This window comes from Acomys minous (genome assembly GCF_964271855.1).
Source record: "Acomys minous genome assembly, chromosome: 8".
Lineage (NCBI taxonomy): Eukaryota > Metazoa > Chordata > Mammalia > Rodentia > Muridae > Acomys > Acomys minous.
The window spans coordinates 36,724,463-36,796,029 of NC_140489.1; the positions used below are offsets into that span (position 1 = coordinate 36,724,463).

The following is a 71,567-nucleotide window of genomic DNA, read 5'->3' on the forward strand; positions in this document are numbered from 1 at the left end:
TTTTTCAAAGAACTAACTCTTAGGGCTGGGAGATGACTCCGTGGTTAAGAGCAGTTGGTCTTTTGCAGAGGACAAGGGTTCAGAACCCACATGGGGGTTCATACCCAACTGTACTTGCAGTTCCAGGGTATGCAGTGCCCTCTTTTGACCTTGTGGACAGCAGGCACACATATGGTACACATACATACTTGTAGACAAGACATTCACACATATAAATAATCTTTAAAATTTTAACAAATGCCAGGCGATGGTGGCACACGCCTTTAATCCCAGCACTTGGGAGGCAGAGACAGGCAGGTCTCTGTGAATTCGAGGCTAGCCTGGTCTACAAAGCAAGTCTAGGACATGCAAGGCTACACAGAGAAACCCTGTCTCGAAAAACAAAAATATTTTTTTTTCTAAAGAACTCTTTAATTTTTTGTGTTAGTCTCTGTTTTATTACTTTACATATTCTGGGTTGGAGTTTGGCTTCTTCTTGTTTTCTAAGACCCTGAGGTGGTGTACTATTCAGTTGTCTTCATTTTTAAAGTGGTCTACCAGTCAGGAGAAACACTTCTGTAGCCCTAGGATTCAGGAGGCTGAGGCAGGCGGCTCACCACCTTTCAGATCAGACTGGGCTACATAATGAGACACTGTCTCCAAAAAAAAAAAAAAAAAAAGTTATGAACTTAAGACGACCCAGCTAGGCTTTTCCTGAAACATAGTGGCCCTGTGCATGCAGGAGGAATGGGGACAAGCAATCAGACATCTTGATTTGTTCTGCATTTGACCTTTCCCCTGCAGCACACAGCTTGTGAACTCAAGCTGTGGGAGCGGAGGACACGCTGAGGCACTTTGAGTGTTCTCCGTGTTGGGAATTTCTCAGTTGACGACTTGCCTACAGCTCAGGGTTCCCCAAGAGGCCACTCTTTAAGATTTATTTTTGTGTACATATGTTTAGTTGAGTGAGTTTTGTTGTGTGCAGGCAGGAGCCCTGAGGAGGCTGGAAGAGCGTGTCAGACTCCCTGGAGCTAGACTTACAGATGCCTTGTGGGTGCAGGGAACTGAATTCAGGTCCTCTGCAAGAGCAATAAATGGTCCAATTGTTGAGATGGTTCTCCAGCCTACAAAGAGATACTTCTAACAGCTCAGCCATGCTTTCTGACAGGGTACATATGCTTTCTTTCTTTCTTTCTTTCTTTCTTTCTTTCTTTCTTTCTTTTTAAATCACAGACAGGGTTTCTCTGTGTAGCCTTGGCTGTCTTGGACTCACTTTGTAGACCAGGATGGCCTCGAACTCACAGCGATCCGCCTGCTTCTGCCTCCCGAGTGCTGGGATTAAAGGTGTGCGCCACCACGTCCAGCAACATATGCTTTCTTAACGTGGCTGTTATCCTAGTGCACAGGCGCCTGTGATGGGCACCACTGATCCACAAAAGGGATGTTAACGTGCTACTCTACACTAACAGCCTCCAGGAAAGCCTGTGTGAAAGGCACCTAAGGGGGATGAAGCTCACACACTCAGCCCAGGAAAAGGCAATAAAATATTCCAAGGGAAGTGGAGACAAAACTCCCTGTGGAGTTTACACACTGCCTGGGCTGCCAATGCCAGCAGCACGTTCAAAATAGGCTCTTCCCACAGTGTCACTTCTTCCGCTCCCCATCCAGACTCCGTTCTTGAGCCCCCACATGAAGGCCACGCCGTTTCCACTGCTTCCAGACACACACCAAGTGAAGGGCTTCTCTGAGCGACCTCAGCACACAAGTATCTCTTTAGGGGCAGGAAGTAGAAGTGGCCAGATCCGGGCTTCAGGTCCAGCCTTGGAGCAGCAGCACGTGTCTCCCTCTTCTAGCCCTAATTCCAGCGCCCAGGCTCTCATCCTGGACTCCACGTTAACGGCTGCTGCAGCAGTTTCGGATGACTCTGGTAACAGAGAGTGGATCTTCGCCCAGTCTTGTATTCCAGCAATCCCGTCTGCTCAGTTTGGGGTTTCTCACCTGTGTTTGTTGCTCTCCTGTTTGCTTCAGGGCAGGGACAGGGCGTGTAGTAAGCATAAAATGCCTACTGCACTGATGCGTCTTTGCTCAGCCCCTGGTCAGCTGCTTCTCTGCTTTTGTTGGCCAACCAAATGGAGACCAGTGTCTCAGGCCCTCGGCTGCTTCTCCTCTAAAATGGAACCTGCTGAGTGCCTGAGAGTGGATGTGGAAGCCACTTTTCAATGCCAGACTTTGAGGGTGTGGCGCGAGGGCGTGGCACTCCCGGCCTTTCTAGCCCTCCACTCCCAGCTAGAGTCACATGCATGTTTCACTTGAACTTCTCTAGAAACCAGGCTTACCAGCTGTTCCTCATCTGATCTCAAATGCCCAAAGCCAACCTCACAAGTTGGCATCATACCTCTGCTGGTCAGCACTGCTTTAACCCCAGTCCCCAAATCCTGACCTTGGCTATAATACCCCTCACAGTCGGCCCCCTCCACCTACCCACCCCTGCCCCCATCAGGACTTACCCCACCCCCTTCCCCAACACACTAGCCACAGCAGTTCTGATGCTCTGGCAGGCTGTCACGCACTTTTGCATCTTTTTTCCACTTGCTCTTCCCTCAGTTTAGAATGCTGCTCTCCTTCTCAGTCTTACATAGACTCAGGTCACATGACTCCTCATTCCTTTTTTTTTTTTTTTGAGACAGGGTTTCTCTGTGTGGACCACCACGCCCGGCTGACTGCTCATTTCTAATGTCATTCCCCTGGGAAACCCTTTTTGTTGCGTTCTGTTCCCTCTGTAATTAGACTTTGTTTGTTTTTTGAGACAAGGTTTCTCTGTGTAGCCTTGGCTGTCCTGGATCTCACTCTGTAGACCAGGCTGGCCTCGAACTCATATCAATCTACCTGCCTCTGCCTCCCGAGCGCTGGGATTACAGACATGTGCCACCTTCTCTAGTGCCAGGAGGGTCTGTTGTGCAAGGCTTGGCTACCTCCAGAGAAACCTTGGAGAGCTGCGTTTTAATTCCATTTCTGTTGCTGTGATAAAAATACCTGGACAAAGAGCAACACAGGAAAGGGTTTATTTAGCTTTTAATTCCAAATTACGGTCCATTTTGGTTAAGTCGAGGCAGCAACTAATGCAGCCAATCTCATCACATCAACAACCAGGAGCGGAGAGTCTAACTGCTTGCTTTGTACTCCACTAGCTTTCGGTCCTCGCAAAGGCCGGAGCCTACCCCATGGAATGGTACCATCCACCACCAATAGTCAGGACAATCGCCCACAGGATGCCTACAGTAGGCCAGCCTGATCTAGATAATTCCTCAGGGAGACTTTTGTTCCCTGGGTGACCGTAGCTTGTGTCAGGTTGACAGTTAAAACTAGCCAGCTCAGGAGGTGAAGTGGGGTACATGCACCACAGGGCAGCACAAAAGCCGGTGAGCTGAAGGGAAGGGAGGCCAACGAGAGCATTACATGGACAAGGAAGACTGGCTGCCTGACTCGGTGGTCAGAGTCCCCACAGGCCCTACAGGAAGGCTTGCCTGCCTCGGGGAAGCTCACCTCAAGCCACCCTGCTAACCCCACTAGAGCTCCCTGCCATGGCTCCTTTGCACTGTCGGCAGATGAGATCGTTGCAATCATCAGGCAGTCTGCTGCCCTAACTGCCCACAAGTGCTCACAGCAGAGGATTACAGGGTAGATGTTTCTGGGGTAGCTGGAGCACCATGCTGCCCTGCCACTTCCCAACACCCAGGGCATCACTGGGCAGCAGACTTCCCAGAAAGGCTTATGCTGTGGCCCCTTGAGGGTGCTCTCTGGATCCAAATAAACATATCTGTAGCCTTCATTATGGGCTCTTCTTTCTTCCATCCTTCTCCGACCTTTTTCTTTTCCTTTTCAGCCTCCTAACACTAGATATGAGAGGAAAAAAAGGGTAGCAAGGAAGGGAAGAGATCCCTGAATAAGGTCAGGGGTCAGGAAGTGGGCAAAGTCATCAGCTTCCTGCTGATCAGGGGCCTCTAGTTCCTTGGGGGCAAGTTTGATCTTTGCTGTCAGGACACTTAATTTCTTCTCCTCCTCCTCGGTTCTTCTTTGCACACAACTACTTAACAGATTCTGACTAACAGCAACCAACAACCCACCCTGTTTCTCACGGCCCTAGCATTTATTTGTTTCTGTTTTTTGTTTTTTGAGACAGGGTTTCTTTGTGTAGCCTTGACTGTCCTGGACTCACTTTGTAGACCAGGCTGGCCTTGAACTCATAGTGATCCGCCTGCCTCTGCCTCCCAAGTGCTGGGATTAAAGGTGTGTGCCACCACCATCCAGCTGCCCTAGAATTTATATACCCTCTGAAAAGTCCCCAGAATTCCAGCCACCACACAATCTCAGAGACTATCTGCAGCTGGCAAATTCATGCTCCTGCCAAAACCAAAAACCAGTCAGCAGCTGTGAAGCAGCCCATATCCCACACATAGGATTAAAATGAAAACATACTCTATTTCTGTTTTTAAAGGAACCAAAATTCCAAAATTCTCACTACACATATTAACTTAGCTTCTTAGAGCATGGATTCCCCCCACCCTCACCCCCCAAGACAGGGTTTCTCGCTTTGTAGACCAGACTGGCCTTGAACTCACAGTGATCCACCTGCCTCTGCCTCCCTAGTGCTGGGATTAAAGGCGTGCGCCACCATGCCGGGCAAGCATGGACATTTCCTTTGGGTCTGGCAGGTGTGTTGAGCTTGGCTAGTAAATCCATAAGGCATTTATTGTTATAACCCCACACATTCCCAAAACCTCCCTGAGGGAGAGCTAGGGGGTTAGTCCCTCTGTAGATTTACAAAATTTAGCAGGCCAGAGACCAGTGGTTAGGCACCAGCGTTAGCTCCACCTTCACTCAGTATAAAGCGGGCCCTGAGTGTGGTGGTGCATCCTGCAGTCCCAGTGACTAGAGGCTGAAGCTGGTGGGTGACGACGGATTCAGGGCCAGCCCGCACTACATAGTAAGACCCTGCCCTAAATGCAGAGAGGGGCTTCCAACACTCAGCACCGTGGGTCATGAATTCAGGGCCAGCCCGCACTACATAGTAAGACCCTGCCCTAAGTGCAGAGAGGGGCTTCCAACACTCAGCACCATATTAGCCTGGGATGTTGTGCAAGTCTCAAACAAGGCTGACTTCTGGCTCTTAAAGTATTACATACATCTGCCTATGGCCAACACTCAGGCTAATCCCCTAAACACACCCAATCTTGTTGAAGTATTGAGTAGGACAAAGGCTGAAACAGATGAGAATAAAACAGGCCTGCTTTCTCTGCCCCTTTCTACCTTTTATCCTGAGCTTGGCAGACCCAGCTAAATAAACCACAGGCAGGGGAGCTAGAAACACAGGGGCTGGAGAGATGCCTCAGTGGTTAAGAACACTCATTGCCCTTTCAGAGTATCTGGGTTCAATTCCCAGCACCAGCATGATGGTTCACAACCATCCCTAACTTTGGCTCCAGAGGATCCAAAACCCTCTTCTGACCAGAGGGTACTACACATGCACACGGTGCGCAGATACACATATAAAATGAAATATAAAATAATTGGAGGTTTAGGAGGGCAACGGGCAAGGCCACTCCTACTCTAGGACATGCCCTTTTTTCTAATTAAGGGGCAGAAGGCACAGGAGCTTTGGAGGGAAGGCTAGAGGCAGAGTGAACATCTGCTGAGCTCTGCTCAGAAGTGTGGAACAAGAGAATCCTTAGTCCCTGCCAGGAATTTAGGAAGACATCAATTCAGGGATGGGGAGGGGGGGAAAATCACCCAACAGCCACTAGAATGAAAAGACCCAGAAATTCTCAACCACCACATCCATGTATTACCCCCTGTGGTGGCCAGGCAGACTGCACCTGGCAAGGGACACTGATGTGGCACAATTATCTACAGAATTTTATATTTCCCTCCCCATCCCGTCTCCCTTTGGCAGGGTCTCAATTAGCCAAGGCTGACCTTGAACTCCTGGTCTTCCTAAGAAGTAACAAACACTAAGGGCTGCTGGCTACTTGGCTAGTGGCTTTCCCTGTCCTAGAAGCGAGGCAGGTACAAGCTCACTCCCTAAGACTACACACTCCACTTTGCCAAGGAGACTCCTGCAGAGGTGGCAGGGACCACAAGCAGAATGTCTGCTCTGAAGGTTTTCTTGAGGGTGTTTTCAGACACCCAGAGCACCTGGGCATCCAGGATTCATATGGGACTCTAATGGTATACAATAGCACACACTTTGCTACACTGCCATATGCAGCAATCTGTGCCGGATGTGGTGGTGCACACCTTTAATCCTATTGGCAAAGTCAAGGAGATCTCTGGGTGTGAAGCTAGCCTGGTCTACAGAGTTCTAGGACAGGAAGGGCCACACAGAGAAACTCTGTCTTGGGAGGTGGTAGTGGTGGTAGTAGATCTGAACTCAAAGGCAACATTTTTGGAACAGGCCTCCAATACCTCATGTTATAATAGTTTAGGAACCAACAAATGGGGGTGGGGGTGGGAAGAGGGCTGGAGAGATGGCTCAGAGGTTAAGAGCGCTGTCTGCTCTTCCAAAGGTCCTGAGTTCAATTCCCAGCAACCACATGATGGCTCACAACCATCTATAATGAGATCTGGTGCTCTCTTCTGGTGTGCATGCTCACATACAGGCAGAATACTGTATAAGAATAAATAAATCTTGTTTTGTTTTTTCAGACAGTTTTTCTGTGTAGTCTTGGCTGTCCTGGACTCACTTTGTAGACCAGGCTGGCCTCAACTCACAGTGATCCACCTACTTCTGGGATTAAAGGCATGTGCCACCACGCACAGCTAAATAAATAAATCTTTAAAAAAAAAAAGAAAAAAGAAAAAGAAATAACCAACAAATGGGACATCAAATTAAAATGCGTCTGAAAGCAACAGAAACAATTATCAGAATAGAGACAGCCTATAAACAGAAGAAAATCTTTTGCTGGCTATTCATCTGGCAGAGAATTAATATCCAGAATATATAAATAACTGTTTAAAAAAGGATCCAAAGGACGAACAATGCAACCAACAAATGAACAAAAGAATTGAACAGACACATCTTAAAAGAGGTGTAAGTGGTTGGGCATGGTGGCGCACGCCTTTAATCCCAGCACTTGGGAGGCAGAGGCAAGGATCTCTGTGAGTTCCAGGCCAGCCTGGTCTACAAAGTGAGTCCAGGCCAGCCAACGCTACACAGAGAAACTCTGTCTCAAAAACAAAAAACAAAAACACAAAACAAAACCCAAATAAACAAAAACAAAAAAAGGACACCCCCACCCCAAAAATGTGTAAATTGACAATAAACACACGGAAAAAAAATTTGATGTGAAAAACTGTAGCTATCAGGAAAGTAAATCTAAACACCAAGATTTCACCTCACCCTGTCAGATGACTATCATCAGAGAAAAGAGCAAATTCTGGCAAAGACAGGCCAAAGGAAAGCCTTAAACACTGTAGATACGAAAACTGTTAAACCACCATGTCAGGCAGTATGGTGGTTCCTCAAAAAACTTAGCAGACAATCAGGCTATGGCGCTCCTGGGTATGCACCAGAAGGAATTAAACTCAGCATACTGAAGACACACCTACATACCCATGCTGACTGAGGCACTTGCACAAGAGCCAAGTTATAGAATCAGCTTAGCCACTTACCAACAGATGGTTAAAGAAAATGTGTATGGAGCTGGGCAGGGGTGGTACAAACCTTCAACCCCAGCACTCAGGAGGCAGAGGCAGGAGCTCTCTATGAGTTCAAGGCCAGCCAGGTCTAGAGTGAGTTCCAGGACAGCCAGACATATGCAGTGGGGTGTTATTTGGTCATAAAGAACTAATTCTGTCCTTTGCAGGAGAACAGTTGGAACTGGAGATCGTGATGCTATGTGCAAAAAGACAGACTCGAAGGCAAATACTACACCTTATCTCAGCTCTGATCTCAATTTTACAAAAGATCACCCCGATCCCCCACCCCCTTGGTGTGGGGTACAGGCCTTTAATACAAGAAGCAGGGGAAACTCTGAATTGACAGTCTGGTTTACATAGTAAGTTCCCACATAAATTAGGGCTACATAGTGAGACCCTGCCAAAACAAGTAAAATATAACAAAGAAACCATGAAAGTAAAAGGCAGACAGACTTTTAGGAAAGGAGCCGCCGAAAGGGAGGGACAACTGAAGGCAATAAGGAGGTGAATATTAATTATATATAATTAATTATATATAATTAATATATTAATTATAACCATGTATGCAAATATGAAAATGAAATTATCTTGTGCAACTAATATGACTAATAGTCTTCTGAGTTGGTGTCTAATGAGAACCAGGCTGGCTTTGAACTTCTGATCTTCCTGCCTCCACCCGTCTCCAAAGCGCTAGGATTACAGGCCCCAACTACTATTTGTTTTGTTTTGTTGAGATAGGTTGTCGCTCTGTAGCCCACGTTGAACCTATCTGCTTCTGCCTCAAGAGAGCTAAGTCAACAGGCATGAGCATGCTGTTAAAAATAAATTCAATAAATACATCATTAATAAATACAATTTAAAAAAAAGGAACTCGACATTCCTGAGATGGCTTGGTGGGTGAAAGTGACTGTGGCTTGTCAAGCAAGCCTGACAGCCCAAGTCTGAACCAATCTAGGATAGGGAGAAAGTCCTGAAAGTTCTTCTCTGATCTCCCCACTGTGACATGCCTGTGCTTGCCATGCCTAATTGAAAAGTCAGACTTTTGATTTAAGTATCTCCAGACACAACTGTCATGGCATTTCTATGCTCACGGAACACCCCGTCCTTTGAAAGGGGCGGATGATCCACCGATGAGCAACAAGGGCTGGGTTATCACTGGATTTGTCTTTTGGAGCAGATGGCATGCTGGGTCCCTCACTTCCCCTCCCCCCTCCTCCTCTGCTCACAAGCCACCTTTCATCTGTCCCTTACGACTTCTCACACTACCTAAAAATGTTTAAATTACATTTTTATTGTGTTTGGGGGGGTGGTGCACACACACCACGTGGGTCTCAGGCCAGTAGACTTGGCAGCAAGGCTTTACCAGCTGAGACATGCTGACACCCACTTTTTTGATGTTCAAATATGCTTCAGGTCTGGTTGCCAAACACAAATATTGCCAATGTATAAGTAAAGAGCCACTCACATAAGGTATGCACTAATAAAAATTTAATATCAGAAAACAAATCAGAAAACAGCAATTTTTTTAAACCATTCACAATTAAACTGGAAAGAGACAAAATTATAAGGCAGCCATCCATGGAATGAGTTTATGTGTACAAAAGATCCAGAAAAGGGGGCATTTAAAATCACCGTTCAGGCCACCAAACCAGGGGAATTGTGGTGTTACCACCCCATCAGACTCCCAGTTTACAGGAGACACCACCAGACCGAGAGCAAGGCCAGGCTGTTTAGCAACTGTGTTAGACTGCACACACCTAAAGCAGCGCTACATGGTCTGCCAGTCCTTTCCTACCAGCCACGCACCTTCAGGTCTCCTGAGCTGAACTTCAACGTCGTAAGTACAAAAAGGTTGCAGTTGTATAATGTCTCCACCAGTATTTTTCAGGGGTGAGGCTCACTCTGTACCGAGCAGAAATCTGCAGCAACAGTCTGGAGCTCTGGCCCAAAAAGGCGGGAGCATCTTAAGAGATTTGTGCTATTAACATACAGCCCCCAAGATCAGAACTTCACTATCATGAGACTCAGGACTTAACACTCTGTCACCGGTGAGTCCCTCCTGCTTCTAATCCTTGAAAACGAGAGCCAGCCAGTGACAGACTGGCTTTAAAAAATAAAATCTATTTTCCCTTTTCTATAAGAACAGCCTCCTCCCTTGCTTTCCTGTAATGGTTCAGATCCAAAACCCCAGAATAGGCTGACTTAGCTGTTTTGAATTGAGAAACTTGGGGAATAAGGTGAAATAGGGGAGCACACACTGCCTCAGTGGTTGGCTCTCTTCCAAGCACTGGGGTCCCGGGCCAGCATGTCTGCCTGTAAGGATGCAAGCTAGCCACGGCATACACAGGAAAGTAGAGTAAAATGGAACGTCGCTGCCCTGCTGACACGGAGACCGACAACACTGGGTACCGTAAGGGGAATGGAGCATGTTTGGAAGCTGAAAGACATCTAGGTTCCCAGGGAAAGGGCCTCCAGTTACAATTAAGACTGCTTTGGTCATGAGGAAGGACGGCCCGTGCTTTTCATCAATTACTTCTTTGGTACCCCATAATCCTACTTGTAACTGGGGCACAGCTGACATATCACCAACGTGTTCAAATGTGTTTGCGCATTAAGGCATCCACATCTCCAAAGGGAGTTTTAAGGAGGAGGAAAACAGAACTGAAAACGTGCTGTGAAGCAAACATCAAGGTGGCTGCTCTGGGGGTACTGCCTGCCATGTGAGCAACCTCTCCCCCTAGACAGAGGCCTCGGCATGGTGCCTGCTGCCTGAAGTGCATTTGAGCCCTATTAAGTCATATGGCTATTTGAGCCTGCCGACCAGGGAAGGGATGAGTAGCCCCAGGCCTCAAAAGGCCCCAGTTTCGGAAAGTTCATTACTACTGAGGCCCAGGGGGGGAAGGCAAATTTCGAAGTTTGATGGTTCAATCCTTGCCAGAGCCCAAGTCCCTACCCAGCGAGATATTCTAGCCAAACTGATAAGCAAGAAGGCAAGGCACTGCTTTCTGAAAGAAGCTCTGGCCAGCACACCCAATCTCTGACCACTGTATGTAGCAGGATGACAGAAGTTACTTCTAAAAACCAAACCAGACACACAGTAGCCGTTTACTTGACACAGTAAGCTTCGACAAGGAATCAAGACATTTGTACCCTGGAAGGGCTAGATGAGACCAAACCTTTCCGAGTCACCTGTTTGTCCTGATCACAAGAGTCACCCACACTCCCACACTGCACCGCTTAACACTGTAGCATGGGATGCAACAGCTGCCAGCCTGCACACAAAAACTGCATTCCATTTCTGCTACTTTCTACACTGCAGCCAGCAGAGGGCTCACAAGTTTAATTCTACAGCTGCTGGCCCAATGACAACTCGGAGAACTCAAGAAAAATCGCCGGCATGCTGGCACAGGTAGGTGTCATAGAAAAATACAAATGACTGCACCTGCTGCTCTGAAGAAACTAGTCTCAGCTCCTCTTTAGGTAAAGTGTTTTAAGTGGTACAGAAAATATAAATTAATACAGTATTATATACCTATCTCACTATATAAGATTTATGCAGATTTTGGCAAACATGGAAAAGTTACCTTCATTTGTTGAATACTTTCGCTGTCTCAATTGCTTATATTATCAGAGTATAAGTGAGGAGGTGACATTTTTGAGGGTGTAATAAAGTTGTATTTGACACGAAGTAACTTATTTGAAGGAAATGAAGGACAGAAACAGTGATGTCATCATCATCATGGTTCAAGAAGTGGTTGTCTTGATGAGAATTCATCTCACACAAGCACTGACATCACCAGGGCCAGTAAGTAGTACACGGGGTGGGAGAGAAGAGCACAAGGAAGGGTAGGATGCTGACATGATTGCAAGGAGCTTGAGGCCAGCAGCAGACACTGCCTTCTGATACAGCCTACTGTCTCCTGCACAGGAGCTAACGAGCAGACAGCAACACTCCCCACTCTGGAAAGGGCTTAACCAGAGGGACTGCTGGCTGCTAAAAGAAATACTTAAAACAGCAGTTCTCAACTTGTGAGTCACGACCCCCATAGGGGTCGCATATCAGATATCCTGTTATCAAGATATTTACATTACAATTCATAACAGTAGCAAAATTACAGTTATAAAGTAGCGACAAAATAATTTTATGGTCGGGGATCACCACAACATGAGGAACTGTATTAAAGGATCACAGCATTTGGAAGGTTGTGGACCACTTAGAAGAAAAGGACAATAAACTTTGTAATAGTGTTACTTTAAAAAAGTTATTACAGAGAAGTCAATGTCAGTAACCATCCAAATTCCCAGAAAATTTAACATCTCTTAATTTCACTGTGATCACATTGTTCTTGGAGGAAATCCTATGCCTGAACAGAACCCCATTGCTACGAATGTGCTGCAGACAAGTATTCTGCAAAGGATACTTCAAAAAAAAAATGCTATATAATACCAGACCCCTCTTCAAAAGCCAGTCCCGTCTCCATTGCTCTACTGGGGAAAAGGGCAAGCTCTGTTTAGGGAGGCACGTGCAAAGGAGTTGTCGAAGACTCTAGAAACCCCTTTCTTTTTTTTTCTTTTTTTGGTTTTCAAGGCAAGGTCTCTCTGTGTAGCCTTGGGTGTCCTGGACTCGCTTTGTAGACCAGGCTGGCCTCGATCTCACAGTGATCCACCTGCCTCTGTGCCACCACGCCCAGCACTACAAACCCCTTTCAATGACTGTCTCTTTTGGGTACAGGCCAGCTTGTGTCTCCTACCCTTATTTTCTTTACTCTAACCTCAAATTAGTTGCCATCACCTTTAGCAGCTAAGGGATGGGTGTTGCCACCTTTTCTCAAGGCATGGGGCACAGATGCTAAAGCACCAGTCTTACATGGTGAGAACCATGTTAAAAACCAATGGGTAAAGTGGCAGAGCCTCTAAACTAAGGGAAAAACTGTAGCTTAATTACAGAACACTGAATTTTCATAATTACTATTTCATTGTATGAAGCTCTCCACTTTTCTTTGAAACTAAATTCCATCTTCCCTGAGAATAGGGTTAAGAGAAACATCAAAACTCAGTATGTCAAAGTCCCTTTAAAAGACAACACAAAGTCTCTAATTACAACGTTTCTGCTATAGGCCATTCCACGTCTCCATGACTGACTCTCATCTCCCTTGGATTCTAGGAACACAGGTGACGATGGGCAAGGTCAGACAAGACACTGAGGAAGCGAGGAGCGTCACACGCTAGCTCTTCTTCCCGGATGGCAATGACCGTGGACTGAGGCTGGAACCTGAACGCTTAGTGCTGGTGTCCTATTGATAGGATGAGTGGCGTGAGGCAACCCAGAACCAAGGCTGCCACCTCAAGGCGGCTGAGGCCTTTCCCTCCAGTGCTGTCGGGTTTGTGGCTGTGCCCCATTCCACCCACCTCAGGGAGGACATGGACGGTGGCAACATAAAGAAACGTCCCGGCAGAGAAAAGCATGGCCACTCCAGTGGCATTGACCTCTGACAGGGCTTCTTTACTGCTCTGTGAATTAGAAGAGATTAGAATTAGAATTAAAACAAGTCACATCAAAGTCAAAGGTAGGAAGACATCCCAATGAAATCTGAATACTTATACCTGGTGCTGCTTGGTATATAAAGAAATCTTTGGAAACTCTGTCATTTATGGGGAGGTCTTAAAGGTTTAAGAACACCAGTGACAGATAAAATCACAGCTTAAAATTTTACTTGAAATTCACAACACTTATTATACAGATACTATGACCTGAAAAAACAATAAAATAGTAAAATAAGGTAACTAACATACTTATTACTTCAAAAGTTTGTGATTTTGCAGGGAGAACATCCAGAATTTACCCTTACCATTTTTACAATGAAAGCGTAACTACAGTTGCTTTTCACAGCAACTTTCAAGCACTGGCTAGGAGGTTTCACTTGTGTCTTAGAGATGAAATCTTGGAATTTTAGGCATCAATTGATTTGTTCTAATATCTAACAAGTATCCTCTGTGTTACCAGGCCAGGCGCTTGAGGCACGGACTGATCAAGATGCAATAGAGGCAGGCGGAGCTCTGAGTCTGAGGCAAGTCTTGTCTACAGTGTGAGTTCTAGGACAGGCAAGGCTACCAAGAAAAACCCTGTCTCAAAACAAAACAAGAAAGATGCAGTAGCTGCCTTCACAGCACTAAGATACGTGTCCTTCACTAACCTGTGTTTTGTTGGTTTTGATTGTTTATGACAAGGTCTCATAGTATGGCCTGGCCTAGGCTGAGCTCCCCTGCCTTGGCCGCCCAGGGGCTGGACAGCAGATGTGTGCCACTACGCCTGTTGTCATTTGCTAATCTTTATACAGCTCCTCACAGGCTTTTCTATTAAAAAGAGGAGACCTGTGCATCAAGGCAACTGGTTAAACTTCACCAACTCGCCCCAGACGCAGCATGTAATGCCATGCTTCCAGAATTATCAGAAGCTTTTCATGAAAAAGCTGTAAAGCACAGAGGTCAGTGAAGTGACGCGTCAGATTTTAAAAGGAACTGTCAGGGCTGGGAAGATGGCAGGGCATTTGCCCACCATGTGCAAGGCCCTGGGCTTCATCCTCAGTATCAAAAATACGTGTGTGTGGGGGGGAATATTTGTTAGACTCAAGAGCAACAACCAACAGACCCTGGCTAACAGAATCTAACCACTCATTAACCATGTCACTTTCCATGTATACTTTCTTTTTGTTGTTGTTGTTTTGTTTTTTTGAGACAAGTTTTCTCTGTGTAGCCCTGGCTGTCCTGAACTCCCTTTGTAGACCAGGCTGGCTTCAAACTCACAGTGATCCGCCTGCCTCTGCCTCCCAGAGTGCTGGGATTACAGGTGTGTGCCACCACACCTGGCCCTTTTTATTTTTTAGTTTTAAATGAGAAAAGAACAGAAAATAAAAAGAGGAAGAAGCCGGCACGTGGCGTATACTCGTAATCCCAGCACTCAGAAAAGCAGAGGTAGGCAGAGCTTTGTGAGTTTGGTGCCAGCCTGATCTACAAAGTGAGTCCAGTACAACCAAGGCCGCACAAAGAAACCCTGTCTTGAAAAATTAAAAAAGAAGAAGAAGAAGAAGAAGAAGAAGAAGAAGAAGAAGAAGAAGAAGAAGAAGAAGAAGAAGAAGAAGAAGAAGAAGAAGAAGAAGAAGAAAAAGAAAAAGAAGTTTGGGGGTAATAGTCCTGTGGTAGAGTGCTTGGCATGTGTGAGGCCCTGGGTTCACTCCCACCAACCAGCCAAGTAACAGAAAACCAGAAAAGTCAATATTCCTTTTTAAATATTTATTGGTTTTAATAATGATGGATCAATGATCTTCTGAGGGGATATGGGGGAGAGTGGTTCCAACCAACCAGCCCTGGTTAGACTTTCCTCATCTATTCTACTCACTGACTCTCAGTTAAACTAGGAAAGGTTGTTGCTATGGACAGAATACAAGGCTTGGAAACGCAGTACGTGGGCTCTAAGCTGAAGACTGACACCTCAAGTCTGAAGCTATGTTCAGAACTAAAAGCACTGGAATCCCAGCTGCCTACAGCTGGCTTTGCTCCAGCTACTCTACTGTAGGTCACTGAATGGCTTGTTTTACATGCTTCCTGTGCCTGCCTCAGCATTAAATGTTGGATGGTGGAGAGATGGCTCAGTGGTTAAGAGCAGTGGCTGCTCTTCCAGAGGACCTGGGTTCACTTCCCAGCACCCACATGGCAGCTCAAAACTGTAACTCCAGTTCCTGGGGATCTGACACTCTCACACAGACATACACACACACTCAAAACACTAATGCACATAAAATAAAAATAAATAAAAATTTTAAAAAGTCTTGGATGGTTCTGACTGTTTATCTGCCAAACAAAATAAGCATGGCTGGTAAAATGATACTATTTTAAATACTAAAATTCTATATAGTTATCCAAATATTCTTAGGACTGATAGTCAATTTATATGAATATTAAATTCATAAAAAGTACTTTAATTAAGACATTTATTTCATAGAGATTTTTACTCTCAATTTTTGTCATAGTTTTAGAAAATTCTGTGTGTGAAAAACTCAATCTAAGATACTCTACCAGGTTTGTTAAGCCTTTTAATACTGTGACATAATGTTGTGACACACTGTCACATAATCTATAACATTCATGTTGGACAACAATACAATTGAGTTACCAATAAAATAAAAAATAAATTGCATCATGTTTGGGAAGGTTATGATTTTGTGTTAGGTCACATTCATAGCACTCAGCCCCCATGCAGCTCCCAGGCTGCAGGCCCGTGGTTTCTATGAACAGAACCAGACACACGACTACACAGTGCAAAGAAGCTCACACTCACCTTACTTAATCCTAAGTACGTCAGCATAGACATGGCTGGGGCTGCCAGTGCAAATACCAGCAAGTGCTTTCTAATTCGATTCCGCTCCAGGCCAGCATGCATCAGGAAGGACACCAGCCCAAAGGCCGCTGGAGCCTAGAAATGACACAGGAGCCCTTATTATGACTCGACAAGCAGGGCTTGCTTCCACATCAAGAAATGCATGCAGTGTTATTTGAATATGAACTCTCACAACAAAAATCTAGGCATCCCATTAAGAGCAAGCTTCCTTTTTAGGAATCAGTGTTCTCACCAAAAAACCGTGCATGTGTCTGTATATGTATTTCTTGGTAGTATCGTATACAGAATTATTTTGAGTTTTTATTTATTTATTTATTATTGTATATGTGAATATATGCCACTGTGGGTGTGTGAGTGTTGGTCAGAGGACAACTTTTGAGAACTTGGGTTATTAAGCCTGCTTGGCAAGCACTTTTACCCACTGAGCCATCTAGTCATCTATGTGAGCAAAATTCTATAACAAATAGAAATTGAGGGCTAGACAGATGGCTCAGTGCTTAAGAGCACACTGGCTGCTCTTCCAGAGGGCCTGAGTTCAATTCCCAGCAACAACATGGTAGCTCATAACCATGTATAATGGGACCCTGTTCACTCTTCTAGCCTGCAGGTGTACATGCTGACAGACTACTCATACATTTAAAAAAAAAACCTTTAAAAAACATAAATTAACAAGATTTTAGCCACTTGTGTATATGATGATACAAAACTAAATAAATAAAGCCCTTCAAGTAAGAGTTTAAGAAAACCCTGTTTTTAAGACAGAGTTCTTCTGTGTAGCCTTGGCTGTCCAAACTCACATCAATCTGTCTGCCTCTGCCTCCCTGAGTGCTGGGATTATAGGTGTGTGCCACCACACCCTACCCCTTTGTTGTTTTCTTTTTTTTTTTTTTTTTCCTTTGCTATTTTCTTAAACTCTTATTTAAAGGGCTTTTTTTTTTTAAGAAAAAAATTGCATTTCAGAAATGTATCAAGGATCAAGACAAATTTTAATTACAAATATGTTCAATAATAGATGGTGTCAAGAAAAACAGAGTCAAGATAGTAAAGAGCAGGTGGAGACATTTGGCTCCTTTGGAGTGAGAGTCTTGGCTTACCTTGTGTAGCATTATTGCCACGAACACAATTAACTGGACACTAGTCTGTGAAGTAGAAGCTGCTGCTCCCAATGCTACACCATCCGCTAAATTTGGAGACAAGAAACAAGATGCTATGAAGGGTAGCAGTGCAGGGCTTGGTTCTGGGGAACTTACTCAACCTCAATGACCTTCTTAAGACAGGGTCAATAAGCTGGGCGATGGTGGCACACGCCTTTAATTTCAGTACTCAGGAGGCGGAGGCAGGCAGATAGATCTCTGAGTTTGAAGCCAGCCTGGTCTACATAGTGAGTTCTAGGATAGCCAGGGCTACACAGACAAACCCTGTCTTGAAAAACCAAGAAGAAAGGAAAAAAAAAGATGGGGGTCAACATAACATGTATTTTGGGGGCTTCATCAGTGCTAAAAGTGAAAGAACATATGCAAAAAGTTTAGCATCTGGCCCTGAGTAGTCCGGGTGTTACAAGTTTTTATTGTTAAAAAACTGTATAAATGTAAACATTCATTGATGAGCTAAGTTGTAGTAATAGGGCTAATGAAGAATTTCAAACATGGCATCTTTCTGTTTTCAAGGCTCAAGGCCTCAATACAGATGATTCACACACGATGGGGACTGTCTTAGTTTGGGTCACTATTGCTGTGATGAAATACTATGACCAAAGCAACTTGGGGAAGAAAGAGTTTTTCTGACTTACACTTCCATGTCATCAAAGGAAGTTCATCATGCAAGGAGGCCAGCACTGGAACTCATAAGAGGACAGGATCCTGGAGGCAGGAGCTGACAGAGGCCATGGAGGGTGCTGCTTACCAGCCTGCTCCTCATGGCTTGCCCAGCCTGCTTTCTTTTAAAACCAGAGCTCATTGGCCCAGAGATGGCACCAACAACATGGGCTGTGCCCTCCCCGATCAGCACTAAGAAAATGCCATTTTCTCAGTTGAGGCTCCCTCCTCCCTGATGACTCTAGTTTGTGTCAAGTTGACATAAAACTAGTCAGGACAGGAACTTTGGCTGGATGGGTGTGTTGGAACATCATCCAGAAACGGAGTCCTGTGAGGAGAACTCTGAGTGCTGTGAGAACACTCCAAGAAAACGAGACTGGAGTCTTGTGGCCTCAGTTTCTTCAAAACAGACCTGTTCTCGGAATGTTTTCGTGCTCCTCCCAGGTGTAGTGGAGAGGAGTGGGCTGACTTGAGAGTGCTCATTATTACTTGCTGGTACTCACCTTTATATGCCTCCATGGAAAAACATGTCTTTGCCATGTGAGGCTTGTCCTTGGGATAGTATCCAGCCTGAACTCACGAGACCTTTACTCATGTGACCTTTCTGAACCCCAGAGTATACATTGTCTGAGGCTCTGAATAAAGTTAGCTATTGTGTAAGACTTCAGTCAGCCCCATTTATTTGCTCCATTCGCCCCAGTTCCACTGCTTTCAGAGTGGTGATATGGGTGGATTTTGTTAACAGAAAGTAGATTAGGAGCGAGCTACTTTTCATTTCATACTTGCATTTGGTCCCGACAGATCCCTACCCAGATTGGGCTTTGGATCTAGTTTGGGTTATGGTGCTAAAGCCAGTCCCATTAGCCACGCTGCTGAGTCTGCTGCTCACCATCTCAGCCCACACGGGCAGCAGGGCTGTTTGGTGCTGACGTACACAGGCTCTTTTCCAGACAGATCTTAGGAAAGAGGTCAGCAAATTTCTTAAAGCCCAGACAGTAAATGTTTGAGCTTTGCAGGATTTTGGCCTCTTGTAACTACTCAACTCTGTCAATACTGTACACAAAAGTCACAGGTGATACACAAACGTGGGCACAGCTGACCTCCAAAATAGCATCATCACTCTAAATACCATCATTTTCCAGTGGCATGAATGATCTTTCTGTTTGGTGGTGCTAAGGATTGAACACAGGCTTTTCACACACACAGTTGGTCTTGAACTCCGGATCCTACTGCCTCCACCTCCTGGGCACTTAGAATACAGGAGTGAGCTACTAAGCCTAGCTTACATTTTGTATTTAGGTATTAAAGATATAGAAAACAAGTTGGACATGGTGGCTCACTCCTGTAATCCCAGCACTCGGGAAGCAGAGGCAGGTAGGTCTCTGTGAGTCTGAAACCAGCCTTGTCTATAAAGTGAGTCCAGGACAGTCAAGGATACACAGAGAGACCCTGTCTTAAAAAAACAAAAACAAAAACATAGAAAACATTCTTAGCTTGTAAACATATATAATAGGCCAGGGCTTGTGCTCAAGCTAGAGGGCTTTGTTCAGCAACCCTCCCCCAAGAGCTTTCAGTGTGGAGAGTCTCCTCTGAGAAAGGAGCAGGCTCACTGCAATTCTGACTTACCTGCAGCGTGGACAACCAGCCCCAGTGTGGTGGTGATTTTGGAACTGCTAGGCCTTGCTGTTTCTGGATCTACGTAAGAATGAGAAAGTATCCCTAAGTAGTACGACATAAAGCAATAGAAACATCTGCCTGGACATAGCCCACTGTTGTTACCATTGTTACTTAGAGCTGGAGTCTCACTGTGCAACCCCGTTGGCCTTCACCTCATAATCCCCCTCAGCTTCCAGAACACTGGGATCACGGTATACACACCACATCCAGCTACACGAATAGTGTGAAAGCTCAGATTTCAAACACTGGTGTAGACTGTTTTCCTCACTGCAGTCCTTTCTTTCTATTTCAAATTGATCAATGTTCTCCTTGTACTAAGGAGGTGGGGCTGAGGGAACTCTTTCTGGATAGACTCCTGAAATGAATAACCCCAGCCACCTGAACTTCCTCAGTCTGTAGAAGGTGCCCCATGGCCTCTGGTTGCTGCTGCTGCTGCTTCTGCTTCTTCTTTTCTTTTTTTTTGGTTTTTCAAGACAGGGTTTCTCTGTGTAGCCTTGGCTGTCCTGGACTCACTGGCCTCGAACTCACAGCGATCCACCTGCCTCTGCCTCCCGAGTGCTGGGATTAAAGGCGTGCGCCACCACAGCTGGGCTTTTTCACTCTTTCCCCCACGCAGGTTGCTTCTTTGCAGCTCATCTAACTCCGGCAACTCCGTTCTCATTCCAACGTCTGTCACATTTTCCCCTCTTCATTTTGCAGCTACCACCCTACCATACATTTCCACCAACTTAAGCCATGTTTCAACAGTTCTCCACTGCTTTTCTTATCTTCCCCAAACCCACCTCAGCCAGACACTTGAGCAGCATCTTTACAACACTTCCCTCCTGCCGCATCTTTTAAGTAGCTCAGGTCAGCTGCAACCACACTATTGGGTAGGGTTTTCCCTTCAGTTCTGAGCACTGAACCCAGAACCTTGTCTGTGCATTTGAGCACTCTTCCACTGAGTCAGAATCCCCAGGCTCCTTTTCACTTTTTTTTCTCTCTTTCCTTCTTTCTTTCTTTTTTTAAATTCTGAGATAGATTCTCTAAGTGGCAGACTGGCCTTGAACTCACTCTGAAGATCATGCAGGCCTTAGAATTGTGACTTCCCTACCTCAGGTTGGGTAGATGGGATTACAGGCCCACGCCACCTGGCTTGAGGAAGGTTCTTTTTCTTTCTTTCTTTCCTTCTTTTTCTTTTCTTTTTTTTCTTTCTGAGACAGAGCTTCTCTGTGTATGTAGCCTTGGCTGTCCTGGAACTTGCTCTGTAGAGCAGGCTGGCCTTGAACTCACAGAAGTCAGCCCGCCTCTGTCTCCCAAGAGCTGAGGTTAAAGGTGTGCTCCACCAGGATGGGGACACTGTTTTAAGGTGCAGTATGGACATAATGGCATATTCAGCACTTGGGAGCGGGGAGGATCAGTAATTAAAGGTCATCAATAGCTACATAAAGAGTCTGAGGCCACCTTGGGATGATGAACCTTCATCTCAACAAGAAGGGAGTAAAATAAAGATACAATAAATGTAAGGCACTGGAAAGCCTTTGTGGACATCAAGAGCTCTGTTTGTGACCGTGTCATGTGTCACTATGTAGCTGAGGCTGGTCTCCTCTGAGCTGACAAGGCCCAGCCTGTGTCTCCTGAGAGCCAGGGTCATGTCATATGCCCCCACACCAGCAGCCTACTCAACCCCGCTTTTGTTTAGTATCAAAGTTTTTTCTTCTTATTGTTTGGGATTAAAGCTTTGCATACTAAGTCATGCCATGTTCAGGCACAGAGCCGTACCCTCAACTTTATTCATCCTGAAATTAAAGCAAAACCAAACAACTTTTATTATTTTTTAAAAATATATACAGTGCTCTGCCTGCATGTACACCTGCAGGCCAGAAGAGGGCATCAGATCACATTATAGATGGTTGTGAGTCACCATGTGGTTGCTGGGAATTGAACTCAGGACCTCTGGAGGATCAGTCAGTGCCCTTAACCTATAAGCCACCTCTCCAGCCCCCAAACAACTTTTATTTGGAATAATGTTTAACCTTGAGAAAGGCTGTAATAATAGTTTAAAGAAAAAAGTCATATGTCCCTGTCTCTGCCTGACCAACTATCTAAACATCTTGAACCATTTATTTCAGCACCTATATTCACATTTTCTATACACAAATCTTTACCACTTAAGAATAAGTTGGGCTGGAGAGATGGCTTAGTCATTAAAGGCTAGGCTCACAATAAAAAAATATAAGAATAAGCTGTATACATAACTGCTTATCTTTAGATACTTCAATATGTATTTCCTTAAGAAAAATATGTAATCATAAAGAATATCAACTTCAGCAAATGTAATATTAATTCTGATTTCTGTTTCACATCCAAATTGTGTCAGTTTTCTGATAATGTTCATTTTCCTTTCTATGAAGGATCAATTCTAGGATCCCATATTTCACTCTGCTGAGATTGACATTTTTGGAAAAATACATTCACGTCCTTGTAGCCTTGTTTTTTGTTTTTTAAGAATAACCCTCTCTTTTAGAGAATGCCCCTTCACTGATCACAGGTGCTTTCCAGGTTGGACCATATAGCAGACATTGTTAGGAATGCTATTTCATGAATACTCGGGATTCTTGTTGCAAGATATTTGATCCCACTGTGAACCCAAGATTGTGTATTGGAAAAACCTGTTTCTAGTTGTGGTATGGCTCAGCCCTAGCACACACCTTTAATCTAAGAACTTTTTCTTGTCAGCACTGGTTTTGCTCATCTGGTCAAAGCACTGCTACACTCCTCTGTTTATTTACTTCTTTTTAGAATTTATTCACTATCAAGTTTTTTGTTTGTTTGTTTGGTTTGTTTGGAGTTTTTATTTGTCGGCTAGCTAGCTTTTAGATAGTCTCTCACTGTGTATCCTTCTGGCTGGTCTGAAACTTGCTATGGAGACTAGGCTAGCCCTATATTCTCTATAGTCCTACTAAGTTTATACATTTAAAGACCAACATTCCAATAATCAGGCTACAGGCTTTAGATTGCCTAAGGGCTCCACAGCTCAGAACAGGCTAAGGACTTCTGCCCTAGACTCTTACTCAAGTATGACTGCACTAAGCCGAGCAGGGTTAATATGTCAGCAAACGGTAGCATATGCCACAATTCACTGGCTCCCCCAATTGAATAAAGTGCCCCACAGCACCTGAGCTTTGCATTTAAGTGAGGCTATTGAAGTAGACTGAATCATTCAGTTGTTTGTAAATTTCCAAACTGCAAAAGTGCCTGCACAGCCCAGAAAGCCCGAGAGCTACTCACCTTCAGTGGAATGCACATGGGAGCTGCCAATCTGGTCCACTACCAACATGAAAACGAAGCCTAGTACAAGGGACACTCCGATGTAGGCATGCAGCTGTGTGTGGTCGTGGCTGTGCTCATGGTCATGGACAACTGGTATTTCTGCTGCTTTGTCTGATGCAATCCCATTCTCCTTGGTTTCACTGCCTTGGTGGTGCTTTCCTGGAGCAAAATAAACCACATAATGGAATACCTTCCATCTGTATTTAAGTAACACTTACTGCAAGGACACCTAATTCTTATGCTGTAATCCAAGCAACCATATACTCCTTCAGTCTAAAAGGTTGTGATAAAAACATTCCCAAGAGGGGATGGAGAGATGGCTCAGTGGTTAAGCATACTGTCTGCTTTTCCAGAGGACCCAGGTTCGATTCCCAGCAATCACATGGCAGGTCACAACTGTCTGTAACTCCAAGACCTGACACCCTCACACAGACATACATGCAGGCTAAATACTAATGCACATAAAATTATATATATATATATATTTTTTTTTTTAAACATTTCCAAGATAAAAACACCCTTCTGGCTTTAGCATGTGGACCTTCTGACTGCCTATCAATTCAAAATCCTGGACACAGAAGCAAATCACCATGCAAGAATACAGTCACATTTCAAAGGGCCCCAAAGCTAAATCTTCCATTTTCATCTGAGAAGTGCATGCCAGTCTCCTCAGGAAGCACAGGATCTTCACTCTGATGAAACCAAGTGAAGAAAACAGTGACAATGAAACTGCAACTGCAGTCAAAATCACTGCTTTTATACCTGTGTTGACACAAAATTTACAAAAAAAAAAAAGCAATGGGATAGAAATCATTTAGCTTTTATAAAATATAAGTAAGCAATTTCTCTCTCTCTCTCTCTCTCTCTCTCTCTCTCTCTCTCTCTCTCTCTCTCTCGCCCCACCACCACCACAAACATACACCCACACACATACAGTTGAAAAGACATTATTCTCCCATTTAAATTTAGTTCTAGATCATCAAGGTGGTCAGGACACTGAATTATAGCAACTAACAATTAGCCAAAAGATATTCCTAATTAATAGTCATATGTTTGATACTTCAAACAACAATATATATATATATATATATATATATATATATATAGAGAGAGAGAGAGAGAGAGAGAGAGAGAGAGAGACAGAGACAGAGACAGAGACAGAGACACAGAGACAGAGAGTCAGAGACACAGAGAGACAGAGACAGAGACAGAGACAGAGAGACAGAGACAGAGACAGAGACAGAGAGAGAGATTTATTTATTACATATGCAGTGCTCTGCCTGCAAGTATACCCGCAGGCCCAAAGAGGGCACCAGACCTCATTATAGATGGTTGTGAGCCACCATGTGGTTGCTAGGAATTGAACTCAGGACCTTTGAAAGATCAGTCAGTGTTCTTAACCTCTCAGCCATCTCTCCAGCTCCTACAATATATTTTGATTAAAAATTTTCCCCTCCTGCAACTCCTCTCAGGTCATCATCTCTACTTCCCTACTCACCCAACTTTATACCTTTCTCTCTAATAAAACAAAACCAAAGAAAAACAACAATCAAAACAGACAAACTAAAAAAAAAGAAAATCAACAGGATAAAAAATATCCAAACAAAACAAAAACACACACACAAAAGCATATGGTCAGCCAGGCAGCCAGGCAGCCAGGCAGCCAGAGGCAAGCAGATCTCTGTGAGTTCAAGGCCGAGCTGGTCTTACAAAGCAAGTCGAGGACACCCTGGGGCCATTCCACAGAGAAGCCCTGTCTCAAGGGAAAACAAAAAATAAAAACAAACTAAAGCCATGGGGTTATTTTTATGTTAATAACTCCTCCTGGGGACGGGGCCTACCCAGGAATGTTTGGCTTACTCACTTTCCACTGGAGAAAACTGGCTTTCCCTTTCCCAGCAGGTTTCCATTGCAAATAGCTTCTCAGTTAGGGGCGGGACTTTGTGTCCATTCCCTTCAGTGCTGGAGTTTTATCTGTCAAGAGACTGTGCAGGTCCTGGGGGTGTGGCCACAGCCTCTGTGAGTTCCTATGAGCATCAGTCTCATAGGTGAGTCTGGAAGACACTGTTTCCTTGAACTCATCCTTCTCCTCTAACTCGTTCTGCCTCCTCTTCTGCAAAGATCCCTGAGCGCTGAGGGGAGGGCTTTGACAAAGACATCCCATTTAGGACTGAGCGCTCCAAAGTCTCTCACTGTGTACATCGTCCAGTGTGGGTCTCTTTGTGAGGCACTCTAAAGCTACTAATACAAACATGTTCCAACATGGAAGATGCCAGCCCAGATAGTAAATCCACCAGTAAATTCTATGAAACAGCTAAAGGAAAAAATATTCACTCAACAATCTCTTCCAGAATGTGGGCAACAAGGGATAATTTTTCAACTCTGTGAGTTCAAATCTCCAGTACCTATGTAAAAAGCCAGGCATGGTAGTATGTTTCCTTTTCCTAGCACTGAGGAGGCAGAGGCCACACAGTCTTGCCAAATTAGTAAGCTCCAGGTTTAGTCAGAGACCTTGTCTCAAAAAATAAGGTTGAGTGGGAGGTGATGAGGGAGGGGGCTTCAATCGGGATGTAAAGAATTCAAACTGCAGAGCAAGCAGGTAACTAACATTGCTAATCTCACTACACGGGAATAGCTCTAAGACTGGCTGACGTGAAGGTTTATGCACAGACAAGGCTTCGTGTTGGTCACAGATCCTCTGTGACTTATAATTAGAGGCCATTCTTAGTATGGCATGAAGGAAGATTTGCAGATGCCTTACATCTGCTCATACAATGAGCAGAGAACCAGCCTTAACTGCTCTGTACACCCTGCACACCTCATACCATCACAATGTTCGAACTGTATAATTCTTGTGAGAAGTTATGTTTTCAGAACAAAAGAACTGGGCATTGACGCTGGATCAGACCTGACAGGATTCTTTCCTCTCAGCAAGCTGAATGCTGACATCTTGCATCCCCCAGGAGCCTCAGTTGCTGTTACCCATCAGAACAGGAGAGCTTCTAGGACAGCGTTGTAGAAAGTTTCTGATCCCAATTGGTCTAGCAGTTCAGACTGTCTCACACAGGACAACTATTAAGCCTGGAAGTTCACAACTTTTGAAAAATGGACCCCTTAACCATTTTCCTCAATTTGGGGGGGGGGCCTTCAAAGGAATTATTCGCCCTAAATCATCCTGAAGAAACCGTAAAAGAATGACGGTCCATTTCCTCTAATGGGGGTTGGATAGGTTTTGTTTATTCTCTTGGTCTACAGATGCTTATTTTCATTGGGAGTTGGTTATAAGTAGGAAACTAGGTTTGACTCAGGGACGTATCTCTTTTCCTTTATCTTTCTTTGGTAGGTAAGGAGATAGGAGCTGAAAAGAAGGAAAGGGGGACATAGAAATACAGAGGGAGGACAGAATAAAGGTAGATTACTGAATCTACTCCTCATCTCAAGGCCCTAATTGTTACTCACAAATAAGGTTATTTTTTAATTCAATGGTATTGAATTTTATATATTGACGCAATTCATGCTCATGTCAAAAACTAGTTTAATTTTATCACAAGAATATATACTCTAATAGCCGGGCGTGGTGGCGCATGCCTTTAATCCCAGCACTCGGGAGGCAGAGGCAGGCGGATCGCTGTGAGTTCGAGGCCAACCTGGTCTACAAAGAAAGTCCAAGATGGCCAAGGCTACACAGAGAAACACTGTCTCGAAAAAAAACAAAAACAAAAAACAACAACAACAACAAAAAAGAATATATACTCTAGGTCTAATAGACAGATATGATTCTATAGATATATGAGGTAAAATAGTTAAAGAAGGTCTTCAAAAGCCTCAGAGACCTACAGAATATGGCATTTAAAGATGTTTTTATTATTCTAAAGATTCTTTAACAACAAGACAAGTTAACTTCTGGCAACACCCAGCCTGCCTCAAAGAAGATGAGCATCCAAGAACCTCGCTTCAAATGTGGCAAACCAGCCACTGGGCATAATGTCCTCATTTCTGCCACAGACAGAATTCTACCTAAAAGTGGGCAAGCTTAGATGCAGGCAGAGTCGACAGTCAAACTCTGCCAAGACAGGATAAGCAAGTCCTCAATAGTTCCTGCCTCGCAAATATGTCTGTCAGATATATTGGGCCAGAAGGCTGAAGAATATGCTTCGACATTATAGAGAGTATTGGGTGACTGTTCAGGCAGTAAATTGTCTCAGTCATTTTTTTCATTTTGGAAGCTGCTAACCTGCACTCTGGGTTCACTCAGGTATTTAAGTTTTATCCATTCTCAAGTGTCTGATGGGATTGAAGACCAGATAGTTTAGTCTTTCAATTAAATTTAGTAGGTTAGGGATTAAGATGTTTTTAGATCAAGATAGATGTTTTAAGTTAATAGAGATGAGGTATGATAGATATTAATCTCCATTCAGAAATTTAGACTCAACAAGATAGGAAAGATGTTTACTTCAAGTTTGCCAAATACAAATGGCCAAATCACTGTGAATGTAACATTTATATAATTCCTGATTGTCTCATGGCTCTTCCTGCTGTATGTAGTTTATTTTACTCATGTGTAATAATATAAATGTGTATGTTAAAAAAGAAACATAATAAAAAAAAATAGACCGGTGAAAATAAATAAATAAGGTTGAGGATATGAGATGGCTGAGAGGGTAAAAATGAGTGCAGCCAAGCCTGATAGCCTAAGGACCCACAGAGGAGAAGAAGAGAACTGACTCCTGCAAACTGCCCTTTGATCTCCACACATGCACCATGGATACAAAGTAATAAATGTTGTAGTAGTAGTAGTAGTAATAGCAATAGTAATAATAATAAATACAGAAAAAGACCTGATATCAACCTCTGGCTTCCATACTCATATGTACATATGTTAACATGTACTCACAGGATTATAAACATATATATGTGCATGCATCACACCTAAGAAAATAAGAACTGTTATGTTATAGGATATTTGATTATTGGGCATAGAAAACAAATTGTTAGCAAAATATAAGAGCCTAAATAGATATTGTGTTTTTCAGATGCAGCTGGGTGTGTCCTGAAGAGATGTAGTTTGGATGTGCCTCTGAAAGCCTCCACAGATGAGAACACTAAAGAAAGGAAAGTTCCTGCGTACTTTAAGGCAAGTTGCTTGTAGACCACAAGACCTCTATGACAGAGGCAAAGTCAGCTGGGTGGCCTCGAGCTACCCACCATAAAAGCAAAATGGTTCAGCCCCTACTGACTTGGCTTAGAGCACCCCCACCATGACAGTGACATGGTTCAGCCTGCCAAGGGTGCAGGGGAAGAGTTAGAGACTCCTTTGATAAGCAATTGGACCTCTAAGATAGCTCTCTCTTTTTTAGTTAAAGGAGACTTTTTGGAAGGAGACAGGGATCTTCTCTCTGGGCTTGCAGGAATGGAGACCCCACTGGCAGAACCTAGGACAGAGAGTAAGGAGCCCTTGTGCCTTTGGAGGAGCTCAAGACAAGACACAGGTAGGAAGAGACTTCTAAAGAGCTAGCAGTTTAGTTGTGGAATCAGGCTTGTATATACTTTGCATATAGTTCAGAAAACAAAGTTACCTCACTGAGCTAGCAGGTTTTTACCTCAGTTTACACCTCCAGGGTCTTTATTGGTATAAATATTAGATTTTTTCTATTAATTTATTTACTTTACGTCCTCACCGGAGCTTGCCCTTCCTCCCCTCCTCCCAGCCCCCCATCTCACCTCCCTCCTCCCAGCCCCCCCCATCTCACCTCCCTTCTCCCAGCCCCCCATCTCCCGTGCCCCTTTCCTTTCTCCTCAGAGGAGAGGAAGCCTCCCAAGGATGTCAACCGGCCTTGGCATATCAAGCTGTAGAATGATTAGACACATCTTTTCTATTGTGGCTGGACAAGGCCGTCCAGTTAGAGGAAAGGGATCCAAAGATAATTTAAACAGTTACACCTAAAAAGACTGAAATAATTCATTATTGAAAATAAACATTAGGTAGTGCTCATGAGCTATGGTACTCATAAAACTGCTTAGGAATGTGTGTAATGTCTAAGGCCTCTCTCTTTTTTAAGATTTATGTATTTATTAACTATACGGTGTTTTGCCTGCATGTACACCTGCATGCCAGAAGAGGGCAGCAGATAATATTATAGATGGTTCTGAGCCATCATACGGTTCCTAGGAATTGAACTCAGGATCTTTGGAAGAACCGCTGAGCCATCTCTCTAGGCCCTAAAGTGTCTCTTAAACACCCTTTTAAGACAAACATGAACTATAACCACAAGAAATTCCATGAATTCTTCTGCCAACATTTCTTAAGTAAGGCTCGTTTCTCTCACCTTCCAGAACCTCTTCATAAAGTGCGTGCACCCCTTCAGGCACAATAACTGCCAATGCAGTTCCACAGAGAAGACCAGCACCCAACACAGTCACCAGCTTCAGTCGCTCCTGAAAAAGCAACAAAAGAAACTATTAGAAAGACTGATTGATGATTAGGGAACATTTTCTACTCATGAAACCAACAGCCAAAATGGCCAGTAAGCAGAAAAACGGGTGGCTCCGTAAGTAATGCCAGTTAAGATGAGGAGCTGGGCACACAGGCTTCTGTGAGGCTGACAGACAAAGACTGCTTGGGCCCAGAAGTTTGAGATGGCCTAGGCAACACAAGATCATGACCCGGTTCTTACAGTAGCATCCTCATGTATACACAAGTGTATGTACCATCCTCATACAGCGAGAGAGAGAGAGAGAGAGAGAGAGAGAGAGAGAGAGAGAGAGAGAGAGAGAGAGAGAGACAGAGACAGACAGAGACAGAGACAGACAGAGACAGAGACAGACAGAGACAGACAGAGACAGACAGAGACAGAGAGAGAGAGAAAGAGAGAAAGAACAGGTATACTATTGAGTGTTAGAATGCAGTGACTGCTGGGACAGCACTACCCATTTCAGTCTGTTTCAGGTCAGGTTTCTGTCCCCAGTTCCTACTGCAACTGAGTGACACCTGACCATCTCCATCTCCTTCATCCTGCTGTTCTCTCACAGATGGTTCTCATAGGATGCTCTCCAATAAAGTTCTGCACACAAATCTCAGAGCAGATATTCTGAGAGAAGACTTCTGTTTGAAATACAAAGAACCATACAACTCAATACCCAGAGACAGACAGCCTGAGAAAGTAGACAGGACTTCACAGTGGATATGAATGACCAGCAGTTCATAAAGCACTCAACATCTAATTACCAGGAAAATGAAAACAACAACAACAAACCTCATGTGAGACTCCTTATACCTACTTAAAAATAACCAAAATTAGAAAAAAAATCAGAGCACTAAATAATGACAAGGGTACAAAGTAACTGGACCTTCATTTATTGCTGTGAGCATGAAATGAAGGCAGACTCTTAACAAGCCTAGCCAGCACTTCTCTTTGGGGGAGTTACTCAAGAAAAATAAAAAAGCTTGTACAAGAATTGTTGACAGGCTAGAGAGGCGCACAGTGGTTAAGGGCACCGGCTGCTCTTCCAGGGGACCCAGGTGTGATTCTCAGCTAGATGGCAACTCAACAACCATCTGCAAGTCCAGTTCCAGGAGGATCTGATGCCCTTTTCTGGCCTCTGTAGGCAGCAGGCACACATGTGGTCACAGACATACCTATGTGTAGGCAAACACACATATATAAAGAATAAAATATTTTAAAAACATTTACAAAAGAATGTTCACATGGGGCATGGGCACTTAGGGAGGAGGGGGCATGACGTAACTCATATGAAATTCGCAAAGGAAGAAAAGGAGGAGGAAAAGGAGGTTCCCAGAAGCCAGATGTGGTGTTTGCTCATACCCCATATTATGGTGGCTGGGGCAGGAGGATTGTGATTTAGAAGCCAGCTATCAGAGTTACCAAAAAAAAAAAGAAAAAAGTTTGAGTTTAAGAACTGGAAGAAAATGTAAAAAATCATCCTCTCAGTATATGGACTGAAAATCAAAGAACAAAGATGAGAGATGATTTATCCGAGACCACACTGTACAGCTAGTTAACAGGAGAGGGGTGGGAGAGCTGCACTGTGCAAACATTCAATGGCTGTGTGCATTACAGCACAACTTTACAGTCTATGCTGTGCAGCTCATCACTGAAAGTAAGGGCAATCCTGCCATCACCAGGAAAGCCAGAGCCATAGTTAGGTCTGACGGTTCTCTGTAGTTTCTGGAGGTACAAGACAAATAAAGAGAACTGGAAACAGTTAAATGTTTCACAAAGCTTTCTTTTCTTCTCCCCTCCACACCCCACACTCCAGACAGCATCCCTCTAGGCAGCTCTGGCTGTCCCAGAACTCACTGTGGAGACCAGGCAGGCCAGGAACTAACAGAAATCCTTCTGCCTGCCTCTGCCTTCTGAATGCCCGGATTAAACGCATGTGCCACTACACCTGGCTACTTCAGCTTTTCAATACAAAGGGTTATTATTTTGACATTAAACCTTTTCTGTTATTTATTTATTGAGACAGGGTCTCTCTGTGTTAGCCTTGACTGTCATGGACTCGCTTTGTAGACCAGGCTGGCCTCGAACTCACAGAGATCCGCCTGTCTCTGCCTCCCGAGTGCTGGGATTAAAGGTGTGTGCCACCACGCCTGGCTCTAACCCTTTTCTGTTTAAAACAGGTCACTAGAGAATTGGGCATTGCGGCTTCACTAGCAACACAATGGAGCCCCTTAGACAGCTGCTGGCAAACAGTCAAGAATTTTTAGAGCTGGGCTAGGTGGTGCACACCTTTACTCCTAGCATTTGGGAGGTAGAGACCAGTAGATCTCTGAGTTCAAGGCCAGCCTGGTCTACACAATGAGTTCTAAGACAGCTAGGGCTATGTAGCGAGACCCTGTCTCAAAAAAGTAAAATAAGTAAAAATAAGTAAAGAATGCCACAGTGAGTAGTTGTGTGGTGACTTGAATGAGAATGTTCCCTTGAGGTTTGGCTCCTTGGTCCCCACTGGTGCGCTGTTTCCATAGTTTCGGGGGGGGGGGGTAGCTGGAGGAAGGATGTGTCACTGGGGGTGGGCTGTGAGGTGTGCTCCCTCAGCCGGCTGCTCCCAGATGCCATGCTGCTCTGCCATGGTGACGGACCCAGCTCTCGGGAACTGTAAACCCAATAACCCTTTCCTTCTGTAAGCGGCCCTGGTCAAGGCTTGTACAAATATCTGAGAAAGGTCCATAAGAGGATCCCATCACGGTAAACATGAAGCAGCACACCATTTGTCTTATTAGTGCAAATATCTTCAATCGTAACTGCTGCACCCAAGGAACAGAAAACCTTGTTAATTTATTGTTCTAATACTCAGAAAGAAAAGATTATCCTACAGAAAAGCCACCAGCTTGATAGTCTCCATGAGCCTTTTGATGGTGACCAACACTGATGAAAAGGACCAGTAACCATACAAGCACCACTGCCATGAACAGTGTCAATTAAAAAAAAAAAGATTTACTTACTGTTATGTATACAGTGCTCTGTCTGAATATACACCCACAGGCCAGAAGAGGGCATCATATCACATTATAGATTATTGTGAGACACCTTGTAGTTGCTGGGAATTGAACTCAGGACCTCTGGGAGAGCAGTGAGTGCTCTTAACATCTGAGCCATCTCTCCAGCCCAACGGTGTCAATTTTTATTAGGGAAAAAAAACTTTAATTGTCTTATTTTGGGTTACTGTTGCTGAAGAAGCACCATGGCCAAAGCAACTTGGGGAGGAAAGGGTTGATTTGGCTTACACTCCCACAGCACTGTTCATCACTGAAGGAAGGCAGGGCAGGAACTCAAGCAGGGCAGGAACCTGGAGACAGGAGCTGATGCAGAGGCCTTGGGGGGTGTACTGCTTACTGGCTTGCTCAGCCTGCTTTCTTATAGAACCCAGGACCAACCTGTCTAGAAGTTGCACCATCCACAATGGGCTGGGCCCTCCCATGTCAATCATTAAAAAGTCCTACAGCCCAGTTCATGGAGGCATTTTCTCAGCTGAGGCTCCCTCCTGTCTGATGACTCTAGCTGGTGTCAAGTTGACATAAAACGAGCCACCATGACACCAGAAGCATTTTAGATGCAACCTAATTTATTTCAAGCCTAGAGATCATGGCTCCATGGTGTCTGTATTCTTGCATTCTCTCATATAACTTTACAACAGGGATTTCACCTCACATTCAGTGTTTATCAACGTTACCAAAGGGCTGGCAGCGTCTACCCTCCGCCTGTGGTAAATCACTAAGAGTGCATTTAAATGAAGAGCTACAAACTCCAGGTATATTTCAAGATGGGAAGAGAGCTCCCCAAGCAATAGTTTCTGTCAGAGTGATGAACTGTTTCCTCAAGAGAGGCATGAACCATGCAGTGCCATTGGTTTTGTTACCTCATTTTAGAACTTCACAGTTGTGGCTGACTGAGCTGGAGAATCAGCCAGCTGTATTAATTAAAACAACAGCTTGCATTCAATGCCATTAACTATCAGTGCAAAGCTTTGAAGTCTGTTTAATTTTCTTGGCAGACAGCAAGAAAATTAAATAGCTTTTCTTTTCCTGCTCATTAAAACAGTCAGCAAATAATTGTGTCAACCAAATACAAACCAACACTTTTAGAAGCTTTTGATACTGAAAATTCCTGTCTCAATCTTTGTGTCCGTGCCCACTTTAGGACAGAAAGCCTCAACAGTGTCCTAAAAAAAAAACAAAAAACAAACAAAAAACAAAACAAAAAAACCAGAAGCTGGGAACAGTCTGTAAAAAGAATAAATTAATAAATAATTGACATTTTTTCTATTAAAAAAAAGTGAAAGCAGAAAATAAAAAGAACAAAATGAGTATCAGCTTCTGAAAATTGGATTAAATTAATTTTGGCACATCTATAAAGCATGCAATAAAAAGACATTTAACACAGAGAAACCCTGGCTCAAAAAACAAACAAACAAACAAAAGACATTTAAAACAAAGTTTAAAAAAAGAGAGAGAAATGTACTAGAGCAAGGCTGACTCAGTCCAAGCACGGAGGAGCTATCAAGGGGTGTGGAGTTGTTCTTGCTCAAACAACAAAGCTTTCCTCCATACTCTCACAGACAAAGCTGCTTCAAGGAGATATTTCTTAAAATTAATTTAGCCACTACACAATCTGCCATTAATATTAGTAACTCAGATCTGAATTTTGTTGAAATTCTTCTATCTGAACCAAGGCAACCCCAAAGCTCGCAGCTCAAAGTGGCAGCTCTGTGACCCTCCCAAGCTTCCGTGTCCTCTCTGTAAGCAAACACAGCTGCTATCACTGCATAGCAACAGGATGCTAGCACGCTCCGCAGAGACATGGTTAGCACTTCTCTTTGACATCATCTGGTGCATGCACAGAAAGCTTCCAACAGTGGGAAATGCTTAGAGCAGCTTAAGTGAAGTGGCCAGGAACATCAGTCTTCCCTTTTCTAATTCAGTTAACACAAAGATGAATCTTTGTTATAGTAAGTTATAACTTATAACTTATAACTTATAACTTATAACTTATAACTATAACTAAGTTATAGTAAGCTGTACTTTATTAACGCCACTCCTCCAATCTTGAAAAATAAGCTGGTTTGGCTCTTTTTTGTTTTTGTTTTGTTTTTGTTTTCGTTTTTCCTAAACACAAAAGAACTAACCCTGCCAGTCGGCGGTGGACTATGTGCAGAAGCAGACGCAGCCGGGTCTCTGAGCTCAAGGCCAGCCAGGCCAGCCAGGCCACCACAGAGAAACCTTGTCATGAAACATAACACAAAAAAGGGAGAACTGAACATAAGTCCTGTATAGATCCTTTCAGGTGACTGTAAAAACAAAAGCAGACACCCACTAGCAAAGAAGTTGCGGGGAGGATTGGCAACAATGTACCAGTAACATATAAAAAGTCCACTGAGCAGACTAAAATAATAAAAATACCTTTTTTTCTATTAAAGTTTTTTTTAATGAACAATAATAATGTAAAAATAAAGTGTCACTTGAATTTGTTGGACAAATATATTCTTAAAACATTGAGAACTTTCTTAGGACATTCATGCCCTTTGACCCATCATACTATTCTTTTTCATTGTTTTTCTTGCTCGAGACAGGGTCTCTCTGTTATGTAGGCCTCTGTTTTGGAACTCACTATGTAGACCAAGATCCACTTGCATCTGCCTCCAAAGAAGTGAGCCAGGCTACTACACCTCACTCCACTACTCCATTCTTGATTTTTTTTTTTCAATACAGACTAGTTAGAAAGAACTTTAGCCAGGCGGTGGTGGCGCACGCCTTTAATCCCAGCACTTGGGAGGCAGAGGCAGGCAGATTGCTGTGAGTTCGAGGCCAGCCTGGTCTACAAAGCAAGTCCAGGACAGTCAAGGCTACACAGAGAGACCCTGTCTCAAAAAAACCAAAAAGAAAAGGAAAGAAAGAACTTTAAACGGATATACAAGTAAGCTGGACGTGGTGGCACATGCCTTTATCCCCAGTACATGGGACAGAGATAAGAGCACCTCAAAAATAAAATAAGACAACTGAGCTCCAAACCCTGCTGAAGAGGGCATGGCTGGGTGCAGGGAATAGCAGAAGTTTCTGAGTTATGATGCTGGTAGAACTGGCTGGGAAGAAGCACTCTAGGCTGTTGGGAAAGTTATTCATGGGTGTCTCACTTGAGACTGTCCCATAAAACCACCCAGGAGGGCTGCCAATGGAAACTGATGCCTGCCGAGTGCCAGAGCAGCTATGTGTGCCCCAAGAGCCTAGGCAAACAGCTGGCTGCAGTGTAGGAGCTGGGTGCAGAAAAACCTACCCAGAGGGGCTAAGACTCCAGGCAGATGCTGCAGGCCCTACCACAGCTGGACATTGTGCAGGGAGGCTGACCTGCTAAAGAAATCAGTGTCAGAGAAACTGCCTAGGAACCTGTTGAGCAAACATGCCAGAACCAAAAGGTAACCTCCCTCTCATAATTTCTCTCCAGCACCCTCTATTGACAAGGAGGTAACATCCTGGCAGCTGGCAAAAGAAATATTTAAAGGCCTATGTACATGTTTTTGCAGAGAGGATGATGAAGACTGAATTTGGAGCAAAAGGCACCCAGCTGATAACCGGCCTACTAGTTTACTAGAAAAAGCAGGAGTTAAGTGAGAACAAGGACAAAAGAGAGCAAACAAAACGCTTGCTGTCAGGATGTCTGACTAATCAGACTTGCTGGTTCTCTGGATTAACTCCTGTCTGGACAGCCATGTTCTAGACAGGAAAGGTAAAAGTGCCACCAATACTCTTCTTCACCACTATATAACTAGAAGTTGTCAAATACTCAGCAGAGCACACATGTTCTCCCATGAGGTAGGAACTTCTTTATTCCAACTGTACAGCTGGGGAAACAGGCCGAGAAGGTAATTTACCTAGCCTCTCACAGCCAGTAAGAGGCAGGGCAATGACTTCCCCCTATGAAGTCTAGCCCCAGAGTTCTATACTCTTTTTATACACAGATGTCTCTGTGAAGCCTTGACTGTCCTGGACTTGCTCTGTTGACTAGGCTAGCCTCGAACACACTGAGTTCTGCCTCCACAGGTGCTAGGATTAAAGGCCTACAACACTGTACCTGGCTGCATACTCTTAATCACCATACTAAACTGCCTGTCAGCAAAACTTGCTTTGTTGATGAACAGTTTTTGCTTTTAGCAAATGTTCTCCCATTTGCCTGTCAAATGCATAAAGAAATGAAGCTGAGTATACAGCTAGATAGGCCAGGATTAGCTAGATTACAATCAATACCTGGGATCAAGGCAGCAAGAAGAGCCTTCCATGACTGATACAATCATCTAGACCTTGTCACTGCACAGCCCATATAACTGAGACAGACAGACACGTACACAAATCAACAAAATTTTCAATTAGAGGGTAAGTTAAGCCTGTCACCTACAGAAAAATTCTGAATAAAGTTTTTCTTTTCTTCTCTTTAAAAGGATATTACGGGGTCCCGCTCAAACTATGGCACTAGCCAAGGACAATACAGGCAGTAAACTTCAAACCCCTACCCAGATCTAGCCAATGGACAGGGGTCTGACTTTCACACGTACTCTGGTGCCCCATATTTGACCATGTCCCCTGGAGGGGGAGACCTGGTGGCACTCAGAGGAAGAATAGCAGGCCACCAAGAAGAGACTTGATACCCTATGAACATATAAAAGAGGAGGAAGTCCTCCTCAGTCACAGTCATAGGGGAGGGGAGTAAGGGGAAAATAGGAGGGAGGAATGGGAGGACACAAGGGATGGGATAACAATTGAGATGTAATATGAATAAATTAATAAAATAAAATTTTTAAAAAGGATATTACTTTTTGCACCATAAAAATGGAAGACTGATTAAATAGTAAAGCTATCAAGTTGGAAACTGATTTAGTTCAAAATGATAATTAATTCAGATTCCAATTGGGCAGGTGTTACAGGCATCTGGGCCCTGCACACATACAACTGTTTTTCATGGAGTTTGAAGTCTTCCTACCTCAACCAAGACCACGACAGGAGAAAAACCAGGAAGGTAAAATGTTACTGGTGTTAAGATGCTCCTGATTTAGCAGCTGGAAAGAACCGACTTACACAGTTCCTGTTCTCACACCATCTTTGCAGTTCTCATTGGGAAAGCAGCATCATTCCATGGACAAAGACCCTGACCTGGGAGTCAAAGCCTCTCTCCACCACAGTGTGAGCCTTTCTGACAAATTACTTATTTGTAAAGCTACATCAACAATCTCTGACTCTTGTCCCAGGGTTTAAATAAGACAATGCACACCTCTGCCTGATACAGGAAGAGCTCAGGAAGCGCACGCTGGGGTAGTGGCGCACACCCTTGATTCTGGAACTCAGTAGGCAGGTGCAGGTGCGTCTCTGTGAGTCCCAGGCCAGCCACACATAGCAAGGACCCTTCCTTTAAAAAGAGCGGGGAGGGGGAGAAAAGAAACAGGAAAGGAAAAGACTATTTTTATTATACAAGTAATTTTTTTTTGGGGGGGTGGGTTTTAGAGACAGGGTTTCTCTGTGTAGCCTTGGTTGTCCTGGAACTCCCTCTGTAGATCAGGCTGGCCTCGAACTCAACTGCCTCTGCCTCCATGAGTGCTAGTATTACAAGTGCCTGGCTTATGCAAATAAATTTTAATTATGCATAACCAATAGCACCTTAGAGAAAATGAAATTGTTATAAAAATATCAGATCTGATTATCTCCTAATTTTGTCTCACTTAAACTTAGCTTTATCAGCCATAGAGCCTTACAAAACAGTAATCTGTAGTTCACATCTGAGGAAAGACATGTTACTGGCTGCTTTCCAGATAAGGATAAATTTACTGAGGTAAGCTTTAAAGTCTTAGAACTCAGAAATGAAATGCAAAAGAGGAACAAAAGCTACTGCGTTCTCAAGAGAGAATAAAAAAGTAAGACACTAGACAATGGAAAAAGTCCTTGAAATGCCACTCGGTCAAACCTACCTCAAAGGGGACCAATTGCCAGAGAAAAGCCAAACTGAACAAACTTGTTCTTCAAACACACAGCCTCTTATTTGGTGATAAGTCAAAATATCCAGATACCTATTATGAATGAATCACTTATTATAAGCAGACACAAAAGAAAACTTCAAAAATGTTAAAAGACAAAACAAAGCTTAAAACTAATATTTAAGTAAAGGAAGAAAAAAAGGTTAAATGCCAAGAAGACAGCCACAAGTAGGGAGGCTGTAGGACAAAGCCTGGCCTAGCCTCCGGGAACAGTACCCGTGAAGGCTAAGGCCGGCCATCACAAACAAATCTGAAAAGTGTCTGTGATTATGAGGGAGATGAGAGGGAAAGTTCCATCATTACTAGAAGTTTGTTCCCAAACAAAAAGCATAAAGATTATAAGTAAGGATGAGAGTGGTGGTGCACACCTTTAATCTAAACTAGAGAGGCAGAAGCAGGTGGATCTCTTCGAGTTCGAGGTCAGCATAGTCTACATAACAAGTTCCAGGCCAGCCAGAGCTACAAAAATGAGACCTGTCAATAACAATGATAATAACAACAACAAGACGATAACGATGTAGTCATAGTAGTAGTCATCAGAGAGGGTCAAGGAAATGTGAGGGGAGGATGTGCAGAGAGTCAGCCAGAACTAAGGATGTACATAAAAGCCAGAAGGAAATCTATTAACGGCAAGCTAACATAAAGAAGCAAATAAAAAGTTTAAATGCAAGTACCTATGAGGATAGATAAAGTTGCTTCCAGAAACCGTATGTTATTAAATGAAATTTCTAACACCAGGGGTGGCATGCTGACTAGTTTTATGTCACCTTGACACAAGCTAGCGTCGTTGGAGAGGAGAAGCCTCAGCTGAGAAAACGCCTCCATAACACTGGGCTGTAGGCAAGTCTGTAGAACATTTTCTTAATTGGTGATTAATGTGGGGGGGGGGGCAATATGGGCGGTGCGACTTCTGGACAGGATGGGCCTGGGTTCTATAAGAAAGCAAGCTGAGCTAGCTGAGCTAGCTGAGCAAGCAGCACACCCCCATGGCCTCTGCATCAGCTCCTGCCTCCAGATTCCTGCCCTGTTTGAGTTCCTGTCCTGACTTCCTTGGATGATGAACAGTGCTGTGGAAGTGTAAGCCAAATGAACCCTGTCCTCCCCAAGTTGCTTTGATCATGGTGTTTCCTTTTTTTTTTTTTTTTTTTTTTTTTTGACAGGGCCTCTTTGTGTTAGCCTTGGCTGTCCTTGTCCTGGAATTGCATTGTAGACCAAACTGGGCTCAAACTCACAGCGATCCACCTGCCTCTGCCCCACGAGTGCTGGGATTAAAGGCTTGCCCCATCACACTCGGCTTATCATGGTGTTTCATCACAGCAATAGTGACCCAAACTAAGAGGGGAGGTCAGTGATTGGTCAAGGACGCCTCTAAAGACCCCAAACAATATAAGCATTTGTCATGGCTAGATAACAACATATACTTTGGCTGAGAGAACATATAAATCAAGCTGGGACTGAGACAAGCCTCTTCCTGTTAGCTAGCCCAAACAGTGCCACTGGGGGAGAATCATTACTCACAGTTAACCCTGTGTGCTACACCACCAACCACTGGTGCAATAGTGTCAAGTCAGTGGTTGGAGGTAGCCAACCACTCCCTGATGTGAATGAGTTAAGACCTTCTCCACAGGAGGGTAAATATACATTCAGTACTATAAGCCTGGTCAAAAGCCCATGGGTGGGCGTGTCATAAACTCTAGTAAAAAAGCTCCTGCTATTGTTTTGCTAGATGGACATGATGTACTACCCATTAAATTGCTATCTAGATAACTATGTTTATACCCATAGATTAGTGTACTGTTAGCTTTGGCCAGAAAAGCTCCTTTTAGGAGTGGCCAGTGGTAACTACAAAACTGTAAAGGCATCAAAGTGCTGAGAATAAGAAACAGTTGATGGCTGGGCGGTGGCACATGCCTTTAATCCCAGCACTTGGGAGGCAGAGGCAGATGGATCTCTGTGAGTTCAAGCCCAGCCTGGTCTACAAAGTTAGTCCAAGACAGCCAAGGATACATAGAAAACCCTGTCTCCAAAAACAAAAACAAAAAAAGAAGCTGTTGATGGACCTGCCATTAATGGGACTTTTACCTCACTCTCTCCAAAGTTCAGGGACACCATGGCAGGGTAGAGAGAATTTAAAAGAGCAGAGGAAGGAGTGGAATAAGGTAGAATGTTGCCTTCAGAACATTAAATCACCACTGTACTCTTGATCTCAATACAATTATGATTACCAACAAAAATGAGGCCTGTCAACATCCCGTCATGTACAGGAAAAGGGTTCATGGACCATGTCCTCCACAATGACAAAATGCTGACACAGTTAACCTTGCCACTCAGAAAGAAGACTGTGAATGGCTCCACTGGGAAGCTATGGCAGCTGTGGAGCTAACAAGAACATCTTCCTTTCAGCCACATGCTGTGGGCAAGGTCATCCCAGAGCTGAACCGGAAGCTCAGTGGCATTGCCTTCTGTGTTCCTACTTCCAATGTGTCCACTATAGAGCTGACACACTGCCTGGAGCAAGCTTCAAAGTATGAAGACATCAAGAAGGCAGTGAAGCAGGCAGCAGAGGGCCCACCAAAGGACATCTTGGGCTACAGTAAGGACCAGGTTGTCTCCTGCAACTTTAACCTTGACGCCCATTCTTCCAGCTTTGATGCTAGGTTGGCATTGCTCTCAATGACAACTTTATAAAGCTCACTTCCTGGTATGACAGTGAATATGGCTACAGCAACAAGGTGGTGGACCCCATGGCCTCAATGAGTAAGAAGTAAGAAGCTCTGGGCCATACACCCAGCAAAAACAAGAGGAAAAGAAAGGCCTTTGGCTGCTGAGGACTGCCTGTTCAATTCAGTCCCCAACACTGAGCATCTCCCCTCACAGTTTCCATCCCAAACCCCCAGGGAGCAGGGGAAAGGAGCCCTACTCTCTTGAATACCGTCAATAAAGTTCCCTACCACCCCCAGTTATAAATCAGAAGAAGGAAGGCTCTATAAGCAGTACTGAAGGCCCTCCCCCACATCTTCAAATGTCCTTACCATGTCCTAGGCCCGGGTTAGGCTTATTTCACTTCATCCTTACAACCTGTAAGACTGATTAGATGAGACCTTGAGTGTTGAGCTGCTGGCTCAAGCAATGGCACTGATTTGGAGTTTTGTTGTAGTTTTTGAGATTATAATATAGTTACAGTCCTCCTTTCTCTTTCTTCTCTCCAAATCCTTCCATATACCCTCCTTGCTCTCTTCCAATTCAGGTCTTTTTTCATTATATTCCCAAATATAACCTGCTTAGTCCATATAAAGTCGCTTGTATGTATGTTTCCTGGGCTGACCATATGATATTGAATAACTAGTTGGTGTGTTCCTCCCTGCTTTGGTTTTTGAAACAGTGTCTCTAACTCAGGCTTGACAGAAACTCACTATGCAGCAGAGGCTGGGCCTTGAAGGTGTGAACTTCCTTCCTGCCTTGGTCTCTGGATTATAGGCCTGCCCTGATGACACCCAGTGCACTGGTGTCACAGTCCCTCTGAGATTGGTGGTTGGTCAAACTAGGCTCTAAAACCATCCTACCAGCAGCTACCCTCATTTGCCTACTATGGACTCACACTGTCTCAACAGATGGAAACTCAAACTTCTCTTACATGTCCCCAAGCTGAACGTCTTCAGAAACTCTTGTAATAATATGATTATTACAATATCAGTAATAACTTTGTGTCTGCTGACTCTAATAACAACACCTTTCTTCTTTTTTCATTTCATTTTTGCAAATGTATTGGTCTGGATTGGAATGGAAATTCAAAACAAAAATAATCCTCAGGCAATCACCCTAAAAGCCCACTCTGACCATCTGTATCTCCTTCATTCATCAATCAGGAGAGCTGCTGAGAGGTAAAAGAGGTTCAGTCTCTATCCGCAGCATTGTTAGCAACTGCACAAGAAAACGGCTCCTTAGCAACTGATTCTAAAACACAAGATGCCACACAGGACCTCATTTATGGAAAGCGAGCTGTGGCCTCCTTTACGAGTCTAGTTTTTCATATGGTGAAAAATTAGCATCTTCACTGCCATACTAACATATAATTGTTTTGGCAATTAAAATTTTTCTCCTTTGTTTCATAAATGAAAAATCCATGAAGCTATAGTTTCCACATGTAAGGGTGAAGAAAAAGGCCACACTTGGAGAAAGATGGTTTGCAGGTGAGGAGAAAGTGAAGGGAAATCAATGTCAAACACTTGTTGATGGTCAGATGTAACAAGTGGGCTCTGCTACAGCAATCTCAGACCACTTGCTTCTAACACTAACGCTGTAGGAATTATGGTTCCATCAGCCATCTGACTTTATTTCTGCCCTGGGAAACTCTTTAGACAGGCACAGAGGTTCACACCTTTAATCCCTGTTTAAGGAGGCAGAGGCAGGTGGATCCCAGTGAATTTGAAGCCAGCCTGGTCTACAGAGTGAGTTCCAGGACTACAGGGCTGCCTGCAGAGAAACACTGCCCTGGGGGAAGAAGGGGACACAAACAGCTGAGCAGTACTGGCCTGCATCTTTAATCCCAGCACTGGGAAGGCAGAGACAGGCAGGCGGATCTGAGGTCAAGGCCAGCCAGTTTTACAGAGAGTTAGGACAGCTAGGGCTACATGAGACCCTGTCTTAAAAAACCAAAACGGTGCCAGGCGCTAATCCTAGCATTCAGGGAGGCAGAGGCAAGTGGATCTCGGTAAATTCAAGGCCAGCCTGGTCCAAAGCTAGTCCAGGACAGCCAAGGCTACACGAGAAACCCTGTCTCGAAAAACAAAAACAAAAGAAAAAGAAAAGCCAAAAACAAAGCTATAAACTGCTTAATTTAATTTTACCTCTATTAAGCCAGGCTTGATGGAATACAACTGTAATCCGTGAGAGGAAGAGGCCGGTAGAACCCTTTGAGTTTGAGTCCAGCCAGAGCTATACAGTGAGGCCTTGTCTCAAAGTCTGTAATCCCAGTACTTGGGAGGCAGAGGCAGGGGGATTGCTGTGAGTTTGAGGCCAGTCTGGTCTACAAAGCAAGTCTAAGACAGCCAAGGCTACACAGAGAAACCTTGTCTCAGGAAAAACAAACAAACAAACAAACAAAAAAAGCCAGGCGTGGTGGCACATGCCTTTAATCCCAGAACTCAGGAGGCAGAGGCAGGTGGATCGATGTGAGTTCAAGGCCAGCCTGGTCTGCAAAGTGAGTCCAGGACAGCCAGGACTGTTACACAGAGAGACCCAGTCTCGAAAAACCAAACCAAAACAAACGTGTGTGTGTGTGTGTGTGTGTGTGTGTGTGTGTGTGTGTGTGTGTGTGTGTGTGTAAACATACAAACCAATCCAAGCCTCACAAATGTCTTCCTAATATTGTCAATCCAGTTCTAACATGATTATACGAAAATATACTGGGGCTGGAGAGATGGCTCCCTGCTGCTTTTCCAGTGGCTCCATTCCAGAGTTCAATTCCGAGCACCCACATAGTGGACCACAATCATCTGTTCCACTAGTTCTGAGGAGTCTGATGCTCCCTTCTAGCCTCCAGGCACACCAGGCACAGACAGCCATGCACACAAACACACATATAAAATATTTTCAAATTAAGAGGGAAAACATTTAGAGAGAAAACAGGAGACTCAGAATGCCTAGGCATGAAAGTAACCCAAAAAAAAGGCTGCATTGGTCAAGGAGGATTGTCACCTGCTGCCCAGCCCCATCCAACTGTTACCATGACAAAGGACAAAAACAAAAACAAAAACACAATAACAAAATCCAGGTGTGGTGGAGCACACCTTTAATCCCAGTATGTGGGAGGCAGAGGCAGGCGGATCGCTGGGAGTTGAAGACCAGCCTGGTCTACAAAGCAAGTCTAAGACAGGCAGGGCTGTTACACAGAGAAAACCTGTCTAGGAGCTACGCAGTGCATGTACTATGTACCCTTGCCACGATGGACAGTGGGTGAGGACCGCTCTGAGTCAGACAGCTCATTCCAAGATACATGATGAACTTTTTCAAGTTACGTAGTCTGTTTCCTTGTATGTAGTGTAGCTCAGTGCGTCTGCTGTTGAGGGAGTTATTTGTGTCAGTGCCCGAGACCAAACCTAGGCCTCACATACTCTAGGCAAACAGTGCCATTTGGCTATACTCCAGCCCTTTCAGTGAGTCACGTCAGGTAACGTATATAATTTTTTTTAAAAGTGTTATCATTAGGGGCTGGAGAGATGGCTCAGCGGTTAAAAGCACTGGCTGCTCTTCCAGACAACCCAGATTCAATTCGCAGCACCCACATGGTGGCTCAGTTCCGGAGGACCCCACACCTTCTGGCCTCCAATGACAGCAAGCACGCATGTGGCACACAGATGTACATGTAGGTAAAACATCCACTCATGTGCCTCATCTTTCCTTTGAGGAAATTAGTCCTTTCAGGAAGAGAACTAAGGTGAAGGCATATTTTACTGCTGATCTTGAGGACAAAACTATGAAATTCTCTTGAGTGGGGTAGTTTTTCTCCTTAAATTTTTGAGCAGTGCAACCTAGAGAACTCTGTGACAATCTGCGCGTATCTTGTGTCCCCCTCCACTAACCTCTGGCTAAGGAACCAAAGTGTCCCAACACATCAACCAAAAAGTTTCCTTCCTTCTTTCTTTCTTTCTCCCCCACCTCACCCCTCACCCCGAGACAGGGTTTCTGTGTAGCCCTGGCTGTTCTGTTTTGCAGATCAAGCTGGCCTAAAACTCAGAGATCCACCTTCCTCTGCCTCCCAAGTGCTATAGGATTAAAGGCGCCGGCTACCACACCTGGCCAGAAAGTTTATTTCTAAGCAAACAGATTGGCAAGTGATCTCAGAATATCCATTCCGGTCATTGGCTTCTTTGAAAGGAACTGATAAGAACAATCTAGTTTATTCCTCACACGGTGCTTACACCCTAAGCTTTCCTCAAAAGACATTCACGGTCTTTCTCAAGAAATTGTTACACCGATTTCAACTCATAAGGCCAAAGTAAGAGTTGTCATTTGTTTTTATCTGTTACCTTGATTCCTTGAAACCTCCAGGGATCATCAGAAATGTTCCTGTCTCTAGGAAAATGCAGATCACTTTCCGAGGATTCTGAACACACCAGAGTCTCTAGTGGATAGCTCACTCTCGATTACAGAGCCGAACGTGAGCTTTGTTTCTACTGTGAAATGCTAAATATCTTTTCCCTAATGAGACCTTAAGAGCCGAGAAACAGCTTCTCCTCGCAACTACCACTATGTCTAGCGCCGTCCTAACACACGGCAGAAAAGCGGGGGGCTTTCTTACCTCTGAGAAATTAACAGCCAAAGGAATGATTCCAGCCACGTAACATCCCACCAACATTGCCAAAGACAGCAGACTAATGGAGAGGAAAGCATCCATTCTGCCCTTCTGTAGGCCCCCTCTATCCCCAGGCTTCAAAATTCCAGCCGTCTGGAAAGGCGTTTAGGCTGTTTAAACGTGTGGCTTTTCCAAGAGAAGACGGGAGTTTCCCCACTTCTTTCAGCCTTGCCACCAGACGGTGTGTTCACGAAGCGCGCTGCTCTCCTAAGACGCAAGCTCCTTTTTGCTGCTACTAGCACCAGAGAAAACTTCACGCAATTCTTAGGTTCTTAAGATGCCAGTCACTGGGAATCCGGTAGGTTAACAGACGGAGAAATTGTGCGAAAACAGATCTTTTCAATCGTCGGGAGGAGGGGGGGGGCACAACGACCCACTTCCCTAGACAATGTGCCTGGCAGCAGCAGGGAAAAGAGGCAAAGCCAGGTGTCTTCTTCTCATGCGGTACCTGTTCCCTAAGGTGGCCCCGCAGGTGATCCGCCCCCAGGGAAGGGACCAGCCCACCAGTCCCAGCAAACTCCCTTCCGAGTCTAGAGTCGGGCAAGCTGTCCTGCAAGTCTCTAAAGACAGGCCAGAGGACTCAACAGCAAAGTCGATACAATGGTGTCTCTTCCCTACACCCGGTGCTGCCCATGGTACTTCCCTCAGCCAGGCCCTGACCCTGAGTCGCCAATACTACAGCTGCCATGGCCGCCAAGTGGCACCTCTTCATTACTCCCACTTCCGGATTGTCTCGCCGCCTCCTCTTTAGCAAGGCACTTCCGGGTTACAACCGACCTATAGGCCGCGGTCCTTATATTACCGCCATTTTTTAGAAAAGCTAAAAAAAGATGACTGGCGTCCCTGTTGCAGTCTCCATCGCTTTAGCTGCCTGTCTGTTAGTTGACATACAGAAGGCAGCATCCCGAAACAAACTGTTCTTTCTAAAGCCGCGAAATAGCCTCGTACCCATCTCGGCGCCCTTACCTAAGATGGCTGAAACGGAGTCAGTAGCCCATTCAGAAACCGGAAGTGTGTGAATCTCTGTGGCCCGAAAGGCTCTTTCCGCGTCGCGCTTCAGACGATTTCCGGGCGGCTGCTCTCGCGGGATTGGCTGTTGGCGGCGTTGAGGCTGAGCTCGTGTGCGGCGGCGGCGGCGGTAGCGGTGTTAGCGGCGGCTGCAGCGAAGCGTTTGGCGCGATGGTGAGGCCTCAGCGGCTGCCGGGCTCCCCAACTTTGAGGGCCACCCCTGTTCCGTCCATCTTCCCCCCTCCTGTCCCCGCCCATCCAGCGCGAGCGTGCTGCTCCCCGCTGGAGTGGGCCCCTCACGCCACCCCAGCTCGCGGGTGGACCCTTCCCCTTCCCGGGGCTGAAACGCGCGGAGGCCCCGGCCGGGTCCGCCCTGCGGCTGCGCGCCCGCCTGCTCGTTGAGGCGAGGTGTGCAGCGGGCAGAGGATGCGCTGTTGGTGGGTCGTTGCCTGGGAAAGGGAGGCGTGGGGTGCCGCTCTTTCTCTTCCGTTGCACTAGCGGACTGTAGGAACAATGGCCGGGCAACGTATCGTCAGACGTTTCCTGAAACTGACACCCGTCACCTTACGGTTCCCAACATGTGGGGGGGGGGGGGGTCGGATTTGCTTTGCAGTGTGCCTCTTCGGTGGTCCTCCAGCCCCCATGGTTTTGTGGGTTTTTTTTTTAAGTATTTTTTCTTAGTATCTTTAGTTGCCCCGTTTTGGCAATTCCGTCAGCTTTCAATCTTGTTCTTACTTAAATTCTCTTGAGAGTGGAGCTCGGGGGGGAAAAAAAAGACTCTAGGGTGCCCGGCCCCAGAATCCTACAGAGATGGTAGTAAAATCTGGTTTTTACAGTCTGTAAAGATTTTTGTTTGTTTGTTTTACTTGTTAAATTGTGTGTGTGTTTGCCCACGTGAGTACAGTTGCCCACCGAGGCTAGAAGCGTGTGGGATCCCCAGGATCTGCAGTTAGAGCTGGTGGGTGTGAGCGATGGATGTGGAAACCAAACTCAAATCCTCTGTGAGAGGAGCACATGCTCTTAACCACGGAGCTACCTCTTCAACCCTCTCTTTGTTGTTTTGGTTTTGGGGATCTTAAATGATGTTTTATTTTGTTTTGTTTTGTTTCTGTGTGTGGGTGTTTTGCCTGCTTGACTGTGTGCCGCTTGCATGCGAATAGAAGGCGGCATCCAGTCTCCTGGGGATTAAAACTACAGGTGATTGTAAGTGACCCTGTGAGTGCAGAGAATTGAGAACCGGTCCCTGGGAAGAACAGCTTGTGCTCTTAACTACTGAGCCATCTCTCCCGGGCTTTGCTCTTAAGTAAACAAAAGGGGGGGGTGGTTTACAGGAATTACTTGGAGCAGGTGTGTGTGTGTACACTTTTCAAATTTTTTTTCCAAAGTATTCCTTAATTTGCCTTTAAATTTCTTTTTTAAGGGCCTGGAGAGATGGCTCAGAGGTTAAGAGCACTGACTGTTCTTCCAGAGATCCTGAGTTCAATTCCCAGCAACCACATGGTGGCTCACAACCATCTATAATGTGATCTGGCATTCGGACAGAGCAGTGTTTACATAATAATAAATAGATATTTTTTAAAAATTTTAATGTGGCAAAGAATGAGTAGCTTAAAAGGAAAAAAATGAATAGCTTGTCTAGAGTAAGGATGCAAACATGTTTCCATAAGACTGTTTTCCTCTCAACAAATGTTATACTGAGTATTTGGGTAGCTGGGCTTTTATGAACCCCTCTACAACAAATCTAATTCCGTGCTTTCTCTGGCTATTATCACTAGCAAAACACTGTGTACATACAGATGTCTCTTATTGCTAGCTTAGAGTTTTGCCTTAAGTCTTCTCAAACTTGTTTTTTCTTTCCTTTGAGACAGGGTTTCTCTGTGTAGCCTTGGCTGCCTTGGACCTGTAGACCAGGCTGGCCTTGAACTCACAAAGATGAAGGTGTGCACCACCACACCTGGCTTTAAGTCTTCTCAAGAAAAATTTAATCAAGATTACTTAGATCTTGTTGGGAAGGGAGAAGTATAATACTCTTTGGTATATGAAATTTAAAGTACTTTTTTTCTGCTTTATATCCAGAAAGCCTAGATCTCATATGGCTCAGGTTCAGTTTATTGATAGTTTAATTTTCAGATCAACTCAATAAAGTTTGGTCATCCTAACACAAGAATTTAATTTTTACCCAGAAAACTTTTGCAGGTGGAGAAAACAAGGTGAATAATTTAACTGAGGATTGGGCTTGCAGTGGCATTGCATCATACTAGCATATGTTTAGTTAACTAGTCATTCCCAATGCATGGGAAACCTTAGGTAAGCCATAACTCCAATAGACCAGTGGATCTGTGCTGGTTAGGACTCCTCCTCATCTCCCAGGGATATTTGGAGACATTTTTGGGTTACTGCTACTTTGAAGAGATTGGTGTTAGTGGCACCTAGTGAGTAGAGGCCAAAGATGCTACAAAACAGGTACAGGACAAACCCAAAGAATTTAATTTCTGTCCCAGAATATAATGAGAGGTCAAGAAGCCCTGAAACTGACCCTACCCCCAGAAAGCCCTAGAGGAAAGCTTTTGGGGTCCGTGCTGTTCTTATGGTACACTGCAGACCTTGCGGGGTGATGAGTGACTTGGGTATGAGCTAGCCCCTTAAGGCAAGTTGTCTGCTAGGTGAATGATTAGTGGATTTTCTAGGGTACTGTTTACATTGTACATTTCATATTACTACTTTATCTTACACCTTGATGTGGGGGTAATTCCTTCGGAAAATGTGGCTCCACTGTTGTGCTCAAGTCAGAAAAGACCTTAGGCTGATAAAAGGATATTAGTATTCTCTTTTGTCTCTCCTTTTATTACTCATGGCTTAGTATTTGTTGAGTCAACAGGTTTTAGAGGTTGACAAGAAAAGATAGAAGAGAGAACAGAGTATCTTGCTAGTACTTGCTGCCAAATATATTTGGAGTGTGAGAAATGACCCAGAGAGTAAGGAAGTTGTGACCCAGCAGTGATAACATACTTGGACAGAGGCATCCGTATTGTGGGAGAGCAACCTAGTTAATTATGTTTAGTAACATCTGTGTCATATGTAAGGGGCTCATATCATGATATCAATCTCTGAATGCGTATTAGGATATTTATTGAAATTGTTTTTCCCCCTTCAGTCTCACACTATTTTGCTGGTACAGCCTACCAAGAGGCCAGAAGGCAGGACTTATGCTGACTACGAGTCTGTGAATGAGTGCATGGAAGGTGAGTAGGCATGGAGGTAACTAATGAAGAGTAGATGTCTTTGAAGTCCCTCACATACGCACATTTCAAACTGGAATTGGGTTTTTCCTAGATTTCTTGAATGAATAATTTAAGCAGGGAAAATGGGTTCTTAGCATGAACGGTTACTGTATTTTCTTATAATACATGGTTGTTTTACATACATATTCTTGCTAAACTGTAGCACTACAGTTAGTCAGCTCTGAGAATGCTTTCTGAAACCCAGTAACCTGTCTATTAAACAGATGTTAAAAGTTGTTTAGCTTTGGTTATAGACAATGAGAATGTTAGAAAATAAGTTATCAGAGAAAGTCAAGGTTCAAGGAAACAAGTCAGTATAATTTATTGTGCATTTGCTAAATTCCCACTCAGCGAGCCGTTAGCTCTTGACTGGGTAAGCCATTAGAGCCCAGACTGGGTTACTTTTTCTGCTTAATTATTACATCATATTAGCCAGTTGTGCTGCTAGTTCTTCTTTAGTTATATAGTTACTTTGGTTTGGCTGTACAAGTCCCTAAAACTTGATTATTCAAAGCTAACTTGAATAGACCCAAATTGAACTAATTAATTATATCTGTGAAAACAAAGACTGCTTATAATCAAAGATGGCTTCAAGGTGGCTAGTGCAGTACCTTTGGCACGGCCATCAGATTCTACTCTTAAAGATAAAGGGGGAACCCAGTGGTGGCGGCAGCACACTCCATCAGTCCCAGCGCTCAGGAGGCAGAAGCAGGTGGATCTTGAGTTTGAGGCCAGCCTGGTCTACAGAGTGATTTCCAGGACTACACAGAGAAACCCTGTCTTTTTTTTTTTTTTTTTTTTTTTTTTTAAGATGAAAAGAAGTTGAGGTGGGGTTGCAGTGTCTTCAGGTCCATTCTTCTACTAACATTTCATTTGTTATTAAGGTCAGCTATATGCCATAAAGAACTGCTTTAGCATAATATGTGTGGGCCCATGTTGTCATGTTTGGACTACAGACAGTGGCCTTTCCTAGCCTTTGTTAATTTTAGTAAGGTCTAAGTTTATTGTTTGTCTATTTATGACAGAGTTTTGGTACCTACGCAGGCTAATTATTGTACTTTTAATTGATACATGGTTTGTACAGAACTCAAGCAGAATATAAAGTCAGTCCCTTGCCTCTGTCTGTTACTAACATCCTGCCTTGATGTGGTAGTTACTACAGTGGTGACCTGGGCTGACACATTGGTAGCTCGGTTTGTTGTTTACTTAGGGTTCGCTCCATGTTGTCCAGTTCTGTGAATTTTGCCAAAGTGACTAGATGATGGGCTTGTCGATATAGAATCATAAAATAAGGTTTCATTGCCCTAAAATCTATGCCTGCCCCACCCTCCCAAACCAGGGCAACTACCAGTCTTTAAACCTTTAATACCTAATGCAGTGTCAGTGTTAAGTAAATAATTACTACACATTTGGGGGGGGGCGGGTAAAGAAAAGTCTATTAGATGTTCAGTACCTGTGGAATTAGTTTTTTAAATGTTTTCAATCTATGGTTAATTAAATTCATGAACGCTAACCCCACACACACAGGCCCACTGTGCCAGTTGGAGTTAGTGTGCATTTAAGGTGCTTGTTAACTTCATTTTCTTTTTTAGACTAGAAGGTATAGTTTGTGTATTCATTTTATAGACTACTTGCCTAGCATGTACAGAGCCTGAATGTGTTCCTTGGCACCACATAAACAGGTATAGTGATGTGCACCTGTAATTCCAGCACTTGGAAAGTAGAGGCAAGAAGATAAATTCAAGCTTACCCACAGCTGTAGTGATTCCAAAATATCCTGGGCTACATATGACAACCTACTGAAAAGAAAAGAAAGGGTTTATTTTCCATTTTAAAAGTTAAAGATGAGTGATGGTCATTACCACCATGTACTGCTCACACTTAGGAGGCCGAGGCCAAAAGAGCATGAGTTTGAAGCCACCTTGAGCTACATAGTAAGTTGCAGGACAGACAGCCTGAGCTGGATGCCAGGATGCTTTCTGATGAGGCCAGGGTGGGACAGGTGTAGGGGAGGTGACTGAGAGGCTGGGTGTAACTCAGCAGTAGAGCATTTGCTTAGCATACATGAAGCCTACAACTGCCAAGAGCAAACTTTCACTTCCTTGAAAATCTACCCCTATGCCCTTCCCTCCCTCACCACAAGTCTGCTTCTGGTAAATTTGTGGTAAGAGCTTTATTTTATTACACTGGGTATGGAGTTAAAGTTTCAATATTTTTGATTACATAGAAATACAGCTGATTTTCACGTATTGATCTTGTATGCTACAGCCTCGATATGTCATTTATTAATTCTAATGGTGTTTTGGTGGCTTCCTGTCTAAAAGACCACCTCATTTGCAAATAGAGACAGTTTACTTCTTTGTCTCTGGTCTACATGCTCGGTGACTTCTTGGCTGGTTCTGGCTATGGGCTGTAGTGAGGTGCTAAGTAAATGTCCACTCTGCCTCCTGATGGCAGCGGATAAGCACAGTCTGTGGCCACTAAATAGGACAGTAGTGACAGATCACTGGGCTTCACTTCCTTTCTACTTTTATCAGTTACATCGTTTTAGGGTAGTGTGCTTGTAGAATTTAAAGGGGGGGGGGAGTGGCCACAGGTAGCTCAGTCAGTAAAGGCATAAGCACCAGAGTGTGAGCCCAAAACCTGCATAAGCAAGCCAAACCTGGTAGCCTGTGCTTATAATTCTAACGCCGAGGTGGAGAGACAAGTGTATCTAGGGCTAGCTGGCCAGCCTAGCCTGAGTGAGGTGCAGGCCACTGAAGAGACCCTGTTGTCTCAAAGATGAAGGGAGATGGCATTTCCTCTCCACACATGCAAAATAATTAACTTGACATTTCTGTTACTGAGTGGCCTTTCATTGGAAAATTTAAGGGTTTTTTTGTGTGTTGTTTTTTTTTTTTTTTTAGGTGGTGGTGTAGTTTGGAGGGGTGTTTTGGGGGGGGGAATTTGTTGTTTCTTGTTTGTTTTGTGTGGGCTTTTTGGTTGTTTAAGGCAAGGTTTTCTGTGTAGCCTTGGCTGTCCTAGACTTGCTTTGTAGACCAGGCTGGTCTTGAACTTACAGCGATCCACCTGCCTCTGCCTCTCCAGTGCTGGGATTAAAGGCTTCACTGCGCGCGCGCGCGAGCACACACACACACACACACACACACACACACACGAGTAAGGGCTTATATTGCCTGCAGATAACTAACATGGACATTACTTGTCCTTTGAGTTGGTAGTAGCAGTGGACTGAAAGCTATACCCCATTTGTAGAATGCTTTACTGGCTGAAAATTAACAAATATGCTCTGTTGAAATTGCTAATGCTACCATTGTTTATTTGAGGGTTTTGGTTTTAGTTTTTGGAGAAAGAGTCTTATTTGTGGTGAGCTAGCCTCAAAGTATGGCTGAGGGTAAGCTTGAACTCCTGGTCCCTTTGCCACAGCCTCCTTCGTGCTGGGGTTACAGGTGTGGCAGCCACCCTGGTTTAGCCTTATATTGGAGTATTTACAAGCTCTGCTTCGTGCTGATGCTTCGTATTCGTTGTTTCAGAAAATCTGTAGACACTTTTGGAAAGGTATTCACTGTTTGTAGGTAAAGTTTACTGGGCGGAAGCGTTGGTCCTCAGTTTGTGGTAAGTGGCTGGCTTTCTGGATTCCTCATGAGTCCAGTGACATATCTTCAGGGTGTTGGGGTATGCTCTACCTTTGTTGCCAGTTACTGTGGCTTTTTCCACTGCATCAACATTTGAAGGTAAAATAGGTGGTCTGCTCTTGAGCTTTAGAAAGATTTACTGGGCACCTGATAAAAAGAACCACAATACAAGCCAGGCGTGGTGGGGTATACCTCTAATTCCAGTGCTTGGGAGGTAGAGGCAGGAGGATCTCTGTGAGTTCCAGGTCTCTGTGAGACCCAGTCTCAGGGGAGGGAAAAAAAAACACAGTACTATCTGCACCAGCCTGCAGTCCTTTTCCAGCCCAATTTCCCTAAAATAAATATATTGGCCAGATAGCACTACTTACATTCATCAGTTCTTGTTCTCCCCCCCTCCCCCCCCCCCCCCCCGCCCGCCCGCATAGGTGTTTGCAAAATGTATGAAGAACATCTGAAGAGAATGAATCCCAACAGCCCCTCCATCACATATGATATCAGTCAGTTGTTTGATTTTATTGATGATCTGGCAGATCTCAGCTGTCTTGTGTAAGTATTAGCCACTAGATCTTCTCATCTGTATCTTTCTATTTTTTGTCTGTTTTTATAGTTACTGGTGTTTCACTTACATATAGTTCAATTTTATTTATTTTTTTTTAATTTTTTTATTTTTTTAGTTCAAATTTTAAATCAACAATATAAAGCCAAAGGCGGGAGCCGAGTGGTGGTGGCACGTGCCTTTAATCCCAGCACTTGGGAGGCAGAGGTAGGCGGATCGCTGAGTTCAGGGCCACCACCACACCTGGTGCTTTGTCTGCCTTTTTCTACTACAGGGCTTTGTTATTTTCCGTGTACGGGTGTTTCATCTGCACGTATGTCTATATACTATGTGCATGCCATGCCTTCAAGAAGTCAGAAGAGGACCCTGGGAGGCACAGACCCTTGTGCTCTGCCATGTGGTTGCTGGGGGTCAAGCCCGGGTCCTCTGGAAGAGCAATGAGTGCTCTTAACCACTCACTAAGCTGCTCTCTCCACCCTGTACTGCAGCTTTAGTGTGTATTCCTCCACTAGAGAGAGCCGAGTTTTAGGCAAGCTGAAAGTTTCTCTGTTCTTCAAGTCCTGTAGCTTCCTTGACTGGCCAGATGCTCAATGTGCTGTAGGCTCTGAATAGAGCTCTGCTGCTGCTGCTGGTCTTCTGCCTCATCCTTCTCTTCTGAAAGAGATGTTCTTCTGAAATTTTCCTCAGTGGGCCTTTGGGGTTTTTTTTATTTTTGGTTTTTCAAGACAAGGTTTCTCTGTGTAGCCTTGACTGTCCTGGACTCGCTTTGTAGACCAGGCCAGCCTCAAACTCACAGCGATCCACCTGCCTCTGCCTCCCAGGTGCTGAGACTAAAGGCATGTGCCACCATGCCTGGCTTAGCTTTTGTTTTTTTAATAACTAAAGGAACTATAAAATAGAAGCTACATGGGAGAAACAACACATGGTTTTGGTCAGTAGGTGTATGACTGAGTACTTAAGAGCTCTGGTCCTTGGCTTTGACCTTCATAATATTACGATAGGTGATGCAGATCTGGCATTAGCAGCAGCCGTATCTACGTTTTACTCATGCACATGTGTGAATGTGTGCACATTGAAGCTGCCCCAGGCAATTACATGAGGCTCTAACTGACCACCATTAACTTTGCGTGTTCTTTCTGTTTCTCAGTTACCGAGCTGATACACAGACGTACCAGCCTTATAACAAAGACTGGATCAAAGAGAAGATCTACGTGCTCCTCCGTCGACAGGCCCAACAGGCCGGGAAGTAATTGAATTGGAGGCATTCGGGGCTGGGTTGGGCTTGGAACAGGTGCATACAGTGTGCTGTAGTGAACATTTTGTATGATAGGGATCCTGTTTCCATTTTGTTACACTAGAGCCAAGATCGAATGTGTGACATGAAACATGAATGATATTTTTATTCTGAAACCCCCCATGGCCCCTTTGCTCCTTTTCTTTTTCTTTTTTCTTTTTTTTTTTTACTTAAACATTTTTATGATAATTCAAATAGGAAGTGTTTTTGCCATTTAAGGTTGGTTCAGGTCCTTGAAACTATTCATACCTGCTTTATAGCAGTGCGTGCACTAACCCTTCTGGGGGTGGGGTGGTAACAAGGTTAGTTTTGTCCTCTGGGAAAGTCTTAGTGAAAAATAAAGAAATGTTCTGTAGTTGTTCTTTTACTGTGTGGGTTTTTTTTTTCCTCTAAATATTTCATTGTCTGGCAGAGCATTATCAGTTTTAAAATAAGTAGGCTGCTACACAAAGAACATGAAAGTTCATATGTTTGCACCCATTTTGCTGTAGTTTATTTATATGATGCTAATAAGCCTTCACCCTATTTGTCCAGCAATCAGTAAATCTCAGTTGTGGTGCCAATATTTGTATTTGTTGTTGGTGCTAATACAAGATGCTTCTAGGCTCAATAATGAGAGTACATCCATGACAAGTTGGAAATAGTCTAAGTTCACAGTGCGCTGGAGCACAGCTTTCCTCTCCTGGCTGCCTGGCAACTGCAGCTCACCTACTGCAGCTTCCCAGCATTGCTGAGAGTTTTAGACCTGGTACCATCAGCTTAGGGAGAAAAAAACAAATTCAAAGCACAGTGCTTCTTTCACACCATCCTAGGTTGGAAGCCATTTATAAGATCCTCTGGGCCCGGCATGGTGGCACACGCCTTTAATCTCAACAGAGGCAGGCCTGGTCTACAAAGAGAGTCTGGGACAGCCAAGGCTACAGAGAGACCCTGTCTCAAAAAAACCAAAAAAAAAGAAAAAAGATCCTCTAGGAGTCAGCAGCAGTGAGTACTGCCTACTCTTCCTCCCTGCCTTCCCCCAAGACAGGGTCTCTGTCTTGCCCTGGCTGTCCTGGACTTTGTAGACCAGGCTAGCCTCAGACTCACCTGCCTCTTCCTCCCTGAGTGCTGGGATCACAGGCCTGCACCACCATACCTGTCTCTGTCCACTCCTCTATGGACGTGTTAGCTGTTAGGGTATGGGAAAACCACAGAGTCATCTTGTTTTGAATACGGGGGTTCAGTGATGACTTGAAGACATCACACTGTCGCTGGGTACATGTGCACTCCTAAATCTGTTTCATGGTAGTTAGCATCTTCACCCACCATGAGGTTGATAGATTATGGGGAGGCTCATGGCTGGCCTAATGTTCCCTCTTTTTCCTTCCCTGTCTTCATTAAAACTTTTAACTGTTTTATGCTAAATCGTTCTGAAGTTAATGTTTATTGATTGCAGTACTGGGATGAACTTGAGGCCTTACACAGTGAAGCCATACTCTTACCAGGGAGCCTCAGCCCTGCTTATCTTTTTTTCCAGACAGGGTTTCTTAATGTAGCCTTTGCTGTCTTGGACTCAGTTTGTAGACCAGACTGGCCTCAAACTCACAGCGATCCACCTGCCTCTGCCTCCCAAGTGCTGGGATGACAGGTGTGCACCACCACCGCCCGGCTTTCCTGTTTAATGAAAGGATCAACTGTAGCAAAGATACACCGAGACAAGGGTACTTGACAGAGTTTAGCATTGATGTTTACTAGGAATTAGCCTAACTTTAAAATCTCAAAAGAGCTAGCCACTGAGGTAAATCAGATGGCCCTGCTTCTCACAGCACCTGTCCAGCTGATTGTTGTTTCTCTGCTGTGACTTTGGCTTTGTTTAAGGTGTAAGAGTAAATCTGTAAATTGAGTAGGCCCTTCCTCTCCAGTGTGCTGTAGATTATGATGGACTGAGGGAAATACATCTCAGCCATGTCCATGGTCACACAAAAGGTCAAAAGTGGCCCCTGGGGTGCTGGTGAGAGCTCAGCAGGTGAAGAAAGGTTTTGCTGGGTCTGGAGAGGTGGCTCAGTCATTAAGAACACTGTGCTTCCAGGGGTCCTAAGTTCAATTCCCAGCAACTACGTGGTGGCTCACAACCATCTATAATGTGATCTGGTGCCCTCTTCTGGTGTCCAGGCATACATGCAGATAGAGCACTCATACATAAGTAAATTTATGTTTTAAAAAAAGCCTGGTCCACAAAGTTAGTCTAGGACAGCCAAGGATACACAGAGAAGCTCTGTCGAAAATAAAAAAAATAAATAAAGGTTTGCCATGCAAACCTGGTGATGCAAGTTTGATCCCAATAACCCACAAAAAGGAAGGAACAAACTGATTCCACAGTTTTTCTCAGACCTTCCCATCGATAATAAAATTTGTAATTTAAATTAAAATTTTTTGTTTTGTTTATTCGAGACAGGTTTCTCTGTGTAATCTTGGCTGTCCTGACTCACTTTGTAGACCAGGCTGACCTCGAACTCACAGTGATCCACCTGCATCTGCCTCCCAAGTGCTGGGACTAAAGGCATGCACCACCACCACCTGGCTTAAATTACAAATTTTTAAAAGTTAGCATTTTAAGGTAAGGTCTGTAATAAACCTTGGTGGTTTGGTCCAGTGTTGGCAATGGTAGTTAAAGAGGTTGGTTGGCTTTTTTCCATAAGTAAAACAGGTTTAGAGCCAGGCTTGGTGGCACAAGCCTTTAATCCCAGTACTCAGGAGGCAGAGGCAGGCGGATCACTGTGAGTTTGAGACCAGCGTGGTCTACAGAGTGAGTTGGTTTGGTTTCTGCTGCCTAAGGCTGAAACGTTTTTTTTCCTGAGTCCCTCATCATTACCTACCCCACACAGAAGAACTGCTTCTGGCATGGGCCAGTGCAGTGGCTCAGCTGGTGAAGGCACTTGCTCCCAAGCCTGAGAACCTGAGTTCAATCCCCAGGACCTATGTGGTGAGGGCAGAAAACCAACTCCCAAAAGCTGCACTCTGACCACCATGCGGCACTCACACAGATCAATAAAAAATTGGGGAAAAGCAAGTCACTACCTAAGCTAGGTGTTCTGCAGCACTGGGTAGGAGTGGTGTGGAGCATTTACATGCAGCAAGGCATCAGCAGTTCTGGGTTGCTACAAAACAACCAGACTGAGGTGGGAGATATGGCAAGGCAGTTCTTTATTGCATCAGCTTATATGAAAGGGACCCATATCAGACACTTTCAGTATTTGACAATTGAAATGAACAGGACTGTTATGTGTCCTGGTCTCTAGGAAGACCCTTGGGTGTTTTTGGCCTAGCTTGATGAGACTGACGTTACACTTAGGCTCACATTTTGTTGCCTCCACCCTGCCCCCGCCAATGTTTTATTACTCTGTGTGTGCGCACACATGTATGCATATAGAGATCAGAATACAACCTACAGGAGTGAGTTTTCTCCTGGATCAAAAAACAGAGTTAGTATCACTGTAGTCATCCTTACAACACTTTAAAGTAGAAAATACTTGGGGGTTGGTTGGGTTGGGTTGGGGTTTGGTATTGTTTTCCTGAGCCAGAGTCTCCCCCTGTAGCCTATTTGATATGCAGACTAGACTAGCATCAAACTCAGCAGTACAGCTTCAGCCCCCAGGTGCCAGGATTACAGGCATATGTGAGCATGCCTGCATTTATTTCCCATGAAGGACGGAAAAAAATAAGACCAGACTGAGTGATTCACTATCAGATTGCATAGCGATCCTTTGCTAGATGGAAAAGACAAGGTTTTAATCTCAAAGATCTTCAGGGGCTGAGACTCCACAAAATGAGTGAATGGCTGTGGGCCACATAATACATCTGCCTGCTGTCAAAGGGACATGACCAGACTCACAAGCCTGACAAACCAGGCTTAGTGCTGGCTTACTCAGAACCGCAGCTTGCTGACTCAGCTGTCTAAGGGTTACTGTTGCTATAAGTCGACATCCTGACCAAAAGACACTGTGGAGAAGAGGATTTATCTGGCTTGAATCGTTGAGGGAAGCCAAGGCAGCAACTCAACCCGGGCAAGAACGGATGCAGGGGCCAAGCAAGAGTGATGCTCACTGGCTGGCTTTGGTCTGCTTTCTTAGGCAGCCAGGCTCCTTCAGCGGTAGTTAAGAAAATGCCCTCCAAGCTGCCTGCAGCCAGATCTTATGGAGGTGGTTCCTCAGCTGGGTCTGCCTCAGATGACTCCCGCATCTGTCAGGGTGTCAGAACTAGGCAGTACATCCGCTGGGCAAATGCTTCTCTTCGTGGTAGCACTTCTCAATGGTGGTCCGTCCATCTTCCCAAGGAGTTGTCTTCCCAAAGACAACAGCTCATGTACAAGAGATGACTAAGAGCCACCCTGGCCTAGACACCTCATGCACAAGTGTCACCTCTCATAACTGTCTACATCTCTTAGAGCAAGAGGTAGGTGCTCCACTTATGAGTCACTACTGAGAGAAATAGCTGTTTTCCCACCTTGGACCTGTAATTTCTCCCAGTTTAGTTATAGTCTGCTGTATGAGGATCGTTGCTTACGTACTTGGCAATCTTGTCTAGTGGTGCATCCTTGCATTCTCTCCAAAGTAAAGCTGGCCGTCAACCCACAGTCAGGTTTGACCTTGGAGACTAGACGCATGAGATGGCACACCCGATCCAGCCAGCTGCATGAAGGAAGCACCTCTACGTTTTGGGGATTTGTTCCTGAAACATTTTCATTCTATTGCCAAACCTGGCCTCAAACTCTTGGCTTCAAGTGGCCCATCACTTTTATCTCCTGAGCAGCTGGGGTCATAGACGGCCTACAGGGCGGTTTAAGCTGGGCTTGGAAGGACAGCAGGAAGATAGGACAATTGGAGGGGGTGTGACGCTGAATGTGTTTGGAGGATGGTAAACCATCACGGTTTGGAGTGAAAAAAAAAAGCAGATAACAGAATAAAGGCCACAAAAGCTATGGTCGAGGTGCCTCAGACATCAAACTAAGCCTTAGCCTTAATTCCACAGGCTACCAGTCGCCTTAAAAGATTTTTCAGTCATAACCTGTGAAATCTTTGCATGAGAAAGATTAAGCATTCTGCTTTGTAACCTGGGTTGGAAAGCCAGAGAATATAATATCCTCAAAGCCGAGTCAAGGGAGTTTTTCGGGGAGGCAGAAGAGAAATTACCAAAGGCTTTTGCTCTGCATTTCAGGAGGTCTTTTCAACAGTATACTATAAAGACAAAGAGCACTTTTCAGGGGAAGAGGATGAGAGCATGGTGTGTGAGAAACAATTCACCTGATCCTAATGTTTGGAAAGTTGGAGGCATGAGGATCTCCAGCTTAAGGCCAGGGAAGGCTTCATAGTAACGTCCTATTATAGCCAGGCGTGCTCTCCCCCGCCCCCCTCCCACAGTTTTACCCTCAACTCTGATCCAGTTACTGTGGTCAGGGATTTTATCATAATAACTAATGCAACAAAGTTCACTGGTAACGGAAAAGAGTGGTGAGAGGATGGAGGTGTGTACACATGTACATGCATGCATGTGGAGGCCTGAGGGTGGCCTTGGGTGTCATACATTCCTCGGGGGCCGGCTACCTTTTTAAATTTTGAGATACTGGCCTAGAACTTACCAAATAGGCTAGCATGTCTGAGGAGCAAGTGGGGGGGGGGGGTGGAGTGGGGGGGCACAGTCTGCCTGCCTCAGCTTTCCTGAAGCTGGAAGTCCAAGCTGGCTTTTAAAACCATGAGTCTTGGGTATTGAACTTGGGTCCTCGTGCTTGTCAGGGAAGCACTCTCATGGCTGAGCTGTTTCCAGCCCTGATTAGTTGGTTGGTTGGTTGGTTGGTTGGTTGGTTTTCTTTTGATGAGGGCAATAGGAAACATTTTAGGTGTGTGGGGTTTTTTTGTTTGATTTGTTTTGGCTTTTCGAGACAGGGTTTCCCTGTGTAGCCCTGGCTGTCCTGGACTCATCTTGTAGACCAGGCTGGCCTCGAACTCACAGAGATCTGCCTGCCTCTGCCTCCCTGACTGCTCGGGGTTAAAGGTGTGCACCACCACATGCGCCTTTTTGAGATTATAATATAATTACATTATTTACTCTTCCCTTTTCTCACCCCAGACCCCTCCTGTATATACCCCTCCCTGCTATTTTCCAAGTTCATGGTCTCTTTTTTCATTAATTGTTGTTACATACATGTGTGTGAGTAGAGAAATAGAATTTTTTCCAGATCATAAATGAAATCTGAAGAGACAGAAGAACAGGGGGTTTTGCTGTGAAAACATCAGAAGCTACACCCATAAAGTCTCACCAACATGGCTGCCTAAACATGACCTGAACCACAAAAAGCTGAGGCGGCGGTGGCGCACACCTTTGATCTCAGCACTCCAGAGGCAGAGGCAAGGAGGTCTCTGTGCTTTCAAGGACAGCCTGTTCTACAGGGCAGCCAGGGATATGCACAGAGAAAAGTGGGAAGGTGTCCAGGGGGTCACAACTAACAATAGACATGCTACTATGGCCGCAACCCTATACAAAGAACCTTCAGGCAGGCAACTGGGGAATGCTGGGAGTGGGAGAAATAGTCTGCCCCAGGAAAGAGCAGACCAATTGGTTATCTAATACCAAGTGGCCAGCCCTGAAAACACACACACATACAAGTAACACTATACAGACTCAGGGTTTTGTTTCTTTCCCTTTTTAAAAAAATAATTTATTTAACTTTATTCTATTTGCATTGGTATGAAGGTATCAGCACCCTGGAACTGGAGTTACCGACAGGCATGAGCTGCCATGTGGGTGCTGGGAATTGAACCCACGTCCTTTGGAAGAGCAGACAGTGCTGTTAACCACTGAGCCACCTCTTCAGCCCCTGGACTTGTTTCTCTTTAATGTATTGGTCTGCATGATCCAGTTTTTCAAATCCCAGAGAACTGGAATCAGTCAAGCGTTTGGAGCAGAGAAAAATAAAAGACAAAAATTACCCAGACTTCCACCTCTAAACCACAACAGAATAATAAAGGCCAGACTAACAAAACAAGTTACTCCTCCACTTCTGAGATGCTAGGCAACTGGGAGAAACTCACCGAGCCCCACACCTCCGCCTGCGTGGATTTTTCCGGATGGCAGACACAGGGAGGGGACCACACAAGGCCAGGCACCTTGCAACTGAGGAGATAACTTAGAATCTAAGTGAAGCCGAGGCAGTTGGGAGCCACAGGGCGAAGAGGAAGCTGAACAGATGAGGACTCCCAGAGTCCCAGGAAGCAGGAACCATGGAGGAGTCTGGGTAGGGGCTCACTCCCCAGGTTCATGTTTCTACAGAACCCAGGTCCACCTGCCCAGGGACTGCAGGGCCCTCATCATCATTAATCAAGAAAATATCCCACAGACTTGCCTACAGGCCAATCTGATCAACACATTTTCTCAGATGACTAGTTTATATCAAGTTGACAAACTGAGCAGGACAGAGAAGGCAACTCTCTGAACTCGTATGGGGTGAAGAGACATACAAAGAGTGATCACCCAAACAGGGTCCTTTATGATCAAGGGCGTGCACTGAAGCCCCCAGTGTGTGACTGATTTGACTGATTTATAATAAGGCTGAACTGTCCCTCAAACCAAACTTGGTCTAGACTTCCTTACCAGAGCTTAAAAATGCTGCACAAAGGAATCAGCTGATCTGCAAATAATTTGTGTGCCAAAATAAAGCTCAACATTTAGTAAAGAAAGATGAATAAAGTAACATTCATGTCTGTCCAGCATTCAAAGTCAAAGGAAAACCAAGAACACTTTGCCCACAGTCAGAGATGAAAATCAAACAACAAAAGCAGCAGGGATGGAGCTACCAGACAAGGACATTAAAACAGCTATTATAAATATATAGATCCTGGGCTGGAGAGATGGCTCAGAGGTTAAGAGCACTGACTGCTCTTTCAGAGATCCTGAGTTCAATTCCCAGCAACCACATGGTGGCTCACAATCATCTATAGGAGATCTGATGTCCTCTTCTGGTCTGCAGGTGTGCATGCAGACAGAGCGTTGTATACAACATAAATAAATAAATAATAAATAAACATATAGATCCTTAGATCTAATATGATTATATTAGAAAAATAGAAGAATTTCTAAATTTAATAATTTTTTAAAAAACCAAATGAAATATCTAAAGATAAAAAGCATATTTGAGCTGGAGATATGGCTCAGCTGTTAAGAGCATGTAGTACTTACTTTTCCGGAAGGACTGCAGTTCAATGTGCAGCATCCGTGACAGGCAGCTGTGATTCCAGCTTCAGGAGATCCTATGCCTCTGGCCTCCATGGCTACCACACACAAGTGACACACACACACACGACTGAAAATAAAATAAAAACTGTAAATATATGCATGTATACATATGTATTTCAAATGCAAATCACACTGATAGGCTGTAGGTAAAAACAATGTGCCATATTCTTGAAAATTGCTGGGAGGAGGTTTTAAGCTTCCTTGAAGTAAAATGCTAAGTAACTCATATGATAACTAGTTTGATTTCACTTTTTCATAATATATATCAAAACATGTTACAATTACATATAATCTGTCAATTAAATAAGTTTAGAAATAAAATGTAATTTTAAAGCCAGGCGCAATGGCATATGCCTGTAATCCCAGGGAGGCAGAGGCAGGCGGATCTCTATGAGTTCAAGGCCAGCCTGGTCTACAAAGCGAGTCCAGGACAGCCAAGGCTACACAGAGAAGACCCTGTCTCAAAAAACAAAAACAAAACAAAATTTTAATGTAATTTTAAAAGCATATTCAGACTGTACTAGTGTCATTTCTGTTGCCATGAATAAACATCCTGACCAAAAGCAACAGAAAAGGGAGAGGCTTTATTGGGTTACAATTCCAGGGCACAATCCATCACCAAGAAAAGTCAAGGCAGGAACTTGAAGGCAGACTTGCCTGCTTTTCCATACAGCACCTGCCAAGGAACTCACTTCTAAGCCAGAGAAGCAAAGGCAGGAACATGGAGGATTCTGCTGACTGACTGGCAAGCAGGCTATTTGCTTGGCCTACAGAATGCTATCACCCACAGTGGGCTGCACACGGCCTACAGAACGCCATCACCCACAGTGGGCTGCACGCGGCCTACAGAACGCCATCACCCACAGTGGGCTGCACGCGGCCTACAGAACGGTATCACCCACAGTGGGCTGCACGCGGCCTACAGAACGCCATCACCCACAGTGGGCTGCACGCGGCCTACAGACCGCCATCACCCACAGTGGGCTGCACGCGGCCTACAGAACGCCATCACCCACAGTGGGCTGCACGCGGCCTACAGAACGCCATCACCCACAGTGGGCTGCACGCGGCCTACAGAACGCCATCACCCACAGTGGGCTGCACGCGGCCTACAGAACGCCATCACCCAGAGTGGGCTGCACACCTCTACTTCAATTTACAGTCAGGACAACCCTCCACTAACGTCCTCAGATCAACTTGATCTAGGTAATTCTTCAGTTGAAATTCTCTTCCCAGATAATTTTAGATTGTGTCAAGTTGACAGTTAAAGCTAACTAGAACATAAAATAAATAATAAAAATGACATATAAGGAAACATCGCATGTAATTTATGGTAGAGCAGATACTGAAGAAAAAAGGTGGTAATCAATAGAAAGTGAAAGATTGAAACTGAAAATTGGGAGAAGAGGAGGAAAAGGTGGTGGTGAAGGGAAGGGCGAAGGAGATGGCTCAGCTGCCAATATTGCTTCATATATATATATATATATATATATATATATATATATATATATATATATATATATATATATAACAAATGTAAGAGATAAAGAATCTCCAATGCTAACTTTGGTGGTGGCACATATACTAAATTTGGAACAATACAGCAAAGATTTATATGGCCCCTGTGCATGGGTGATATAAAAGTATGTGAATCATTAAAAAAAAAAAAGCCTGCATCTTTACTTTTCTAGTCTTCAGAAAATAAATTCTTCTTTTCACAAGATAACTTAGAAAAATGGACACCGAGGACTGAAGAGATGGCCTGGCAGTTAAGAGTACTTGCACAAAAGCATCACATGTGGGCAAATAGGAGAGCTTTTCTCGTTTTTAATTTTATTTTTTATTTGTGCATACACAGGTGTTGCAGGTGCATGTGCCTATGCACTGCACATGTAGAGGCCAGAGGTCAACACCGAGTAACTTCCTCTAATCACACTCCATCTTATTGTGATAGAGCCTCTCTCACTGAACCTGGAGCCCGCTGGTCAGCTAGACTGGCTGGTCAGCTAGACTGGCTGGTCAGCTAGACTGGCTGGTCAGTTAGACTGCTGGTCAGCTAGACTGGCTGGTCAGCTAGACTGGCTGGTCAGTTAGACTGGCTGGCTGGTCAGTTAGACTGCCTGGTCAGTTAGACTGGCTGGTCAGCTAGACTGGCTGGTCAGTTAGACTGGCTGGCCAGCAAGTCCCATGGTCTTCCTGCCCCTGCCTCCCAGCTCACACAGCCTGGCAAGGTGATATTAATCCCAGCACTCAGGAGGCAGAGAGGCAGACAGATCTCTGGGAGTTGGAGGCCAACCTGGTCTACATGGTGAGTTTCAGGACAGCCAGGACTAGCGAGAGGGGAGGGGGGTGAGAGAGAGAGAGAGAGAGAGAGAGAGAGAGAGAGAGAGAGAGAGAGAGAGAGAGAGAGATCTTGCTAAAAAAAATCATTGCTTAAAGTAAAAACATACTGTGGGGTTTATAACGGGCAAGCAGAATGTGTGACAACAGAGCTCCGGCTACAGCGCAGTTGCTAGCACGCTCGCCTGTGCTACCGTGTCATCTGTGTGTGTCATGACACACACTTGTAATCCTAGTGCTTGGGAGGTAGAGGCAAGAAGATCACAAGTTCAAGGTTATTCTTGGCCACACAGGGACTTTGAGACCCTGTCTCAAAAAAAAATAAAAGAAAAGAAAAAAAGAAAAAAAGAAAATCAAACATCAAGCCAAACAACAAAAAAAATCCACATGTAGGCTGGAGAGCTGGCTCAGCAGTTAAGAGCACAGACTGCTCTTCCAAAGGTCCTGAGTTTAATTCCCAGCAACCACATGGTGGCTCACAACCATGGAATCTGATTCCATCTTCTGGTGTGCATGAAAACAGAGTACTAATATACATTAAATAAATAAATAAATTATTTTTTAAAACCCACATGCAATACATTGCTCTTGAGGAGACTCAACTTATATACATAAAATAAATAATTATTTTTTAAAAATTCACATGCAATAAGTTACCCCTGAGGAGATTTGACTCAATGGGTACTTATTCTAAATTTGGAATGTCTGGGTATCTTACTTAGTGGTCTGAGGTCAGGCCAAACATTCTACATTTTGCAAAACTTGCAGGTGACCATATTTCGAGTAGCAAGGTACCCCCACATGACGAGGTAACAGAAGAAAGGGCCCAGTACATTTAGATGCACAGTAATTAGTGACTGGGACCGACAAAATTTTGCAAGGCACAGGTTCTGCTACAAAAACAGACTGGTCTCAGACATTGTGGGGCAGAGCATGGAACAGGTGTTATACAGAGTTGTGGAAGGGAAGGACAAAGAAACAGGTGACACGCACAGTATGGAACAGCCAGCTAAACAAGAGGCGAGTCATTCAGGAGTGACAGGTGACGGGGTGGGAGGGCTGAGAGCCTGAGGTCATTGGGACATTTGAGAGTAACGAGGCTGGGAGAAGCTGGCTGATGGTCTGGCAGGGGGAGGAGAAGTTTGGTGATGGAACCCTTGGGGGGAATCATTTCCTAGTGATTTACTCTTCTATCTACTCCAATTTGCAGCTTGAGTCATAAGCCGGCTCTAAGAAAGACGTTTTGTCTTTGAAGACAGCAGCAATCCTTTCTGCTACATTGAGGGCCTGTGCCAACCCATCCTCCACGCACCTTTCTCTTTTGTAATTATATTCTTGCGCTGGATGCCAGATTCCAGACATATCGCGGAAAGGTTGGTCTAAAAGCCTCTTCGGTGCCAAAAGTAATTTGCTTTATGCTTCTCAAGAGAAGCAGGGAGAAGCTAACAGGAACTGATTACATCACTTAAGCTGAGACCGGCGCTGGGTCCTTGTCAACAGATGTTTGAATTTAAGGCCTCTGGACTGCAATTTAAGAGAAATGGGATAGATCATGGTTTCTTTCTTAGAAGTCTGGGGCTGGAGAGTTGCCATGGTTATGCTAACTCCCACCTACAGGGTTTGGTTGAGGAGTACCTGCCGCCCTGCCACGGGGCCAGCTGCATTGCTCCTGGGGGGTGAGCCTTGCGGTGTTTGATGCAGGTGAACAGGTGAAGGACACGCGGCAACGCGGGGCCTTTCCCCTCAGTGGCCCTGGCCAGCACAGAGACTACTCTGCCTTTGCCCTGTCGCGAGCCCTGGTGCCAGCTGGGAACACAGCTCATGATGTTCCAGGAAGGGCTGTCACAGTCACGCCGTCATTACTCCAGTGGCTGGTCACAGCTTTGATGATGGAGGGGTGATAGTGGGGGATTTGAGGTGCTGGTACTGAAAGGCTATGAAGGACAAATGCTTTCAAGACAGAACTCAGTGGCTCTAAGGGATCTAGAGTAAGAAGCCTTGTCTCGCTGGGTGGTGGTGGCGGCGGCGGCGGCGGCGGCGGCGGCGGCGGCGGCGGCGGCGGCGCACGCCTTTAATCCCAGCACTTTAATCACAGAGGATCACTGTGAGTTCAGGCCAGCCTGGTCTACAAAGTGAGTCCAGCTTCTAAGTCAGAACTTCTGAAATTTCTCAAGAGTTTGGATCAGTGGTCCTCAACTTGTGGGTCTCAAATCCTTTGGGAATTGCATATCAGACACCCTGTATATCACACATCACAATTTATAACAGTAGCAAAATTACAGTTTTGAAAGAGCAATGGAAAATCATTTTATGGTTGAGGGGTCACCACAGCATGAGGAGTTGTGTCAAAGGGTAGCAGCGTCAGGAAGGCTGAGAACCACTGATCTGGATTGAGAAACAGCTTCCTTCTTTTGTGTGAAAAGCTGTGGTTGCTCCTGACATAGTTACATACAAGAGACTTGTGTGGCCTGTGTGACAGGAGAGCATTTCTGTAATGTCACCAGCTTTTCCTGCGCTTGGCCACTGCAGACACTGGGACCATGACATTGATATGTGTCTGGGTCAGTCTTCAGCAGGTCCCAACAGGGGCAGTACTGATGCTCTCCCTCCACCCCCCCCCACCCCCCCACCCCCCCCACCCCCCCACCCCCCACCCCCCCACCCCCCCACCCCCCCCCACCCCCCACCCCCCACCCCCCCCACCCCCCCACCCCCGCAAAGGAGCTAGAGGGTTTGGTCTTCGAGCTGCTGATTGCAGGTAGTAAGCGCCAAAAGCTTTCATAGAAACATGGGTTTGGGGTTACGGAAAGGACTCCAGGAGTTGAAGTGCACCCCACCTAAGATTGGATCCCCCCCAACCCCCCCCCCGCCCCCGCAGGGCCTGATGCAGTAGTGTAAGTCTGGAATCCAATCTTCTATGATGAGAGATAGAGACATGAGACCCTCTGTAAGGTCACGGGCCAGCTAGCCTGATGCACACAAATAACGCACACACATGCTGTGGCATGTTCATGCCCCACACATATCACATTATACATACATACATACATACATACATACATACATACATACATACACACAAAGAGAAGGAGGAGGGGGTGAGGGGAGGGAGGCAAGGAGGGACAGAGAGAAGTAGGGAGGGAGAGAAGGAGGGAGGGAAGAAGAGACAGAAAGAGACTGAAGGGGAAGAAAAGGGGGAGAAAGGGCTTGGGCAAAGACTTTGATGCTAACGTTCTAGTCAGTCCTTTTCTGACATCCCTCTTGGCACCTTTAAGAGGGTAGAAAGGATTGGCTGTGAAGTTGTCCCCGGCTTCAGCAGACCTAAGCCTTTGTTCCTTACACACCCTCCCCCGTACTCCCCTCTGTCCCCCCTAGATGCCTATCTAGCCAGAGGGGTGCTGTCTTCCCAGAGCCGTGCCTATGTAAGGCACAAAAAGAGCTTTTGAGTTAGAGGACTTTTGTTCGTGTCTGTAACTGGGTCTTGCTATGTAGACCAGGCTAGCCTTGACCTTGCAGCCCTCTAGCCTCGGTCTCCTGAGTGCTGAGATTACAGGTATGTACCTAGGCTACCCCTGAGAAAGGGAGCTTTTGCTCCCTTGTTTGGCTGGCTGCTTGCAGGTGAAGCTCACAGCCACTGAGGTGACTCTGCTGGGTCAGCTAGCCCGGGGCTACAAGTCTGGGAAGCCGTAGGGGGGCATTTGGAGCCACTGAAGCTGTGTTTCTGACACACTAATGAGCCTCACCCAGGGCGATGAATCAAGTCAGTACTTCAAGCTAAGTCCTGGTGACACTTAAAAACTTCGGCTTACAGCCCTCCCTAGCCTGTTTCCGGCAGGGCATGTGCCTGCTGAAAGGGGCACTTCCTGTTCTCATTCGGTGGCTCTGGGCTGCCGTGCAGGTGCTGGAAATCGAACCCAGGTCCTCTGAAACAGCAGCCAGTGCTCTTAACCACTAAACCATCTCTCCAACCCCCAGAGGATTTATTAATATGCCAGTTGATAGTGATGATGTCATCCTAACTTTAGGGCATTCATCACAGAGAGCCACCAGTCTCTGGGGTCTTTGTGGCCAGTGGTGATTGCAAAAGTGAGTCTTTGTCTGAGAGTAGCAACTAACTCCACCATTCCGTAGGTCGCCTGGACAGAGCGAGGGGGGCAAAGGACCAGGATGTTTCTCATGATTGGCTGACAACCTTACTCCATTTCATCCCTCCCCCACACACACACCTTGAAAGCCGGCTGAGCCCAACGCCCCTATCTCTGCTGAGCCCCCGCAAAGCTGCTCTTCCTGCTTCCTAAGAGTGGCAGCCAGCAGGCTGTTCCCACCTGAGAGCAGGTGAAGCTTCCATCTCTCGCTTTCTACTTCTTATTTAACTCCCTTTTGTCTTCCGGAAGCATTCGCTCATCTTACACTGAGACCAGATGTGGACCTCCGGTGCTATGAGGGGAAAAATACAATCTTTTGGGCCCCCAGTTCCTGCCTTTGGTAGCCCTGGCTGCCCTAGAATTGCTTTGTAGACCAGGTTGGCCTCAAACTCACAGAGATCCGCCTACCTCTGCCTCCTGAGTGCTGGGATTAAAGGCGTGCGCCACCACGCCCGGCTCTGCCTTTGGTTCTTACACATCCTCCTGTTTGGACCTTAGTCACCATGCCAGTGCCTTCTTGGCTCAGGCCCTCACCAGTTCCCAGCTGATCCCTGCCTTGAGGTAACTGTGTCCTCTAGTCACAAGTGACCAAAACCCCAACAGGAAAAGGGGCACAGCTCATTTAACTTATGTAATCAACTGTGCCTGAACATGGGTGGGGCTGGCTCAGGGGACAATGGAGCCAGAGATGCCAGCCATTTCACCACAAGGTCTCCATTTCCTGGAAGCAACAGCTTTACTCTTCCCATAGACAAGCTCCTTCCTCTTGACGAGGAACATGGGTGTCCATAGAGTCATCCTACTATACTGTGTGTATGTGTGTGTGTGTGTACCTATGTACATGTTCATGTGTGTATGTTAAGATGCAACATGTGTACACAGATGCAACAGAGGTAGGCATTGCATGCCTTTCTCAATCACTCTCTACCTTACTTACTTTATTTATCTATCTATTTATTTATTTTGGTTTTTCTTTTTTGTTTTGTTTTGGTTTTTGTTTTTGTTTTTTGAGACAGGGTTTCTCTGTGTAGCCTTGGCTGTCCTGAAACTTGCTCTGTAGACCAAGCTGGCCTCAAACTCAGAGATCTGTCTGCCTCTGCGTTCTAAGTGCTGGGATTAAAGGCGTGCACCAATATGCCCAGCTCTATTTATTTATTTCAAAATTGATTTATTTATTGTGTATGGTGGAGGGGACACATGAGATTTGGAGGTGTCTGCTCTCCTATCATGTGGGGCCTGGGGATTGAACTCAAGTCATTAAGCTTGGCAGCAGGGGTCTTTACCTG

The 71,567-nt window shown here is 44.9% G+C and overlaps 2 protein-coding genes across 2 annotated transcripts; one reads left to right on the forward strand and one right to left on the reverse strand.

Moving 5' to 3' along the window:
- Positions 1 to 9,147: 9,147 nt before the first annotated feature.
- SLC39A9 (solute carrier family 39 member 9) lies at positions 9,148 to 46,704 on the reverse strand. Its single transcript, XM_084792297.1, has 7 exons — positions 45,704 to 46,704; positions 29,199 to 29,307; positions 22,831 to 23,031; positions 19,510 to 19,578; positions 17,164 to 17,249; positions 16,010 to 16,144; positions 9,148 to 13,185 (listed from the first exon to the last, which is right to left on the reverse strand). Exons 1-7 carry the CDS (start codon positions 45,797 to 45,799, stop codon positions 12,955 to 12,957), a joined length of 927 nt encoding a protein of 308 aa, XP_084648423.1. The 5' UTR covers positions 45,800 to 46,704; the 3' UTR covers positions 9,148 to 12,954.
- An 84-nt stretch (positions 46,705 to 46,788) lies between these two features.
- Positions 46,789 to 55,886, forward strand: ERH (ERH mRNA splicing and mitosis factor). The gene is made up of 4 exons (XM_084792303.1): positions 46,789 to 46,939; positions 49,920 to 50,007; positions 54,107 to 54,227; positions 55,385 to 55,886. Exons 1-4 carry the CDS (start codon positions 46,937 to 46,939, stop codon positions 55,485 to 55,487), a joined length of 315 nt encoding a protein of 104 aa, XP_084648429.1. The 5' UTR covers positions 46,789 to 46,936; the 3' UTR covers positions 55,488 to 55,886.
- Positions 55,887 to 71,567: the final 15,681 nt, after the last annotated feature.

What these genes read in the sequence shown, in the direction of transcription:
- SLC39A9 (XM_084792297.1), bottom strand. Translation starts at nt 45,799, where the DNA reads ATGGATGCTTTCCTCTCCATTAGTCTGCTGTCTTTGGCAATGTTGGTG. An exon ending in TGGCTGTTAATTTCTCAGAG is followed by an intron (nt 29,308 to 45,703) that starts GTAAGAAAGCCC and finishes TTGCTTTTTCAG; the next exon opens with GAGCGACTGAAGCTGGTGAC. An exon ending in TGGCAATAATGCTACACAAG is followed by an intron (nt 16,145 to 17,163) that starts GTAAGCCAAGAC and finishes TGTCATTTCTAG; the next exon opens with GCTCCAGCGGCCTTTGGGCT.
- ERH (XM_084792303.1), top strand. An exon ending in TGTGAATGAGTGCATGGAAG is followed by an intron (nt 50,008 to 54,106) that starts GTGAGTAGGCAT and finishes CCGCCCGCATAG; the next exon opens with GTGTTTGCAAAATGTATGAA. An exon ending in GCAGATCTCAGCTGTCTTGT is followed by an intron (nt 54,228 to 55,384) that starts GTAAGTATTAGC and finishes TCTGTTTCTCAG; the next exon opens with TTACCGAGCTGATACACAGA.